This window comes from Diplodia corticola (genome assembly GCF_001883845.1).
Source record: "Diplodia corticola strain CBS 112549 chromosome Unknown scaffold2, whole genome shotgun sequence".
In the NCBI taxonomy this organism is placed as follows: domain Eukaryota; kingdom Fungi; phylum Ascomycota; class Dothideomycetes; order Botryosphaeriales; family Botryosphaeriaceae; genus Diplodia; species Diplodia corticola.
Window position 1 is genome coordinate 577,917 of NW_017971481.1, and position 66,236 is coordinate 644,152.

The window sequence follows — 66,236 nt, forward strand, 5'->3', positions numbered from 1 at the left end:
TTTCTATCTCGTACAATAAGAAGCGCCCTGCTGCTTCCAGAACACGGAACGCCTTGTCATAGCCTTCATAAATAGCCAGCTCGAACAACCAAGGATTTTTACTCGCCCACTTACCCAATGGGCTTCTCCTGTAGAGGCTGCGGCTTGGATATGGAAGATAAGAAAGAAGGCAACGGGGGAAAAGGAAAACGGGGAGGGAGATGCACTGCTTGCTCCTCACGCCCTCTTCTGCCGATTCTTGATATACTGCGAAATCTGCTCCACGCGAGTCAAGAACATGAGACGCCTCGCGTCGTTGCTCCAGATCAGCACGCCGATGTGGCCGGCGTATTCCTTGAGGTCGCGGAACTCCTCGTAGTCCTTGAAGTCCTTGAACAGGAAACCCTCGGTGGCGCGCATGCGGTCGCCCTCGATCTGCCATAGGCGGATCTGGTCGACGACGGTGGGCGGCAGGACGGGGTTCTTGCGCTGCATCTGGGGGTGGGCGTACGTGTCGAGGTAGGAGATGATCTGGTCCGACGTGATGCCGAGGTTGATGGCGCGCTGGATGGATTCCTTGGTCAGCTTGCCCGAGACCAGGTTGGGGAAGCGCGTCTCGAGCTCGGTGAAGAGGCCCAGCACCGCGATCTGCAGCTCGCTGCTCGTGTAGGCGTAGAGGCGGTAGTTGGTCTCGATGATGATGTAGCCTTTGGTGCCCGCGGTGGAGGTGCTGTTGAGGGCGCTGGAGAAGGAGTCGGTGTTGTTGAGGGCAGCGGCGTCCGAGGTCAGGGTCGTGGCGAGGCGGGTGGGGTAGAAGCGGGAGGACCTGGACGAGGCGCGGTAGACGATGCCGAAGTCGTTGAGGTCGTCGAGCATTTGGAGTTGGGTTGCCGTCAGACTGTCGGTACTGTAGTCTTGTCCGAGGTCGAGACTGCCTAGCATGAAGAGGAAGGATAGAACATCGACATTGTCCATTTTGAGCTGCTAAGCGGTTAGAGCGTGTGACAAAACATGCGGCTTGCTGTCGCCATCACCACGGAGGACGGAAAAAATCAACAAAAACAGAGGGCAGCGATTCGCATGGAAGAGCCTAGCCATACCTTATGCGCATTTTCAAGGTAGACAATCAGCAGACTCCAGACTTGGGCATTCACTTCCTGCAGCAAGAACGAGAAGCCCGCTTGCGTAATGCTCGTCCGTCCTCCTCTTGACTCAATGAAATGCCCCAGGTCCAGCAGCGTCTTTGACGCAGGACTGATTTCCGATCCGCCTCCCAGCATCGAGCCTGTGCTGCCGACCATGTAGTGTAATATAGCCTCCCACTGCCCTCTCGCAAACTCGTCGAGCACTTCTATCGAAACGCGCTTCGAGCCCGTTTCCACGCATGGCACGCCAAAAGACCGGTGGTTGCCTCCGCCGGTGAGAGCCTGCCTGAGAGAGTTCTGGAAGCCGCTGGCGAGCCGATAGGCGCGCTGCCCCTTGGTCTCTTGCGCTTGGGTGATGATGTGGAGGCTCTCGAGCACAGAGATAGCTTTGTCCTTTTCTCTACGCAATCGAACGCATTAGCCCAAGTCTGCGCTGGCCTGAGAGGATGAGTCGTCGTCGCACCCGTTCGAATCATCGCGTATCCATGTCTCGAGCTCCGCGGCTGGGAGCGGACCGGTCATGTAGAGCATCGCCATGACTATCGTTTTCGCTGCCGAGGGTGGAAATGTTAGCCATGCCGCATGCAGAGTCGCGGTCGGACTACTGACCCAGGTGGGGCAGCATGCGGCGAAAGACGGCCAGGACGGCCGAGGGCTGCTGGTACAGGCGCTTGTGGATGGCGCCGGACAGGCCCTCGAGGTAGTCGAGAGCCTGGGACGAGGAGGCCGACATGGCGGTACGGCGGCGCGCGGTCGATGTCGTTCGCACGCTTCGCTAGGGGCGGGCCATGGTCGGGGGCGGGTGAGCGAAGGTGGGCGAGGCAAAGGAAAGGAAGGGCGCTGGTGGTTTGACGTTTGGCAGCGCAGCTACAATGCAGTTGCCGGGACGCGCACGCGAGTCAGGGACTCACAGCTGCCTGTAGGGCTGAATGAATCCCCGGCCCGCCGAGCGACGTCACCGCTCCCCAGAACATCCCCGCCGCCTGCACGAGGTGTTGTATCCCATCAATCATGTCTCCGAAAACGCTCAAGTTCGTGAACTCGGTAGGCGTGCCAATCCATGCTGCCGCTCGATTGGGTCTATACTAATGCCCCTTGCCCTCAGGTCTGGAAGTCATTCCAAGCCACCTCCGGCCTGGAGCCGAGGTAGAACCTCGCCCCTCGCCCGTGGTATTTTTTGACTGACGGTTGATCTACCAGGCTTCTTAATAATGTGCGTGATTTTGTCCTGTCTGTGTTGTTGGGATTTGATTCCACCACCCCGACGTCTTGCTCCAGCATCATGAGTTTCAGAGCACCTAATTCTCCAAGCTAATTCTCCAATAAGCTCCGCATCACCAATGCCATCCCAGGCCGTGTGAAATTCGAACTCGACATTGAGAGGCATCACACCAACCGGCTGAAGATTCTCCACGGCGGCACCATCGCTAGCATGGGTGCGCACAAAACCTTTCCCAACCCTTAATTCCGCAATCAAAGCTCCTATCTGATACGTGCTCGCAGTTGACCTCGGTGGCTCGCTCGCTGTGGCTTCAAGGGGCCTTTTCGCAACGGGCGTCTCGACAGACTTGAATGGTATGCGCTTTGTCCCAGACAAGTCAGCAACATCATACGCGAAGGGGGTCCTAACTTAGTTCACGCTTGCTTATAGTGACCTACCTTAACTCCGGCGGCACAGAGGGGAATACCATCCGCGCCGAGGTGACCTGTGACAAGTGTGCGTCGAAGCTATTCCGCAACGGTCTAGTTGAAGAGGGTCAATTCAGCTGACGCTTCCATGATACAGTCGGCAAGACTCTGGCGTATACGAATGTCAAGTTCCTCAACGACAAGAACGAGGTCGTTGCGCGTGGAAGCCACACGAAGTGAGTAACTGCCAATTTCCCTCAATATATCTATCCCAGCCCAGTGGAGTTCCCAGTCATTCTAATCCGGTGAGATAGGTATGTGACGTTAGCTTGGAAGGACCCGAACAATATTGTTGAGGAAATCAAGTCGGAAGAGGCGGCCTCAAAGGAGTCGGGAGAAACAAAGCAGTGAATACTAGAGGGCTAAAGCTTCATAGATCATTCATGAAACTGGTAGATTGGGAACATAGACCAGACCGTATCGAGGTAAATGATGCATGGTCTTCATTGGTGGTATCTCAATCTCAGTCTAAATATAACGTCTGACTCAGCTTGCGTGCATGGAAAGTCTAGCCTAACTAGGCAACGACACGTTCAAAAAAGCACCAACGACTTCTTTGAAGCTTCTGCTTTCCCCATCATCCTTCCGCCACACAGCCTCATCTCCGCCCAGCTGAGCATCAAGGGCGTACCACCTCACCTTTAGACACCCTTCTTTTCCGGAAATGTGGGTTGCCAGCTGTAGCATCACTGCTTCTTTGTTCTCCCCTCTCCTTACAAAATACGACAGTTCTGGGAGCCGATTCTTAGCATTCCTGGCTTGCAGATTCGAACGGTCCCTCATGGCGAGATTAAGCGACAGATCCATGGACATGGCATGGTCGATGTACTCTTGAAGGGCATCTAGCGCGTCAAAAGAGAGGATTCGCTTCTGAGCTTGTCGATTGTCACGGTAGAGAATACCAGCAAGTGCGGGAGGTATCGTGAGGCTGATATCAGTGCCCTGAATGTGCGGGGCAATAGGCGTTCGAAGTGTGACTGTGAGTTCCTGCCGTAACGCCGCAGCCTCGTCCAACGTTGAAGGCAAAGAAAAAGTCGCTGTGGTATGCAGAGGCCGAGATAGTACCGTCATCAGGGCATCCAGTTGTGGAAGACGACTCCGATCAGAGTGGACTGTATTGATCGCCTCCGAGAGGTTTGCGTATGCTGACTCAAGGTTGATGTTGAGAGAAATCCCAGCCCGCGCCAGAACATGCTGAATAGACGACAAATGTGATCTGAGAGCAGTGGCGGTGTTGTAATGATAGATGAAATTCAGCATGATTCGGATGATGGGAAGTTGTGGTTCGGGTCGAGGGCGGTCAGTCATGGGAAGAGGCTGCTGGGTGCGCTTTCTCAATCTCTGGCTGTGAATGTAGGTCAACAAGAGACGCAGCGTGAGGGCAACATCATTAGCCAGGCCATCTTCGGGTCGCCTAGAGAGAAGCTCTTCCGCATCTTCAACGCCGATGAGATCGACATGGATCTCGCGCTTCTGACCCGGCTCGCTGGCTTCGTACTCTGGGTTCGCGGGAATGATGATGACGTGATCTCGGAACTGTGTCTTGTAGGACAGCAGTTGGCGAGTTTCCATGGTCATCTCGTGGAACAGCTCTTGTTCAAAGAGGGAATCCCTTGCCCTCCGAATCAGATCCTCAATCTCCAGATCGCTTTGCTGGGCAAAAACCAGGTTGTTCTGTTCCGAAGTGCCCACGGTCTTTCCACACTCGACGATGCGAACGCGAATGGTCTTGGGCTTCTGGACAAGAGCTTGATCAAGTATGATGTTGCCGTCTTCCTTGGCGCGTAGAGGGGCAAACCCACGGGCTTGGAACCTATCGCTTGCCTCGAGGAACCCAAACTGGACGCCAAGGGTGCCGCTCTCGCGGGGCACTCTGCGCAGCGACCACCCCCTCTTTTTGACGGACAGGATCTGGCCCCAGTACTGGGTCTCTTTCCGCACCTCTTTCTCGAGCTTCGTGGCGGCCTGCAAAAGCGAATCGGCAGAGGCGCCAAGGCCCTCCATTGTCCAGCCCTTTGCGACGAGATCCTGCTGCTTCTTCTGACGCTCATCCAACTGCTTGACCGGCCACTTGTCGTAGGAGAAGGATCCTTCGGGGACGCCGCTTTGCTTCAGGGTAGGCGACATGTAGTTGGAGCCGCGGGGATTATCCTTGGAGAGAAGCAGGCCAAGGAAGTCGATGGTGTACAGGATTTCCTGCTGGGCATCACTGCGCATGATCAGCGATACAGGACTGTCGGGCTGGGCAGGGCGGATCGTACTTGATGTGCTTGAACATGTCGGCCTTGGCTTCGCGAAGCTCGTCGGCGCGCTTTTTCGCGTCGTCGCCGGCTTCTTCGTCGTCGTCCTGGGCCTCTTCGGCGTCGGCAAGGCCAGCCTGCTGGGCAGCGGCCATCTCTGCGAGCTTGTCCTCGTCCATGTGGCGGAATTGGCCGAACTGGGCGGAGATGCGCTGGAGCTGCGTCATGAGCGACTCGTCAGCGTCGGAGCTGGAGGGGGCGGGGCGCAGGGCCAATGGCAGCTCGGCGCTGCCGCCCGACAGCTCGGAGTCGGCCATGGTTCCTGGACGCTCCTGGACGATGCGCGGGGGGGAGAGGCGTGCGAGGTGGTGGTTGAAGACGCGGCGGCGGGTGGCAGAGCAGAAGCAGAGCGGTGGAAGGCTGCCGGCTGCCAGCTGCGGCGCTAGCGACGGGTGCAGGGCGGCGCATAGCGCAGGGGCCGCGCAGGGCGTATCGATAAGCCAAGCGACGCGACGCCGTGACGCGCCCGGGCGGCGGCCAGCTCCGACGCGGAGAACCCAGCTGGCACCTAGCTAGCACCCCAGAGCTCTGGCTGCTCTCGGCGCCACGTTCCTCTCCTCTACTGCCCCTCCTGAAATCCAGTAAGCAACCATGACAACCAGGTACAGAGTCGAGTGTGAGTGCCCCCGGGCTGCCCAGCGCCGCCGCCGGCTGACCGTCGTCCAGATGCACTCAAGGTGCGTCTTCACTCCCGCTCTCGGCCGCCGCAGCCTGCTGATCGCCTCCGCAGACACACCGGCGCGACCAATTGGTACCTCCCCCTCCCCACGCCATGGCCGACACCCTGCTGACTTGGTGCAGATCGAATGGATCAAGGTGCCCAGCCCCCGCCGCGTCTTCCCCGTCCGCAAGCTGATGAGGCTGATGTGGCCAGGGCCTTCTGGCCGTCCCGTTCGTGCTGCACTCGCAGCCGACGGCCGTGTTTGAGCCGCACCGCCAGAGCACCGAGCAGATGGCCGCCATCGCCCACCGCCGCTACGGCGAGATCATGCGCGACGTCGAGGAGCTAATCAACGACCACAGTGCGTGCCTGCCTGCCCCTAGCATTGCCTGTTCCGTAGCCGTGTCTAAGCCATGTGTCAGTCGCCCACCAGCGCGCCGGCACCGAGCAGAACTCAAAGCTCAAGTTGCTTGTGCCTGCCGTGTCCAAGTTCTTCACCCCCCTGGTTCTCCACGATGCCTTCGTCTACCAGGACAAGCGCCGATTCATCAGCCACCGCCGCTTCGTCGCCCCTTCGTTCAACGACGTCCGCCTGATCCTCAACACCGCCCAAGTCATGTCTCTCGTGCGTGCCGGTCCCCTTGACCTGATCACTTTCGACGGTGATGTCACCCTCTACGACGACGGCCAGTCCCTGGTCCCTGAGAACTCTGTTATTCCGCGCATCATGGGCTTGCTGCGGAAGGGCACCCGAATCGGCATCGTGACCGCTGCCGGTTACACCGAGGGTGCGCGCTACTACGAGCGTCTGCATGGCCTGCTTGATGCCATCCGCGCCTCCGACATGCCGACCGAGTACAAGCAGAACCTCATTGTCATGGGCGGTGAAAGCAGCTACCTGTTCAAGTACTCGGCCGAGGAGAAGCACCTCCTCCAGTGGGTCCCCCGAAAGGACTGGATCCTCGAGGACATGCGTTCGTGGACCGAGGAGGATGTGTCGTTGCTGCTCGACGTAGCCGAGACGGCACTCCGAGAATGCGTGAACAACATGCGGCTGTCTGCAATGGTCATCCGGAAGGACCGCGCCGTCGGTATTGTGCCCGCCAATCCCGGCGCGAGGTTCGCAAGAGAGCAGCTGGAGGAAACTGTCCTGGTGACGCAGAAGATCCTGGAGATGTCCGAGGTTGGGAGACGGCTGCCGTTCTGTGCTTTCAACGGTGAGTTGCCGTCCTTGCCCTTAGAGCTGCTGCTAATGCCATTCAAAGGTGGGAACGACGTCTTCGTCGACATTGGCGACAAGTCGTGGGGTGTGCTCTCCTGTCAGCGCTTCTTTGGTGGCATCGAAGGGAGCAAAACGCTCCACGTCGGCGATCAATTCCTTTCCGCCGGCGCCAACGATTTCAAGGCTCGCCTTGCCTGTACCACGGCTTGGATCGCCAACCCCGCAGAGACATGCGCTCTTCTGGACGAGATTGCTGAACTCGACGAGATGCAACAAAGGAAGCAGGTGTGACCCTCGATGGAAATCTCTCAACTTTCCCTACCGGATGTTGCAATTTTGGCTTGGAGTTATTTGGCTGACAACCGTGCTGGAAGGACGTCGAGTGAGTCCATGAAGGCCCATGGAGTCAGGATACCAGGGAATCATGTCGATGGAGTTATGAAGGAATTGAATTCAGCTGTCTTGGAAGAACTGCCGCTATGCGCAAGCAATCCTTCCAGAACACTGCGCACATACTCAAGGCTGTCAGTCTACTGGCTGCGGATGCCGATGATGCTACACAACTACCACTTTTAAACGCCTAATGACAAATAGAAAATAAACCATCTTCTTGGCACTTTCGTCCTTTTTTATTGTTCAGGCGCTTCTAATCAGGAGCCCCTGGAAAGCAGGTCACCTCTCATTCCACATGGAACCTTCGCAACCCGATACTACTTGATCCGCTTCCCTCCCTCCATCGTACCGTCTCTCAGTCCCAGCGGCACCATCATCCATCCATGTTCGGTCCCCTGGGCGGCATCGCACGCGGACGAAACTCGCCCACGGCCGGGTTGAAGGTAGACGTCATCTGGTACTGGCGGAGTTGCCAGTACTGCGGCGTACCAACCGCGGTCGGCGGAGCGGGGTACCAGCACACGTTCCCCGGCGTCTGGGACGGGTGGTGATGGGCGCCAACGGTGCTCACGGGAGGGGCCATAAAGGCGGCAGGGTTCGTGTGGGGAGAGATCAAACCTGCCGGAACAAACTCTGTGGCCCGCGGGCTCAGGGTGCTCACCACCGGCGACACCACCGGGGTCGTGTCCCGGACGGTGTTCATCCACGTCCAGGGTCGCTCCGCAAGGCGCTCACATCGGCGGCGATACTGGGCCTGCTTGGCGGCCTCGAGCTTGGCCTCGTACTCGACTCTCATGAAATGAGTTCTCGGGGACTCCAAAGACCCGTTCTGGTAGGCGGAGGCAGTCGCCATGTGATCCTGGTATGGATGCGCAATCGGGGTCGGGAACGGGTGGAATTGGCCAGGATATCCGGCGTCGGCTCCAGCGTATGGGTTCGCGCCGTGTCCTTCGTAGGACATGGCCATTGCGTCTTGCTGCGGTCCCTGCTGTCGCTGCTGCTGCTGCTTCTGGTGGTGGTGGTGGTGCGCACCGTCGGTGCCGGCGCCATTGTTCACGGAACCGCCAACAGGCCGGCCATGGGGGGCATGCGGCTTGTAAGCGCTCTTCGGGTGACCGTACTTACCCCTACTCCCCGACCAAGTCTTGCGCCTGATCTCTGCCTTTTCCCTCTCCTCCTCTTCCGCCGCCACGGCATCCTCCCCTGTCTGCAGCCGGAACGCCGCCTCGACATCCTCAACCAGCTTCATCTGCGCCTCGAATGCGACTCCGCCCGTCGCAGGACCGTCCGCGGCAGCAGCAACAACAACACCAACAACAGATCCCGAACCACATCCACTAGCACCGTCTTCCTCTTCTTCTCCGCCACCGCCTGAAGTAGTCTCGCCCCCACCGTCAGCAGTACCACCACAGGCAGAACGCAGAGGCGCAGCAGCACCACCACCACCAACCTCTCCGCCATCCTCCTCCCCCTCCTCCTCCCCCTCCTTCCCCTCCTCCTCCCCCTCCTCCTCCTCCAGCGTATCCTCCCACCTCGGATGCCACCCGGACGTCGCCGTCGCCAGGCGGTCGGGGCCGGCGCCCGCCACCGCGGTGGGCACGACGGGCGCGCGCAGCTCGTCGTAGACGTAGTGGCCGCGGCTGAACCAGTGGCGCAGCGACGTGAGCGGCTGCGGCTGGCGCACGCCGCTGACGTGGATGAAGCGGCTGGGCTCCGTGACGGGCTTTCTTTGGCTGGTGGTGGTGCTGTTGCTGTTGCTAGCGCTCGTGCTCGTGTTCATGCCCGTGTGGGCGGTGGTGTTGGGGGGAGGGTGGTGGTGGTGGAGGGGTGCGGGTGCGGATGTCGGTGGGGTTGGCGTTGGCGTTGGCGTGGGTGATGGCATGGTTTGTCGGGGTTTGTCGGGGTTTGTTGGTTCTTGGGTTTCTCTTTCTCTCTCTTTCTATCTCTCTCTCTCTCCCTTATCTGGAGAGCATCAGTACGGGATACGGTGTTTTGAGAGGGCATTCGACTCACCTCTGGGAGTGGTGAAGGCTCTGTTGTCGTCGTTGCGTTGCTCTGGTGCTGGAAGAGGTGGCGTTGAGGAGCTGCTCGGGCGTGAACACAAGGGAGTCGGCAGCCAGAGTTGGGCTGTAGAGGTACGGTTTGCGCCGGTTGAGCCTAGGCCAAACGTGTATGAAGATGTTTGCGTGTCTGCTTTGGCAAAGCCGAACGGTCGTGCTGCCCAAGTATGCTTCGGTCGCCGGGGGCGAAGGCCGCTCGCGCTGGCGCGGCGCCCTTGGGAAAAAGGTTTTGGGATCGCTAGGTCGAAGGTGCTCTCAGTCGAGAAAATTTGTGGTGTACGTTGTAGGTTGAGTGTTGGTGTGTGTGTGAGGAGGAAAGCCTTAGATGAGCACAAGGGTTTTTATGTGCAGCTCAAACGGTGATTGATTGTGCGTCAGATGATTTGGGAAAGAGGGTCACTGGCCAGGAAGACCTCTTTAGTACTACAGTCGCGACACAGATCTGTGCACTGGCTGTTGGCTAGTAGGTTAAAGGTATGGAGTTCATCAACCCCTGGAGCTGTATCCCCCCATCACTTCAGCTTAAGTCGACTGTGGCTTGGTACAAGCTAAAAGACAGCCTGTTACCATCTTTAAGGCTGATAGTTGTTTGCATTTCAATGCTATGTTAGACATTAAAGAGGTTTATATGATGGCATATAGCTTACGGGAGACCTCGAGATACTATATAGCTGAAAAGCCGTATGGTGTGGTATCACACGCTGCCAGGACAAAGCCAGCGAGGAAATTTTGATAGAAGCGCAATAAGTTCTTACAACGTGTAACTGATTTTAATTGGTAAGATATCGAAACGTTGCCTTGGAATAGCACTGTTCTTAAACAGGACTCCACTAAAAAACGAATTTTGCGAAGTCCCTAGCCAGTACTACGGGGAAGAAGAATCATGCATACGGTTCATTAAAGATTCTATATCACTTCTCTTGACAAAGACTGTCTACACAAGCTGTGCTTACACATAGCCGTTATACGAAGTCCCACGACCATAAGACGCAGTTGCAATATTGACTATATCGCATGCTTGGACACGTCTCAAAAGAGCGGGGAAGCTGAAAGTCTCACATTAATAAAGGAAAATGCAATATTTATTAGGAGAATCATCTATCTCATTCATGCAGCAGCAGCCTTTTTTGAGCGGAAAGTCATTATCATGACGCGAAAAATCCCATACGCCCGCAGAGAGCGCCTTGCCATCCGGTATCTAGCTACCCAAAGAAAACTCGTACAATGTTTACCTAATGGGCTTTGGGCCTGCCGCTCAGGGTGTCGATTAGGTCCTTGTAGCCCACCCAGAACTCGTCCTTGGGGCGACGGTTCGGCCAGTCCGTCTCTTCGTTCTCAACCTTCTCCATGGCGGAAAACTTGACCTTGGCGCCACGGATGCCGATGACGACAGTGCTCATGGGATCGGCGGCAATCTCGTCCTTGGTCTTGTCTGTGAAGCGTTAGTCTCGTCGTGCATTCAGGGACACTGGATCATCTGCTTACCCGCAAAGCTCTCGAGGTGCTGCATACTGCGGACACCGAATCTGGTAGCCCTCATCCTGTCCATGGGCGAAGGCTTGCCACCTTGCTGGAAGTGACCGGGCACACCGTGACGGGACTCAAAGCGGCCGTGTCCCTCCTCGCGGATGATGTCAGCAATGAGCTCAGTGCTGTACGTCTTCGACGCCTTTTCGTTCCGGAGGATGATCTTTCCACCGCCGCCAAGGCCCTTGTCCTTAGCGAAGCTCTCGCGCAGGAAATCGATATCCTTCGCCAGCATCTTAAGCGTGATGCCCTCCTCAGGGGTGTACACTGTAAGAGCCCCGACTGAAACACCAGCCAAAGTTGCAATGTAACCAGAAGCACCACCCTGGGTTTCGATGACGAAGACACGGCGGCGGGAGGCAGAGGCAGATTGTCTCATAACGTCGCAGTACTGGATGAGAGAGTTCAAGCACGTGTCGCTGCCAAGCGAGTACTCGGTTCCGGGCACGTTGTTGCTGACGGTGGCCGGCAGGACGGTCATGGGGATGCGGAGGGCGGAGTAATATTGGCGAGCCTTCCTCAGCTGGCTGACAGCGGTAAAGGCCTCGAAACCACCAACCACGAAGAGCGCTTGGATGTTGTACTGGTCGAAGATCTTGGCAACACTCTCGATACCCCCCTCCTCGTCGGCAGGAAGGCCACGGTTGGTGCCAATCTCGGAGCCACCACGGCTGACCCAGTTCTCGGCATCGAGCCAGTGAATCTCGCGGACGGAGCTCAGGGGCTTATCGGCATGGTGGCGGCAGAGACCGGGGAACCCGTTGTAGAGGGCGACGGGGGTATGACCGCGGGCCAAGCAGTAAGCAACAGCTGCGCGGCTAGCAGCGTTCATACCACCTGCCGGAGCACCGACGTGGATGATACCGACACGCATACGCTGAGTACGTTAGCTGGAATCCAATGCTCTTAAGACAAGACGTAGTCCTTACCTTCTCCGCCGGAAGCTGCAAGCCGGGGGTCTTGGCAGAGGTCATGATTTGGTAGGCGGCGTGGTACTCGGCGAACTCGACATCACGCAGGCTCATAGCACGATCGAAGTCCTTGACCTTGATGGCAGCGGCGACCTCGTGGGTCTGCTTCACGGCCTCCATAAGAGGGCGACGGACAATCTTGTTCTCCAGAATGCAAATGACAGGGCTGGGCGTCTCAGGAGTGGCGTCCAACACGGCATTGACAGCCTCGGCGCCCTGGAGGGTTGAAAGCATGCGGTCGTAGGCACAAGCCTCACCACCTCTCTGGACGTGGCCAAGAGTGGTGATTCTGGTGTCCAGCTTGAGCTGGTTTGCGAGCAGGTCCTTGACGGTGTTGGGGGTAATGGGGGTGAGATTGGAGTCGTGTGCACCCTCGGCGACAATGACCATGGTCTTGCGCTTGCCCTCTTCACGGTGCTTCATGACGATCTTGCTGAGATCCTGCTGCCAATCCTCACCCGGCGGCTTCTCCGGAAGGAAGACGTAGTCAGCGCCGCTGGCAACACCAGCCATCAGGGCCAACCAGCCGCAGTGTCTGCCCATGACCTCAATGACGAAAGCTCTTTGGTGGGACGAGGCGGTGGAGTCCAGCTTGTCAATTGCCTCGCAAATGACGCCGAGGGAGGTGTAGGCGCCAATGGTCGCGTCGGTTCCGGCGAGATCGTTGTCAATGGAGCCAACGAGACCGACAATGTTGAGGTGGCGGAAGGGCTCGACCTGCTCGGCGGTAAGCTCCTTCTTCTGCACCAGCTCGTCGACGAGGCTGGGCCATTCGGATCTGAAAAGGTCGGCACCCGTCAAGCTGCCGTCTCCACCGCAAATGACGAGGGCGTCGATGCCCTTATGAATCATGTTCTTGGCAGCCTGCAGGCGGCCGGGGCGCTCTCTGAAGGTCATGCAACGCGCAGTGCCGATGAGAGTGCCGCCCTCGGAGAGCCAGCCGCGGACGTCTTCCCAGACCATGGGACGGATCATGTCGCCGCCCTGGACGAGGCCCTCGTAGCCCTCGTAGATGGCGTAGGCCTCGCAGCCGCGGTGGATGGCCATGCGCACGACGGCTCGCACGGCGCCGTTCATGCCGGGGGCATCGCCGCCGGAGGTCATGACACCAATGCGGCGCTTCTTGCCCTCGAGGGGCGGCGGCGGCTGGGCAGACATGGCGTGGGCGGTGTTTGTTTATTCAGTGCGGAAGCGGTGGGGGGGTTCGGATGGCGGGGTCTCAACAGTGCGCGGGGCGAGAAGTGGCGGAGGAGGGGGGGATGCAAAAGGTGCAGAGGGTGAAGAAAGAAGGCGGCCAGAGGAAGGAGCAGAGCGGGTTGAGGGCTGAGACAGGCAGCTTTAGACTCGGGCGCGAAGCTGGCAGCCGTGACACAAGAGCCCGCCGCGGCCGCTGCGCGAGCTTGCAGCTGAGATTTTTGGGCGTGGGGCCTTGCGTCATATCCCGACGCGCAGGGTCCCGGCGCTCCCCTCCGCTGATACCGCATGCTACGGTACGTATTTCATTACACCAGCCCGCTCCCGCATGGTCGACCTCCGCCGCAGCCTCGCCGTGGCTCTGCCCGTCTCGACGCCCGGTGGGCAGCAGCAGCTCCAGCAGCTCCGGCGCGGGCTCGCGGTGCGTGGTGACGGCACATGCAGCACGCCTGGCGCGCGATACGCTGCGGCAGGCGGCGGGGGGCGCCTGTCGGCATGCCGAGGGCGGGTGGCTGCTCGGGCGACGGCGTTTCGATCCAACTGCCAACGCGTTCCGCAGCACAAGGGCGCCGTTTGACGCCTCGCCCGCCAGCGCGTTGCCGCCGCGTCTCTCCTTCTGGTGAGCTGATGTCTCGTCTTGTGGCGTGTTGTTGGGAGCACCCTATCTCACTCGCGGCTCCGGCTCGGCCAAATGCTCCACTCCCTTGCCTGCCGCCTGCCGCCTGCCGCCTTTCCAGCGCCGTTTGTTTCCATCTGTTAGTTACGAGCCTCGCCATGACGCAGTCCGTCGATCCAGTGATATCAGCCCGATCACCTCCCGCCCGCCTCCGTGGCCTTCCCTCTGCACTTTTTGCGCCCGCAGAAGCCTCCATCCACTCCCTTTCCAGCCTTGTCCGACGCCATCCGGCGCCCGCGACATGCTCCGCCGCCGGCGCCTTCGAATCGTCTGATGTTCAACATACCACGCCTCGGAAATGGCTCAAATATCGCTTCACATCACGACGCCCTCTCCTCGCGTCTGGACAGTGCGTCGGTCTCGTCCCGATCGCGTATTGCCTCAGGCCCCAGTTTTAGCTTTGAGATAACTTGACATCATTCGAACCGCGGCGGATCTGCCCGTTTGCACAAGAGCCCAGCCATGCGTCGTTTCGCACATTTTGCATCGCAGTCCATCTGGATCAATCCCGTGCTACCACAGCATTATTCCACACTCCCCCTGTTCTCGGCGTGCAGCTCCGCGAAGCTACTGGCTGTGAGAGCGACTCGGCGATGCTCTACGCATTACAATGCATTTCTGGCCCAGCCGTTCTCGCGAAACCAAGACGTTCTCTCATAGCATCACCTGGCAATGTCTGGAGTGGCAGTGGCGCATGAAAATCCAACTGGCCAACACCCTCACGTTAACCTTGTCTGTACCAACAATGGTGTGATATTTCCACAGAGAGATTTCCCTCAGCCAGCCAGAAGCGCCTGCCTAATATTCTCCAATGAACCTTCGAGTGCCGTTTAGATAAGTTGCGAATCGATAGGGCATGGGACAGGCGCGGATCCTTCTTTGCTGCAGCCACGACGCGGGCCGAAGGACTGTTGATCCGGCCCATCTACTCACCATCTCATATTGCGACTATTTGGGAGACCATGAGACCCCCGACCGTTCTGCATCCTAGCCAGACGGCCAATGCGTGACGATTAGGCGCGGCACGAAAACAACAGCTACGTTTGAGGACGAGACCTCGAGAAGCTAAGTTGTGGGGCACATCTGTTTAAAGCTTACATACAGAGAGGTTGGGGGTTTCGGTGCGACCCCCATTATTAATGCTATCCGTGGGTAGGGTTATCTGTGCTTCCTGCTTCTTAAGGATATATATATAAAGTTCAATTGCCCCTTGGACTTAAGATAGCCTCCATGTCCCTTTTGGAAATAGTCCATCTCGCTTTAACGCTATAAAGAAAGAAAGAGCTACGCTTACGCCACATGGTTGGAAATACTACAACGATTGAGCCTGCAAAATCGAGCAAAAGTAGGAAAGAAATCGTACAGTAATGTAACCACCCACCGACCTGGGACTTCCTGTTTTGCACATCCGATATGCAAAAGGCAACGTAAATAAACCGTCGTCAGATTAATGTAGGCAGTGTCAAGTACTTCGCATAGTGTCTAATCGCAACCAGTCTGTCCGACATTGTGAGCCAGCCATGCCATCAAGGTCCATAGAATCCCCTCCTTCAAACTAGCGGGATACTGTCACGATCCGCCCATGAGTCACCCAGATGACCCACGTGACGCCACGTGACTCGTCTACAAGCAGAGTCCTTTCGTACGGTCCTTTCCTTCGAAGAACCGTACAACCTCTTGTTCGACAATCCAACTCTTCATCTTCCTTCCTTGAGACCGTGACAATACTTTCCAAATTCGCCGGAAAAAGGAAGTCTTATCAGAATCCTCGCCCATTATGGGATCGCTTTTAAGGAAGGAAAATAAAGTGAAGTGGACGGGTGGCCTATAGATTAGTATTGCCGTTGCCAGGTGCGCGGTGGCCTGCTGTCGCGTCGGCCAACCTGATGGCCTCGTTACCCGTTTGGGACTAGCGTGCAAGTGAGCTCGCGCCTACCCACGCATTATTAAAACTTCACCGCGCCCGCCAGCTCCTCCCTTCTTCTTCACCTTCCCTCTGAACCCTCGCCCGTCTGCCCGCACTTGCTGGTGGACTTTCTTGTTTTGTCTGTTTTCTCAAAACAGACAGCTTTTGGCCGTTTCTCAAAACAGCCAGCATTTGTCAGATTCTCAACAATGACCGTCCATCGGAGACGGGCTCCGTAGGCACCAAAGAGGTGTCGGGCTGCTTCATAGTTACGGCTGTGAAATTGCTAGGTCCGCCCTGTGAGCGGACACTCGACTTACTCTACTACTTTCTCTATGCTGTTTTACTTCCCGAAGACGTTGATCTGCACAGGACATGGCTACGGAGGTTGACCTCGTGGACAAGTGAGCCCAGCTCACCGATGATCCAACGGCGAGGACGAACAAAGGCATCGGGGCAAGCGCTTCGGCCCCTCAACCCTGTTGCCATCCAAATGAATCAACCTCCTCCAAGCTGGATGCACCAAATTAGGTATTGGATCCCGCCCCTACGTGAGGATGCTTGCCTCAGCGGCGCATGCGGGAAGGAATCGCGCTCGTGCGAGCTGGCAACCGGCAGAGCGGGGGTTTCCGACCGTGCACCCGTCCCATTTCCGATAAGCGGCTGTGGCGCTCTATCGAAGCTGTTCCTTGCACCTACTGTGTACATGTCCATTCGCAAATGACTGCCGAGATTGTGTCATGTCTCCGAATAATAAGGCGCTTGGTCGTCTCTTCCGTCTGTTGCTTGATCTGCTATTGCGTCAGCGGGCGAGAAATGGTGCATTGTGCACCTAGCAAGCAACAGGCTAAAATCCGTCCGATGCCAGCGGTGTTTTGGTTTAACCCCGCGGTGGGGTCGACTAATGCTATCATACAAAACCCCGTCCAGTGCCCGGCTCTCCCGACACCAAACACCAACGACCTCACCACCACTACCAAAGCACAATGACTCGCGTTCTACTCACTGGCGGATCCGGTTTCATAGCGGCCCATGCGCTCGATGTTTTGCTGAAGCGTGGGTAAGTGGCTGCCCGCTTGCCAGTCTATTCTTCACCTAATTACTCACTGCCATCCCAGCCATTCTGTCGTCACGACCGTCCGCAGCCAGGAGAAAGCCGATCGGATCAAGCAAGCCCATCCTAGCTATGGCAAAGACAAGCTCGACTTCTCAATTGTTCCCGACATTGCACAGGAGGGGGCCTTCGAAGAGGCCGTCAAGTCGGACCCGCCCTTTGAGGCCGTCATCCACACCGCGAGCCCCTTCCACTTCAACGTTACCGATGTCCAGAAGCAGCTGCTTGACCCCGCCGTCATTGGCACGACTGGGATTCTGAAGTCGATCAAGAAGAGCGCCCCGACTGTCAAGAAGGTCGTCATTACCTCGTCCTTTGCCGCTATCCTGAACCCATTCAAGGGCACTTGGCCAGAGCACACCTACTCTGAGAGTGACTGGAACCCTCTGACACATGAAGAGGCCCTGAAGGACCCTGCAAACGGTTACAGAGGTAGGCTTTCATCCCCCAGCACCGCCATCCATGACGCAGACTGACTCTCTCGTAGCAAGCAAGACGTTTGCTGAGCGTGCCGCATGGGATTTCCTTGAGAAGGAGAAGCCGAATTTCACCATTGCCACCATTAACCCTCCATTCGTCTTCGGTCCCATCGTCCACTACCTGAACTCGCTGGACGCCTTGAACACGTCCAATCAGCGCATCGGCAACTTCATCCTCGGCAAGTTCAAGAACGAGGTTCCTCCAACCGGCACCTACATCTGGATCGACGTGCGCGACGTGGCCTTGGGTCACGTCAAGGCAATGGAGCTTCCTGACGCCGACAACAAGAGGTTCTTCTTCACGGCCGGTTACTTCAGCAACAAGGAGCTGCTGGACGTTGTTAGCAAGAACTTCCCCGAGTACAAGGACAAGCTGCCGGGCCCGGAGGCGGCCACCGGTGCCGGCGTTGACTACCCCGCCGAGGGCGTATACAAGATTGACAACTCAAGGACGAAGGACGTCTTGGGTATTGAGTTCACGTCATTCGAGAAGACCGTCGTAGACACCATCAACTCGCTCAAGGCCGTGGGTGCATAGAGTAGCAAGGAACACGAACGAAATCCAGTAGTGTAATAGACGAAAGACAAATTGGTGACCCAACATGAAATTCTTGATAGCGAGCAGATTATACGTATTCGTAATCGAATCGCCGAGTGGTTACTCTTCGCACTAAATTACGGTAGTCACCCGCCGATTTCCCTACTCGATCTCTCGAGACTTGTACCGGAGTATCCGTTGCAGGTTCTACGTGGCAGCGAATGCAGACGATGCACAAGGAGGCCTGTTATCTTCGTTCGGAGTTAGCTAATAGACTCCACCAGGTAAAATTTCTTAGCAAACAAAATTTGTAGAGCTAAGTCAGACTGTTGAGCTTGAATAATTTTTGAATATCATAGGTGACTCAAATAATGGTAGAAGAAGAGGGGTAACATCATGTAGCGCTGCGTGGGGAGATCTGATGGTGTAGTCCTTACCTGGAAAAGTGAGTAGCGTCTGGGCTATCTGCTTATGTCAATGCTAAAGAAGCTGCAAGCTGTGATGGTATGCCCTGGGCCTTCTTCTGCAGAGTCCCCGGTGTACAAGGCCGATGATAGGAGCGAGCGGGACGATGTTGTGGCTTCCCGGCTGCCAGCCGCTCACTTGTCCCGGCGTGAGGACGCCCTGTCCATGAAGACGTGCCAAGGGGTGTGCGCAAGCAGCTTCGCCGCGGACTGCGTGTCTGGCCGAGAGAGTCCGGCAGTGGGTGTGCAAAGGTGTGCATCGCAGCGCAGAATTATTTCGAGAGGTTCTCGGTGGCCGAATTAACCCGCCCGACAGCGCATGGGCCCGCGGAAGCGCAAGAGAGAAGCAGCCCCACCAAGCAGGACCCCCCACGACAACAAGCAGATTCGGGCCTCAACTCCAACCACCACCGCCTGACACGACCAACTTTTGCTCCCTCCCCTCCTACTCTACCCTCATCACATCTTCAACCACAGAGCCGAATCACTCTCCCTCCGTCAAAATGGCCGGTGAGTATCGCACACTGCGCGCCGTCTTTGCCGGCGACGCGGCGCTAACATGACTGGACCGCAGACTTCCAGAACATCGCGAGTACGTACTTGGGGATCCTATCACACAGGCGCCTATCGCTGCATTTGATGCGACACTGTGGATGATCGGCGCAGCGAGCTAATGGTTGCGCAGCCCAGTTCGTCCAGTTCTACTACAAGACCTTCGATGAGAACAGGGCAGCGCTTGCGTCGCTTTACGTACGTCGGCTGGATACGCCCAAGGCTCTACGAGAAAATGGTCGCTAATGGAATGCGTAGCGTGACCACTCCATGTTCACCTTCGAGTCGAACGCTGTCCAGGGCACCGCCGGTATCGTGGAGAAGCTGACGGTAAGCATCGGTCGCAGGGCCCGTTGCGTGTCCCCACACTAACACAGTCTGCTGCAGAACCTTCCCTTCCAGAAGGTCGTCCACCAGGTTGCCACCTTGGATGCCCAGCCTGCCAGCGAGGATGGTAGCATCCTCGTCCTTGTCACTGGTGCTCTGCTCGTAAGTCCAGCCCATCGCCGCTAGGTTCTCCCGCTCTGACACACCTTCAAGGTCGACGAGGAGCAGCGCCCCATGAGCTACACTCAAGCCTTCCAGCTCCGCCCCGACGGCGCTGGTAGCTACTTCGTCTTCAACGACGTTTTCCGCCTCGTCTACGCCGCATAGATGGTTCTGAAAGCTCTGGATTTGGAGGACAGTAGCTAGGTCGGGTTACGAAGCAATGCGATACATGCAGTTGCAGAAATGTGCATGTAGGAGGCTAGTCATGACGGCCGTCGGAGGAGGGACTCTTGGACATACCCACATACCAATATGGACAACGCCACAACTAGCTCGTGAACATAGTGCCATTTGTGGTGTGCAAGGCGCCGAGCGGCTCCATACACGCTGCAGCCTGGAGCAGAGTGTGGCCGTGTCGCGGGCTGTGGAGCGTGCGGAGAAACGGGCTCAAAGACCCCTGGACCCCTGCAATCATGACGAGTGCCATTTAGGAATTTCTGATGAAAGCATTGACCGCGGTGCTGAAACGCGTGGTGATTGTTGCCTCGCTTCGTCGTGTTCGCGGTCTGTCTGCGATCCTTGTCAGGTGGCACTGCTCGGGACGCGACTGCCGTGGCTGAGTCTGAGCTGCTGCGGCAGGGTCTCGCGCTCCCGAAACAATCCATCGATTCGTATATCCAGGCCACAACAACACCTTCAACAACCGCGCTCCCCTTGCCTGTACGCAGTCCGCTCCCCACCCGCGCCCCGGCTGGCCTTCAACCTTCGCACCTTCACAGCACTCCGGCCATTCACAGCCACGCATCCATCCCTGCAGCAAGCGATCAGCATCTCGCACGGAGCCACAAAGATCGACAGCCAACGGTCGTCGCAACCCGAGCATCATTCCACGGTCGTCGCGCCGCCATCGCAACCGCAAGCATCGTTAGCCAGACATCATGACTTTCAGCGAGGAGCTCAAGTCCAGGAACTTCAGTGAGTCTTCCACGCAGTGCTGTCGCAGCTGAAGCGAGCGCTTGCTGACACGTTGAGCACAGGTATATACGGACAATGGTGCGTGCAATCCGACGCTTCTGCGACAATCGCCTCTTCCTTCGTCCTTTCTACCCAGGCTCGAGTCTCCTTTGCGATGTCACGTTAGAGGCGTCAAGGCAGCTGGATGCGCAGCAGGGCTCCCTGGCGGTGTGCGGGGAGCTGAGGAACTGCACTGGGGCGCACCGTCTATTGCCCCTGCTGCTCGAGGCGCGCGAAATACTTGGGGGATACAGTAGGCTGACAGCAAGACAGGACCGGCATACTGTGTGTGATTCTGTGCTTTGCCATGGGTATCGCCAACATCTTCAGCGGCTTCCCCACCATCATCTTCTCCATCATTTGCCTGTGAGTAACACAGCACCGCCCAGTCTGAGATCGGCCAAGAACACACCAACTAACGCTACCCCAGGGCATACGCGCCTATCATCTTCTTCGTAGAAGTAGCATTCCTGCTCAAGCTACCTATTTGGTCTGAGGGTTTCCGCAGCTTCTTCCGCCGTCTCCAGGAGAACTGGCCGCGCATTATCATGTACCTGGTCATGAGCGTTGTCCAGTGGATCAGCCTGGTTGGTGGAGCTAGCAGTTTGATTGTCCCGGCCGTCTTCCTCCTGTTCGCGGGCCTCTTCTACCTTCTCGCGGCGGTCAAGCACCAAGACTTCCAGAGCAGCAAGATTTTGGGTGGGCAGGGTGTTGCGCAGATGATCATCTGAGCGTGGGCGGGATGGCTGGGCTGTCACGCTCGCGTGACGGCGAGGATTGCAAGGCAACTGCGTGGCCACCAGCCAGGACGCAGCCAATGTAATTTTGGATTTGGATGCTCGACGGCGCGCGTCACATTACATGGTGATTGACGCGCTCCGGAGCGCGAGAAGTTTCATTGCTTGTGCGGTCCTATCCGTAGCAGGATCCAGGCGTTACTGAGTTTATATCCGGCAAAAGCCACAGTTGATAGGGAGGAGCTATGATACCTGCGCGGATTGTTGTCATACTTTTTTTTTGTTGTCGGTAATAATGCCTAGGGCGGAATGCAATTCCCATGGCGTTGAGTTCGAATCACATGGTGGTGCGTGTCACGACGGGGGAACGCAAAAATGTAGGACGCAACCCAACGCTCGACACGCCGCACGGCATGGGTGGTAGGGCGGAGGCGGTGACCCAGCAAGTATCGTGGCTAGCCCAGAAGCTTGGAAGTCAGCGCGTGCTCGGTCGCGGTGCTTGCAGGAGCGGCCACGAACGAGCGTGGCGCATTACTTCCTTGCTTGCTGGCGGGCGGCGGGCGGCGGGCGGCAGAAGGGGCGTGTGAGTGACGAGATGGGCATTCAGGAACGGGAGCTGGCCATCACGTGGGGGGGCCGGATCGCGGGGGTGGCGCTCGCGATGGTGGCATCACGATGAAGTGCAGAGCCTTCAGGGCGCAGCAAACTTGGCAGTGGGTCCAGCGGGCGTTCGCATCGTTCTCGAAGCGTTGAATGCGGGCGGCTTGACGACGCGATACGCGCCTGCGAATCAGAGGCGGGCCAAATGCTGTTGCGAATTGCCAGACGCTCACCGGCGGCGCTGAGGGCGGGCGTGTTCCATGCAAAATGCCGCAGGCCGACACGCCGGAACCAATGACGCTGCCGGTGCATGGGGTCTCGATCTGACGAGCACCCCAGCGGTCCCCAGCGGTCCCCAGCGGCCAGCGTCACAGCTAACTCGGCTTCACTTAAAGACAACGCCTGCCAACCCTGCAGCGCGTGCGCTGAGCTCTCACCTGTCTCTGCCCTCTCAACCTCCTCTGTTATCTGCTCCAGCTCTCCTATCTGCACCCATCCCGCCTTCGGTAAGTGCCCAGGCGCTTTGTCCCTCCCTTTCCTGCTGCTAGCTCCATGCATGCACCTGGCGCGCTAGAACCTGGCACCTGGCTCCCGGCCTGAGCCTGCACGAGGACACCGTCATCCTGTTACTTATGCTCGACGTTTGCTGACGGGATCTCACTCCCTCCTCTAGTATTCTTTTGCACACGCCGCTTCCACCTGCCAGCAGCACCACATACCCAGCATGGCTGCCCCATCGATACCGCAGCGGCCCTCTCGCTCCCAACAGAGCCAGAACGTGCCCACAATCACCGGCGACGTCCCCCAAATTCCTGCTCGCCCCAAACGCAGCATCGAGCGCTCCGTCTCACGCGACAGGGACACCTTTGCCCGTTCCCCGCTGAACGACCCCTCTTTCGTCAATGGCTCCAGCAAGGCCAGCAAGAGGCTCTCCGCTTCCGACCTCCCTCCTCGCCCCCCGAGCGTCACCCTGCCTTCGATTGGCCAGGAGGGCAGCGAGTACGCGAGTCTCGAGACTCCCCCCGCCGACGAGAGTGCCCCGAGAGAGACCCGCGACGCCGAGGGCCTGAAACTGTACGCCCCTACCGCAGAAATGCCTCGGTCAACAGCTCGCTCGAGGATTGCCGCCGTCACTCGCACCGACTCGCAACAGGCAGCTGCCGCTGGCTTCGGAAGAGCTCCTTCGCAGGAAACCGAGCGCCACACGAGGAACAGCTCGTCCACTGGCCGCCGCTCTCGCCCGCAGTCTCTCTACAACAACGGCGACGAGGAGCACGGAATCCCTGAGATTGGTCTCCAGGTGCCCATGTATCCCAATGCTGGTGACGTCCAAGCACCCACGCCATCGAACAATTCGAGTATGCCTGCCACCGGCGTCGGCTTCTTCAACAGCGGAGGACAGAGGCACCACGCCCGCACCAAGAGCGGCCACGAAATCTTCCACGGCCCTCCGGGCAGCTACGGTCTCCACGGACATGGCGTCAAGCCGCAAGACGATTTCGAGAGACAGTGGTACGCCAAGCATCCTCACGATGCGGCCCGCGAGGCTCAGGGCGAGTACGGCCCGGCTATTCGCGTCAACAGGAAAGAGTGGGCTCTGAGCAGTGAGGAGCTCAACAAGATTGTTCAGGAAACCGCCACAAAGGGCGTAGGCATGGGTAAGCTATTGCTAGCACATTAGGTCGACCGCGACCTTCGGCGAACTAATAGTCCAATCAGGTGCGTCCCCCGGCGCAATTGGTACCCCTGCCGAGGAGATTGGCTACATGGCCTCGGAAGAATATGCTTCCCGCATGGCCTCGCCCCAGCCGCCGTCGTCGTCGAAGGCTCCCAAGGAGCGCAAGACTAGCTCGCAGACGCACCTCGAATCTCCTCTCCGCAAGACGAGCTTCCCTGAAAACGTCATGGACAAGGACTCATCTGCCATTGAAGCTGACGAGGACGACGTGATCCACATCCACCCTCCCACCAACGAGCGGAGTCGTATCCACGGCGGTGGTCCTGAAGCTGAGAATTTCGCCCCTGGTGATGGAAGCACTAATGCCGATGATGGCTTCGTTACTGAGGAGGGCGGACGCACGCCCATTCTGGCCTCAGATGAGTTGCAAAGGCACAAAACCCCTGGTGCTGAGTACATGCAGCCTGCCGTGCCACCTGAACTTGAGCGTGAGCGCAGGCTGAGCCAAGAAGCTGACAACTACCACCGTCGCTCCACCAGTCGCCCTAGCCGACCCACTAGTGGCATTGGTTTTTCTCGCATGAAGAGCGAGGAGGATCGCAATGGCACGCCTCTTGACAACGTGAAGGAGTATGAGCCGCTGTTCCCTGACGAAGATGAAAGGAAGCCTGCAGACAAGCCGGTCACGGCTGTCGACAAGCTCAAGCGTCCTGACCTTGCCCGCCACCATTTCCCTAGCCAAGATGTCTGGGAGGATACCCCGAGTAGTTTGCAGCTCCAGACCGAGGTTGAGACGCCTGAGGCTCCTGACGAACCGCAGTCGGCCACTACCTCGATGCAGTCTTCTCAACTCTTTGAGAAGCCGGAAGCAGAGCAGGAACGTAAGGAGGAGGCTGCTCCCAAAGAGGAAGAGGAGAGCAGCTTCCTCGCAGATCACCAGAAGCACCACAACAAGTCTCACTTCAACAAGGATGTTCTCGGCGACATGCCATCTCGTCCTGGCATGCAACACAGATTCCCTAGTCAAGATATCTGGGAGGATACTCCGAGCGAGCTTCAACTCGTGACGGAGGTCCACGCTCCTCAGACTGATGAGACAGAAAGCCCGGTGGAGTCCAAGCCTGCGGCCGAGCAGCGTCCCCAGGTTCCCGCCCGCCCCCATGTTCCTGCTCGGCCAGCAGGCCGCTCGAAGCTTGGTGAAAGCCAAGAGGCCTCGCCGGTCGATAAGAAGGCCCCCGTGATTCCTGAGCGCCCGAAGCCGCAGCTTCCGGCTCGCCCGGCCAAACCCAACCACAAACCTTCTGACGAGCAGGTGCCCCTTTCAAAGGTCGGCTCCCAGGGCAGCACTGGTAGTGAGGGTGCTCCTGCAGCAAAAGCCAAGCCCCCGGTGCCCTCTCGGCCTGCTGGTGGCAAAATCGCAGCACTGAAAGCTGGCTTCTTGAGTGACTTGAACAGCCGCCTCCAACTTGGACCCCAAGCCCCGAAGCCCGAAAAGAAGGAGGAAGAGGAGGAAGAGCCGAAGGAGAAGGCGCCTCTTGTGGATGCTCGCAAGGGCCGTGCCAGAGGACCGGCCCGCAGGAAACCTGCGGCATCTTCATCTGCAGCGGCTGCCGCAGCTCCTGCAGAGGCGAAGAAGGAGCAGACGCTGTCCATTGGCACCATTCAAACTGTGTTTTCAATCTCGGACGATGGCGATGTTGATGTACCCTCATCGGTCTCTGCTAAGGAGACTGAGACGAACAAGGAAGAGCTCCCAACAGCTGCAGAAGAGTCTATTGCTACCCAGGTTCCCGCTGACCCCAAGCCCGCTCCTAGCGACGATCCAGCTGAGCCAGAGCTCGAGCCCCAAATCCCTAAGGCGGGCGAGATGGAGGCCACGCAGGTCGAATCGACCCCCGCTGCGGAGGAAGAAAAGGGGCTGGAGCTAGAGCCCACAGAGACGAAGACTTCTGACTCGGCGGTGCAGACTGGTCAGCAGGATATCGTGATTCCGAAGGAGGAGGGCGGTGCAGAGAAGCTTACTGCTTATCTGGGCGGCAGCGCTCTCGAGGAAGGAAACGTTGTCGTGAAAGAGAACGCTGAGGCTGTTGAGAAAGCGGATGACAAGCATGAGGCAGAGCAGACTGGCGCTAGCGTTTGAGGCGGTAGAGGAAGATGGGGTTGCATAATGATAGCGGGTGCAATGTGATAAAAAAAAAGGCATTAGTGCCATGGAAAGTTTGAGGGTTCGGTGCAGAATAGATCTTAATCGGTCGGTCTCTGATACTCAAAATATGTTCCTTGGCTCATTATGCATATTGCTGGAACGGTGCGTGACAAATTTGATTGACCCCAGATGGTTGGAGCACAATCGCATGGCGGTGCCTCAGACACTCTCGTCGTCTCTACCGAAGACGAGGAGAACGTGTCTGAAATTGTGGCGAAGGTCGCTGACTGGGATAACCTTGAAGAGGAGGACGTGGTGCTGAACTATATGAAGACAGAGAAAGAGAGAGAGAGGTACAGATGAGTGAGCGTGGTCGGGCAATTGTTGTCTCCCTTAGTGTACCATTGATGAATGGCTTGCCAAGCGGGGGACTTTTAGACTTGGGCCCGGTTCACGGTCACTGTTCTACGTATAAGCCACGGATCCATTTGTTGATCACTGTCAATTAAGGTACAGAAGGCGTTCACTTCCTGAAACTTGAAGTATACTAGATCCATTATCAGAAAGTAAGTGACAGCCGCCGACTGGAGATCAGAGACGGATACATAATCGGCAACACTACATGATCGAATCGACGCTCCCCATCCTCCCAGCGCACCTTCAATTCTCCTCCTTCTCACTCCTCCACAGCGACACGCGGCAGGTCCGGGAAGTTCGGGGTATCAGCCGGCACCCCGCCCGCCGCGCGCGACACGGGCAGCCAGTTCTGCACGAACAAGCTGGTCCGGTCGAACACTCGTTCCAATCCCGTCAGTACAGGAAAAGCGGCGGCGGTACTACTTCGCTGCTGGGCTTCCTCGATGAGCATCGACGGCAACGCCTCCATCCGGGCGACGGCCTCGTCCGCGCCCTCGCCCTCCACCCTCTCGCCGACGAGGTGCGTCGCGACGAGCCGCTCGGACGGGGCGTGCAGGAGCCAGAACGCTGCCGTCGCCGTCTGCTCCCGCGCCGCGGCGAGGAGGGCGGGGTAGATTTCTTTTAGTGCGTGGGCTACGTCGGTGCTGCTGCTGCTTCTGCCATCTTCTTCTTCGCCCTCGGCGTCGATGGCGTAGGAATAGTGCTGCACGCGGCTCAGGGCGTGGCGGGCGGGCGGGGCGAAGTTGTGGGCGCCGACGACGTCCCATGACCAGCGGCGGGCGTCGCGGAAGAACGGGCGGTCCCAGAAGAGGACGCCGGTTGTGGGGTCGTGGTAGGTGTGGGTGGTCCAGTGGGCGAAGGCGTCGCGGGCTTGGGGCGTGGTGAAGAGGTAGGCACCGCCGGTGAGGAGGATTTCGTTGTTGGGGGACGAGGAGGAGGAGGAGGAGGAGGAGGAGGAGATGCGCGCGGGGACGTATTTCAGGTACATGCCTGTTTCGGCGAGGGAGGCGCGGGTGTCGCTGTCGTAGTCCATCATGGCGCGCCGGTCGAGCTCGAGGAAGTTGAGGAAGGACTGGAGGGAGTTGCCGTAGTCGTCGGCGTGCATGGTGAAGGCGGAGGTGAAGGCGGAGGTGACGGGCAAGGGGCCGGTGGTGTAGCCCAGGATTTTGGGGGAAGCCATATTGACTTCGTTGTTTTTCTTCTTGTTCTTGGAGGTTCTTTGACTTGGAGATGATGCGGTGGGAGTGGAGCGAAACTAAGTTAAAGTTTCAGTGTCAACTGCACTCAACTCGAGTTCTGCAGCGTATTTATGAGAGACAGATTCCCCTCTTTCATCGAGGCGATGGCGTCTAGAACGAATTTATTTCCTAAACGTTGTTTGTCAGGACGACAGTAGGTAAGCTGACGCTGACAAGTTGGCGTTGTAAGTGTCGGCATCCTACCGGGTCTCGCCAGCATCCCGCGGACTATTAAGGCTGCTGACGCCTTCTTCGTCTGGGGTTTTCTGAATCCCTTTGATCTGTCTTCTTCACGTAGCTCGGAGAGAAAGTGGCATCCCGCTAGCCGCCGAATCGGAACTTCCGCTGTACGGAACCCGGTTGTGGCGCTAGCTACCTCGGGAAAGAGTATTGGAACCGCCACAGCCGGCAACACTAGTAGAATCCCTTGCACCTTCAGCCAAAAAGATGAAGGAAAGGACCAGGCCGATGGGGAGTCGGACGAAAGCCGGTCCTGGTGCTGACGTGAGGCGGGCTGTGGGTGTAGTAGTAGGTAGACGATGGACTCCAACATCAAACGCCTACGCGCGAAAGATGCCGCTTTGGTCAGTAGCTAGGCTGCGTGCATCCTAGACGAAGCAGATCCTGGCGCTTGGCACGGTGGTGAAGCCATCGGATGCCGAAGACGAATCTTTCAAGCTCCCGGACGCGCCTTCCCCGCACACTCGGATGACGTAGGTAGATAAGCGAAACGCTAGGTGCAGCTCTTTTCTCGCGAACACCACACGTCAGTCCAATGTCTCCAACCATCGGTCATCATGTTTCGCTCCACGACGCCATTGACGAGGCCTCTAAGGCAAGGCTTGACGCCAACTCCCAAGTCAAGGGTGTCGTATCCACGGTCAAGGTCAATGCAGCAAGCTGCCAGACCGGTGAAGCCAGCATTTAGTTATGCCTGGGCAGCTGGCGGCCTTGTCCTACTCGGGGCAGCCACAACGTTCCTCGGATATAGGGCAGGCATCAACCACGCTACGCCGCTGCCTCCGCCCGTCACGTCTGCTGCGAAGCCACTGTATGCATCGAGAAAAGAGATGGAGGAGGCGATAAATGAGTTGAAGGCTACTCTTGGACACGAAGCCATTAGCACCGATCCGGACGACCTACATCGCCATGGCTATTCAGACTGGTCCACGACCAATGTTGACACGCTGCCAATAGCTGTTGTCTATCCTAAGTCAACCCTAGACGTTTCGAGCGTTGCCAGAGTCTGTCACAAACACAAGATCCCCATCATCCCCTACTCCGGCGGCACCTCCGTAGAAGGCCAGTTCACCGCACCTTTCGGTGGTTTCAGTCTCGACTTCGCCCACATGGACAGCCTCCTCGCCCTCCACGATGACGACCTCGACGTCGTGGTCCAGCCCGCGGTATCGTGGATGGAGCTCAACGACCGCCTCGAACCCGCGGGGCTCTTCTTCCCTGTCGACCCAGGGCCAGGCGCCCGCATCGGCGGTATGGTCGGTACCAGCTGTTCAGGCACCAACGCCGTCCGCTACGGCACCATGAAGGACTGGGTTGTCAACCTCACCGTCGTGCTCGCCGACGGCCGTGTTATTAAGACGCGCCGCCGCCCTCGTAAGACGGCCGCCGGTTATAACTTGACTAGTCTCTTCGTCGGCGCCGAGGGCACTCTAGGAATCGTCACCGAGATCACCCTGCGCCTGACGGTGCTCCCACAGCAGACCAGTGTCGCCGTCGTCACTTTCCCCACTATCCGCGACGCGGCCGCCGCGGCGTCGCGGGTCATACGCGCTGGCGTGCCCGTCGCCGCCATGGAAATCATGGATGACGTGCAGATGGGCGTCATCAACAAGGTCGGCGCCACGAGGCGCAGGTGGAAGGAGGTGCCAACCGTCTTCTTCAAGTTCTCCGGCACTGAGGCGGGCGTTAGGGACAACATCGATTCGGTCAGGGCCATCGCGAAGGCGAACGCGGGCGGCGATTTCCAGTTCGCCGCGAACAAGGCGGAGCAGGCGGAGCTGTGGAGCGCGAGGAAGGAGGCGCTGTGGAGTATGTTGGCCCTGAAGGGGGAAGATGAGGAGTTGTGGAGCACGGATGTGGCTGTGCCCTTGAGTCGATTGGCGGAGATTATGGGTGAGTCTTTGGTTTTCCGAGCGAAAGAGTTGAGGACTGATGCATGTCGACTTTGCAGAGGAGTCGAAAAAGGACATTGCCGGACTTGGTATGTTCGCGTCGATGCTCGGGCATGTCGGGGACGGCAACTTCCACTCGGCAATCTTTTACAAAAAGAACGATCCGGAGCAGGTGGACAAGGTCAAGCGGGTCGTGTACAAGATGGTCGACAAGGCACTCGAGATGGAAGGCACGTGTACCGGCGAGGTCAGTTACAAAGAAGCTTCTTCGACGATCGTCTGGATACTGATTTTTTTTTTCTTGCAGCACTCCGTCGGGTTGAGCAAGAAGGCCTCGTTGGTGAAAGAACTCGGTCCGGAAACCATTGGCGTCATGAGGGAATTGAAGCGCGCTCTAGATCCTTGTTCGCTCATGAACCCAGGCAAGATCTTTGACATTTGAATAGACATCTCTTCGACGTTTGTCTATGCTTACAGGCTGTATCTGAACTCCAGGTTTTCTCGATCCGTCAGATCCAAGAACTCGACATTCTCCCGGTGACGAACAGCTAAACGGTGCCGCCTCTTGTTCTCCCGGAGGTAGTAAACGCGCAAGAGGATGATGACAAGAATGGAGAAGACGTCAGCCACGATGATGGCGATCTTGGCAGGCATATACTCGGGCTCGTCTCCATCGCGGAAGGTCAGGGGCCCGATTATGTTGCCCAGGCAGAAGCTGATCAACAGCACAGCATTCATGGTCACCTTCTTGGTGTGGCCGGCGATGTTGGCCGAGACGTAGGCGTACATGAGCGGCAGGCCAGCCACGATGCCGTTCATGATGTAAATGCCGATCAGCCTGCCGACTTTGTCCTCAGCGGGCAAAAAGGCAATCAAACAAGCTCCCAGCACGCCCATCAGCTGCGTCGCAACGGCACACGGACCCCTTTGGTCAAAGCGGCCCGCGGCGTACGTGGCCAGCAGGACGGACACAATGATGACGGCGCCGGCGGGGATGCTCAGCAGGGCGGTCGTCTTGCTGTCGTAGCCGAAGCCCTTGATGATGGTGGCCTGGAAGCTGCTGGTGGCGGCGTTGGGGATATTGCTGGCAACAGTCGCCAGCGCGAGCAGCCAGGTCTGGGGGTCGACAAAGCACTCGCGCGCCTGAGCCGGCTTGAAGCGCACATTCTCGATGCCCGTCTGGTTCTCCCGCAGCCGCTCGACAGCCCACACCTTCTCGGCGTGCGTCAGGCCGCGCGCACTCATCGGGTTGTCCGGCAACAGCAGCACGACTAGCAGGCCGACGGCCACAGTGACGATGCCGACTACAAGAAACATGATCTGCCAGCTGTTGAAAGTGCGCGACGAATAGTGCTGGAAGCCGAACGACAGCAGCGCGCCGACGACGGTGCCCACGCCGGTACCCAGATACCACAATCCAACCCGCCACGGCTGCTCGACCCGCTTCTTGTACCACATGCCCGTCACCAGGATCAGGGCGGGTGCCACGGCGCTCTCGAAGACGCCGAGCAGCACCCGTGTGGCGACCAGAGCGCCGTACGTCTTGCATGCCGCCGTCGCCGCCACGGCCGTGCCCCAGAGAGAGACCATGGCGCCGAGATACTTGGCTGTTGGCAGGCGTTGCATGGCGTAGCCGTGCGGGAACTCGAAGGCCAGGTACGAGGCGTAGAAGATCCAAGCCAGGGTTGAGAATTGGTCCGTGGTGATGGACGCGTCTTCGTAGAGGCCCATGACGGCGGCATAGTTTACTGATTCGGGAGGAAGACGTCATTGGCATTAGCATTTTGTCCTTTGTTCTTTTTTTCTTTTTCCCTTTTTTGATAACTCACTCAGCGTCTTGTCCAGGTACTGCAGACAGTAGCAGCACCACATGAGCGGGATAATCATCCGGTCGATCTTGCGCACCAGCGCGTATTCGTCGACGACACAAGATAAGTCGTGCGCTGTCAGTGCGGTGGCCTCGGCGGCGAGGAATCTTAGCGCTTCGTCGCCGTCGATGCCGTCTTTTGGTTTGGCTTTTGTCTTGTGGTCGTCGTCCTGCACCGAATGCGCTTCCAAGTCTTGCTTGGAAGGGTCTGAAGCCATTTTGTTTACGGAAACAATGGAGGAGAGGTGGATTATCTCGCATGCACGGGAGGGAGGAAAAGTCGATTTCAGTTGGATGAAAGATGGGCAGCGGTACTGACAAAAACAAAAACAACTCTCGACATGACGATGAAGCTCACAGGTAACCCCCGGTCTTTCTCCCCACTTCTGTCCGCCGATGTGGGGATCTGAGGTCTTATCAGCGGCTCACGCTTTTGTCACCGAATGTCTGTCTTTATCTAACAGTCGCGATAGTCGGAGTCCTATCCTTACTTGACGATCGACAGAACAGCACTGTGGATCTCTCCAGTACGTCATCAGAACGAGAAAAGATGCGCAGGCCTAGCCCGATCGAGAAGGTGGTTGTCACCGGGTGTGTTGCGCATCTAACTGAAAGACAGGGCGATCCCGCTTTGCGCGAGTACTTTAATCAAGCCTCGAGTGCATTCGAGCCGCGCCGGCAGCTTGTCCATCCAGAGGCCAGTGGAGATGCGTATCTCGCTCAGTTCCGGACAGCAGATCCGGCTGTGCTCGGCGAGCGCGGCGACGTATGCAACCACCCGCTTCGCTTCGGAGCTCGGCCGCAGCGTGCCATAGTCGCCCCAGCAGAAGTCGAAGTCAAGCTTGAGGGTGAGTTGCTGGATGGTGGGAGGCAGACGCGTGCAGAGCGGCGGATCAGCAGGATCGTGCAGGCCGTCGAGACGGACAAAGTCCGTCAACATGCGCAATGGGATGCTCAGCCGGCGCAGCTTCGCAAAGGTCTGGAACGCATCTTCCTGGAGCGCCTGCCCCACCCAGCAACCGCCCTGATCAGCGATGTCGATGTTCAAGTCTTGAAGGGAGTGCTCGACGGGCCACAGAGCTTCTCGTGTCTTGGTGGAGCTCATCGCCCCCGAGTCGTAGGCGTAACTATTCAACCCGTCTGCCAGGTCCATTTCAAAGCAGAGCACCTGCAGCTGCTTGGGCCAGCTCAGAAGGTGTGCGATCTCCGGGCTCACGGGCCCGCACTGGCTGAAGCTCAAGCTCGTCACATTGGACGTGCCGGGCTGGCGGCAGCGGTCGGGCACATCACACGTCAGGCGAAGCATTTGGAGCAGCCGCACCCGTCTCAGAGAGGGGATCTGGAACAGCCTCAGCAACGCCGAAAAGTCCGGGTCGTTGTGCAGGCAATCGGTGACGGGAATGTCCAAGGACGTCAGGCGGTCCGGTACGCCAAAGGGGACGGTCGAGTCCAGGCGCGGGATGGAGAGATGCAGGTTTCGGAGGACGGCCGATCCCGCCAGCAGGGCTGCCGTCTCCCTCACGAGCTCGTTCAGTCGCGTCTCGTCGCCGGTCTCTGCGCGTTCGGGCTCCTTCCAGCAGTAGGCGGTGCCGTTGTTGGTCCAGCACAGGCGCGCGTCTTCGACGGCGGACCGCCAGCCCGGCCAGGCGGAAAGAGAGCGTCGGAAGGCTGACAGGTTGCGGATGCGTGTCCCAGAGTATTTTGTTTCATCATCATGTCTGCTGCCGTGGCCGAAGTAGAGCGAGCGGTAAAGGTGTTTGCGCGCCTCTCTGTGGCAGCCGTGGGAGACGAGCGCAAGCATTCTCAACGTCTCGGACGGGCAGTGCCGCATAATGTTCGCCCACAACTCCACGGGGAGGATCGGATCGCCATTGCGAGTCATGTTGGCGAAAGGTTTGTTGAAGGATGACCGAGAGAGGATGGAGCAACGTTTAAACGTTCGCGCTGGACCCAGCTGAATAAACGACGCTAAGCGCCGGCCAAAATTTCACTTTTGACCTTCTGCAGAGCACTACATGGGCACCAGATCTATAGACTGTTGGTGCTTGGACGAAATATGGTATCCTGTAAGTCTTAGTGATATTAACACGTGGAGGGATGCATAGCTCGATTAAGTAAGGCCTTTACCTCTTTTTACCGCGGTTCAAAACACCATATTAACTTTTTCTTCTTCCCAGCTAGATGGGAAGAGGGATTCTAAGAAGATGGATATATACAAAACGACATCGAACTATCTACAAGACCAAACCAAACTAAAAAAAAAAACACGACTCTCTAGAGCATACGTAAATATAGAAACAACATAAAACAAGGATATAAGACAAAAATAAAAAGTATCTCGATGGATACCAAGCAGGAACGCTCATCCGATAAGTGCAATCTGAAAGTTTGGACAAGCATCCACCGCCGCCGTACCTGGAGTTGTTTTTTTCTTTTTTCTTTTTCACTCCATCATGTTCTTGAACTCTTCAGCCATGTCTTTGACCAACTGCTCTGCCTTGGCAAGATCCAGCATCTCAACATTGCAGAAGACACCCATATCCAATCTGCCTCCCCTGATGGTGGCTTCCACATCGAGCGAATGCTGCAAAAAAAAAAACCGTTAGCAAAAGTTCCGCCGCGCGTGTAATGGAGGGCGCGCCGGGGCTTTTCCGAACCAACTTACCATATAAGCACCGCCAACCGCGTCACCATTCTTCAGCTCCGCGGGCACCTCAAAGCGCCCAGGTTCATCGCTACTATTCTCCACCCTGCTCCACCCCTCCTTCATCCCCGCATCCTCCACCTCCCGCACCCTCACGCCAGCCCCAGTCCCAGCCCCGTCTCCTTCTTCGCTCTCGGGCAACTTCAAGAAATTCACAAACGAATCCACCCTCACGCCCGTCCAGCGCTCGACCTCCCACAGCCCGGTGCCGGCAGCGACCTCGACGGCGTCCCCGATGGTCCGGAGGTCCTCTTGGATCGCCCTGGCCGACGCGAAGACGCTGCTCTTGTCGCCGCCGAGGGGCGCGCGCACGCGCAGCGGCACGAGGTTGACCGTCGGCGCGGGGGCGTCGGCGAGGCCGTCGATGGCGTGGGAGCGGTTGGCGAGCCAGATGCCGAACACGACGTCTCCGTCTTTCCCGGCGGCGACCAGGCGCGCGTAGATGCGCGCGTACGCGGCCAGGAAGAGGGACTGCATGTTGATGCCCTGCTTCATCGCGGCGCTTTCGAGCGCGGCCAAGGAGGAGGAGGAGGCGGACGACGGAGACGAAGACGAGCCGCCGCAGATGTCGGGCTTGAAGACGCTGGCGCGGCCGGGGCGAGCGGAGCGGGGCTGTTGGAGCCCCGTGGTTGGAGACGCGACGGCGTCCTTGAGGTAGTTTGACCAGAAGTCCTGACGCTTGGATGCGGCGGCCGGGGATGCGGATGCGGCGATGAGGGCGGGGAATGCCGTCGTCGTTGTCGTCGTCGTCGGAGGTGTCATCGGAGGTGTCATCGGCTTCGACGAGCTCCGGTTGCACAGGCGTTCGAATTGCCGCATCAGGATCGGGAGACTGACGCCGTCGTAGAGAGCGTGGTGGAGCTTGACGGTGAGAAGCCAGCCATCATGCTGCTTCTGAGCGACGAGTCTGGCGAAGGGCTGCCTCGTGTTGTTCGACGGCATCGGCTCCCGACTTTGCAGCGGCGGCTCGCGCTCGTCCTCTGCGTACCGGCTCAGCACATTCTTGAACCTTTGAGATACCTTGCGGATCAACTGTCTGGTTCTAGAAGTGCTTCTCTTCTTCTGGAGCCTCTTCGGACTTGGTGGCGTTGGGGTGTAGGTGTTGATAGCTTGGAACCCTTGCTCTGCCTTTCTTAAGACGACCTGGAGGAATGGCGTCCCCTCGTCTCCAGTGGCGACCATCATTGTTCGGAGGATAGTGTTGGTAGAAACAAGGGCAGTCCAGGCCTCGCGAAGACGTTCCTCGTCAACCGTGTCCTTGATGTGGTACTTGAAACCGGGGAAAAGGATTGATCCCTCCGTCTTTTGCCAGACGGATAACATGAAGACTTGACCCGATGTGGCTGGCATGACCTGTTCGACATTGCTAGAAGAGATCTTGGCATCATTCAAGATAGCTTCCACATTGAGCGGCAGCAAGACATCCTGCAGGACCTTGGCCGGGTCGGTCTCGGGCGTCGTGGTAGTGGCCGGCTGCCGACCCTCAACGATGCGCGCCATCTTCTCGACAGTAGCCGCGCGGAGCATTTCGCTGACGCTGAGCTTGATTGACCTCTTCTTCAGCAGCGAGGATACCTTGATGGCGCTGATCGAGTCGAGGCCCAAGTGGAATATGGTCAGCTCCTTTGTGATTTCCAGCTCCGGAACCTTTGAAACTGCGGAAAGAACTTCGCGGATCGTCTTCTCGGTCTCTGTCCACTCAGTCGAAGTAGTGATGCCATTGACGGCAATTTTGTCGTCTTCGACGTCGCTGCTTTCGGCGGAAATGTCTCTGAACGAAGGTAGACCGCAAACCGAAGCGCCACTGTCACTGTATGAAACGGCGCCAGCATCCGGCGAGGCGATGATACTCTTCATGACCATATCGACGCGGTTCAGAAGCTCTTCGGAACCAGCCTCATCGAACACGTTCGACTTGCAGGCCGTGCGCCAGACAAGCTCATCCCCCACGGCTTCCATCTCGACAGCCACGGGGTACTCGACATCGGCGGCGCCTCCAATCGACTCATAGAGCGCATCAGAGGTGGTTTGGTTGTCGTCGCCAGGTCGAGTTTGGAAAATGAACAGCGTGTCGAAGAGGGACTTGCCGCCCGTCTCTGCCGCAGCTTTGGCCTTGCGGAGCGGGTAGTGCTGAAACTGCCTCATGGTGCTGATGTTTTCTTGCATGTACCTCAGCATCTCTTTCCTCGTGCCGTGTATGATGGACCTGACGGCCACCGTGTTCATCGTTGGGAACATGACATCCTCCGCTTCCTGGCTGTCTCTTCCAGACAGGACCACGCCGAAAACGAGATCCAGTCTGCCGAGGTAGGAGGACAGAACAAGCGACCAGCACGTCTGGCCGAGGGCTTGGAGAGTGATGCCCGCATTCTTGCAGAAGGAGCGGAGAGTGTCAACAGGAACAGATCCCGTATGCTCCTTGCGGTGAACCTGCAATCCGGTGCTGAGATCCTGCACGCGGCCTTCTGACAGAAGTCCGCTCGGCGCTCCGCCGAGGAAGTCGCGCCAGAAGCTTGCGGCCTTCTCTCCAGAAGCATTCAGGATGTCTTCGAGGACATGATCGTATGCAGGCCGGGCATTGACATCGCCGGCATATGCAGCTTGTACATCGCGGTGAAGAAGGCCCAGGGACCATCCATCATACAGCGCGTGCGCGATGGACAGAGCAATGTACACGTCCGACTTGCATCGGATGACGTTGACCTGGAACAGCTCTGCCTTGGTGCCCTTTTCGGCAGTTCGCGCCCTGATCGTGTCCAATATGGCGTCGATGTCTTCCTGAGAGGCAGCCTCAATCTCCCCGATGGTGAGATCCTGAGCCTTGTGGACGACCTGTGCGAAAGACAGATCAAGGTCGGGATCATCCACCTCTTCGAACGTCGTGCGAAGGATGGCTGAGCTACGGTATATGCTCGCCCACGCCTGCTTTGTTTTCTCAACATCGACCCCAGGCGCAAGTTTCAAGACGTCGTGGTTGAAGTAATGGTGGAACTCTGACGAGAACATTTCTGCAACCATGGCTTCCTGCAGAGGAGTAGCCGGCAGGATCCGCTCCACGTTTTCGCCACCTTTACTTCCAGTGCTGCGGAAATGCTCCGTGAGCGTGGTCTGCTGGGAGTCGAGAGTGGCACCTGGAGTAGCAACCTGGCTATCGGCAGTCTTCTCAGTGACCTCCTTGGCCATTCTCGGAATCGTCAAACTGCGCATGATCTGGCTGACGGGCAGATTGATTCCGCTCTTCTTGAGCCTTGAGGAGAGCTTGATGGCATCTATACTGTCCAAGCCGAACTCGAAGATGGTGGTGTGCTCATCGACCTCGGAAGGCTCGGTTCCTGCGAGAGTCGCGATCTCTTCCTGCAGACGGCGGGCCACAGGCGTCCATACAAAGCCTTCGACGCCATTCAGATGGCCGTTTGCGTGTCCGTTGACGCCGTTGACGTGAGCTGGACCGGATGAGTGGATCTCGCCGACCGTGTCCGAGACGAGCGCCTCGGGGTTCTCAAGCAGATTTTGGAGCGCAGTCTGGAACTCTTCCAACAGGATGGCCAAAGTCCCATGATCGGCGACTTGGCCTTGAGCTACGATGGTCAAGCCCAGAGATCCATTTTGCTTTTGCTCCACTTCAAGCGCAAGTGGATAATCGGCTTCGGGTTGGTCCTCCAGCAATGACCACAAGGATTTGTCAGGATCACCATCCTCAAGCTCCTTTTGAAAGACGAAGAGAGTATCAAACAATGGCTCGCTAGGGGCCCGCTTAGTCCACTTCATGATGTCGCGAAGTGGAGTATGCTGATACGGGAGGGCCGAGATATTGAAAGCATGGCACCTGCGCACGACCTGGCTCCATTTGTCGTCCTTGGCAAAGTCGAGATGGAAGGGAATGGTGTTGAACATGGGTCCGATGGTGCCATCAGCCCCTTCAAAGTCAATTGACCGGCCAGAAACGACCATGCCAAGAGTAACAGCACCGTCAAAGTGCTTCTGCAGAACAGATGTCCAAGACGCTTGCACCAATGCCTGGTGCGTAACATCGAGCTTCCTTCTGGTGCTTTCGAACGACTCCAGATCCGTGAGGGTGGCGTTGATCGTGACGTCCTTGTCTTGTGGGTGGGCAGTAAGGCTAGGCATGATACAACTCCGAGCAGTGGACAGATGGCCAGCCCAGAATGATGGAGCTTCAGGCATAGACCTCAGCGGTCCGTAGGGCAGCACCTCCAAAAAGGCAGGGCCGAAGTCGACTTGGTGTTCTCCCTTGTATTCGGCCTCGACCTTCTGGAGAAGCATCGGAAGGCTGGCACCATCATACACTACGTGCATGATGTGGATCGATAGAATCTTCTTGCTGGCAGAGACAGTGGTGACAAGCTCGAAGGGTCTCATGAGCTTGTCTCTGTTCTGCGACCACCACTTAAGCTTCCTCATGCCGAGGTAGTCGTCGATCTCGTCGGGATTCGTTACCGGGGTCTCGACCCAGGGTAGTTGCTGACCTCGGAGAATGACCTGGATGTAGCCGTTATCCGTAGGGATGAATCGTGCACGCAGAATCTGGATAGACTCGTACGCTCTTTCCCAAGCTGCACGCAGCTTGGATAGATCGACATCTGAAGAAAGCTCAAACTTGAAAGTCGCAAAGTAGACGGGCTTGTCGCTCTCTAGGGACCGCGAGATGATACCCTGCTGGAGCGGGGAACAAGGAGCAATGCCTTCGATAGCATCCTGCCTCACGCCGAGTGCACGCGCTGCGATGGCCTTGTATTGATGTTGGCATGCAGAAATATCCCGTTTCGCTGCTTGGATGGAAGCTCGGTCCGCTCCAGAATCCTTTGAAGCGAGAGCCTTCGCAAGGCGACTGACGACAGGGTTCTTCATGATGACCGAAGCCTGGGCGTTGCGGAAACCAGCCTTCCTCAGCGCACCAGCAAAGCCAATGACGGAAATCGAGTCAAGGCCAAGCTCAAAGATGCTGGAGTTCCTCGAAATGTCGCTGTCATCTACCGACGCCATTGACGCAAGCACCTCAGCAACCTTCTTCTCATCGGCAGTAGATAGAGCACCACCCTCCCCGGAGGATGTTGAGATGGCTTGAAGTTGCTCGGGGCTGAGTTCTGAGTAGAGCTGCTTGAGTTGCTTGCCATCGGCCTTGTTGTTGGCCGAGAGTGGCATCGACGTGAGCGGGATGAAGTGAGTAGGAACCATGTACGCCGAGAGCTTCGAGCGGCACGCTTCCGCAGTCACCTGCATGGCCTCCTTTCCAACTTGACTGACGGCAGGCTTTTCCTTCCTGACCAAGGTCGACTTGGTAACGACGAAGCTGACAAGCTGGTCCTTTTGCTGCTTGGGATGCCTGAGCACAAGGGTGGCAACATCCAGAACCTCGGCTTCGGATTGGTTGATGACGCTGTTGATCTCGCCTATCTCCAAGCGCTGGCCACGGAGCTTCACTTGATCGTCCGCACGGCCCAGGAAGTCGAAAGAACCATCGTGTAGAATTCGCACCAAGTCGCCTGTACGATAGACCTTCTCATCAAACTCCTCAAGGTAAGGGAACTTGTCGTTGGTGAGATCAGGGCGATTGAGGTATCCCTTGCCGACCAGTTTTCCGGAAACACAAAGCTCGCCGACGGCACCACGCATGACCGGGATGCTTGTATTAGGCCTGAACACGAAGGAGCCGACATTGTCGAATTGCGGCCCAATGTTGGAAGGCTTGCCGTTGTCTGGGACGCGTGGGAACATGGTTACGCCGATGGTTGCTTCTGTAGGGCCGTAGCCGTTATGAATGACCTCGTGCTTGCCAAAGTCGTCAAGGATCTCCTGCTTCAGAGCCTCACCGCCAGTGATGAAGACACCCTTTAGGAGAGTCGGCACTTGGTCCGGTGTCAGCTGCTTGGCCAAACTGGGCGTCAGATCAATGTGCGTAATCCCGAGGGCTGTGATGGAGCCAGCGAGATCCTCGAAGATCAGATCTCTTGGCGCAGACACAAGCCTGATGCCCTCGGACCACGTCCAGTATTGCTCAAGGACCGAGACGTCGAAATGGAATGAAGCGAACTGGAGCCACTTTGAGTCTGCGTCCCAGCGTGGGTAGAAGAGCCTGGAGAAAGCAAGCATAGCCTGCACCGCGTTCTCGTGTGTAAGCTCACACCCCTTGGGTGTTCCCGTCGTGCCAGAGGTGTAGAGGCAGTAGCTGAGGTCTTGAGGAGTGACTGCCCTTGACAATCTAGGCTTCTCGGCCGACAACTTCGAGTATTCGACGTCGTCGAGATTGATGATCGGCACGTTGACCTGGCCTTGTAAAGGTTCAGTCTGGCTCTTCATCGATACAACCATGGCAGCCTTGGAATCTTGAGTGATGAAAGCCTTGCGTGCGACGGGTGCACCGGGATCTAGGGCAACGTAGGCACACCCTGCTTTCAAAATACCCAGAATACCGAACGAGGCTTCAGGACACTTGTCGAAACAGATTGCCACAAGACCGCCCGGCTCAACGCCGTTACTCTTGAGGAGGTTGGCAATCTTGTTGCCTTCCTCGTCCAACTCCTTGTACGTCCAGCATCGGCTGGTCACCTTCTTATCCTCGATCTCTGTGGCAAACTCGAAGGCAATCTTATCGGGGTGCTGGCGAGCACTTCTTTCAACGAACTCATGGAGCAGAGCCACGTCCGTCTTGATCTCGCGCTCCTTGGGAGGTGTGATGGAGAGCAGTTCTTGCGAATGCTTGAAGGCGTCATCCACGTGGCCATCTGGGTGGAAGATGAGGCCCAGCAGAACCTGGTCCAGCTGGTCGAGCATCACCTTCGCCTGCTCTTCAGGAAGGCGATCTGACCTGTAAGTGATTCTCAACTCGAGCTGGTCCCCATCAGAGGGCTCCAGTTCAATGGACACAGCGGCATCGACGGTTGCGTCTTCATCGACAAGCTTCCAGTAGCTCTTCTGGCTGTCTCCATTTGAGAGTTTCTGGTATGCGAATATCGTGTCGAATAGAGCCTCATCCGGGTGGCCGGTCCAGCGCTGAATCTTTGTCAAGGGTGTGAACTGGTGTTTGCGGACAGCGGTGTTGAAGGCCATCATGCTCTCGAGGAGAACGCGGTTGTGCGGGTCATTGCGAGCCGGCAGCGGGACGGTCGTGATACATGGGAAAGCGACTGACTCCGCATTCTCGTCATTACGACCGGACAAGACGATTCCGAAAGTCGCAGCATCCTCTCCAATGTAGCCCGACAGTATACGAGCCCAAGCAGCCTGGCCGGCAGCTTGCATAGTGATTCCAGTTTTGCGGCAGCCTGCCTCGAGCTCACTTTGACTTTGAGAGCAGGTCTTGGATGAGACAAGCGTCCGGCCTTCCTTGACACGAAGCGGCGTCATGCTGGGAAAGGCGTTGACAAAAACATCTTTGCTTCTCTCTTCCCAGAAACTCTTCTGTTCAACGTCGTCATCGCCACTTGACAGGAGTATGGAGCCCAGAACAGACTCGAATGGCTTAGGTGCAGGGACCCTTCCATCGCGGCAAAATGCCGTGACATCGTCCAGAAGAATGCGCAAGCTCTGGGCGTCATACAGGGAGTGCAATATGGAGAAATGCAGAGAGGCACCGCTCGTGTTATCGACCAGGAGCGCGCGGAAAGCGTTCTTGTGGAGGCCATGCAAGATTTCCTGACGGGAATCCTCCCGCCATTCCAAGATCTTCGATGCAGCAGCCGATTCGGACGCTTCCAGCTTAGAAACTGGCGCGAATGAAGCATCATGTGCGTACGTGACCAAAGCAAACGGTGATTGAGTACTGTTGACGTGCACAAACCCAGAGCGGAGAATGTCGTACTTCTCGTAAAGCAAGCGCAGCGCCTGCTCCAAAACATCCGAGCTGATGCCTTCAAACTGGTAATGCATGTAGTTGAGGTACATTTGACCGTCGGAGTGGAGGAATTGCGATATCATGCCGGCCTGTAACGGGGTACAGGGATGGACGGAAGCAACATCGTTGACGCCGACCTTTAATTCTCGACAGATAGCCAGCCTATGCTGCTCTTCAAAGCCCTTGAAGTCAAACATCTGCTTTTCTGGCATGTAAGGTTCTCCGCTTTGTAGGAGCAAAGCGAGGTCCGCGCAGGTGGGACGATCAAGAACGTCTGATGCCGTGACCTTGTAGCCCTGCTTCCTTAGCCGGGCCGCGACTTGCACAGCGCTGATACTGTCGAGACCGAGCTGGTAAATGGTTGTCTGCAAGCCGATGCTCTCAGGTGCAACCTTGGACAGGCCTGCAAGTGCCTCCCTGATTTCCAGCTCGGTGGTGGTCCAGTCGCGCTCGTCCTGGACATCAGAAGTGTCCTGTCTTGCCTCTTCAGAGTCCTGGAAAATGGACTTGAGCGCCCGCTTGTCTACCTTGCCTGCAGCAGATAGTGGGATGCGATCGACCAGGATAAGGAAGTTGGGTATCATGTAGGACGGCAGCTTGTCAGCCGTGGCTTTCTTGGCTCGATCCTTGATTTCTGTGGCGTCGAGACTGTCCCTGTCTGTCCCCACTGCCAAGAAAGCCACGATCTGCTCTTTTGAAGACTCCGATGCCTTGAGCACCTGCGTAGAGACACTGGCAACGGCATCGTGAGAGTCTCGCAGAACGGCGCTAATCTCACCAAGCTCGACGCGCAGACCGCGAATTTTGACTTGATCATCTGCGCGCCCAACAAACTCAAATGTGCCGTTTGCTAGCATCCGAACAACATCGCCTGATTTGTAGAAACGTTGGCCGTGGCGGGAAACAAATCGAGCTTGAGTCATTTCCTGATTGGCGTGATATTCGCGGGCAACCTGAGAGCCACCAATGTACAGCTCGCCAACGCCGAAGATGGGCAGAGTGGAGAGACCGTCTGGAGACTGTACGATGAAACTCGTGGTAGGGAATGGCTTGCCGATGACAGCTGATTTGATGTCCTTCGAAACTGGGAAAATGGTGACACAGAAGGCAGCTTCGGTAGGGCCGTAGGAATTCACGAGCTTTCCAGCCCATCGATCGACGAGTTCCTGGGGCATCGCCTCTCCAATGCAGTACAGGTATTGCAGTGTCGGAACAGAATCCTGCGGCAGGCTCAGAGCGACCGAGGGGGTTAGGTCAGCCAAAGTTATCTGCATAGAATCGATGATTCCGGGTGTGTCATTGAGCATCATTGGCTGCTCAGCCGCACAGAGAGTAAATCCGAAGGTCCAGGCAAGGAAGCAGTCGTAGTAGCACATGTCGAACGTAGTGGCAGCGAACTGGAGGAGGCGGGAATCGGGGTTCCACGGAATAATCGTGCGGGATGCCTCCACCGTCTGGACAGGATTGCGGTGCTCAACGCTTACCGCCTTCGGTGTCCCAGTTGAGCCCGAGGTGTACAGCCTGTAGGCGAGATGGTCTGGCTTCAGGCCGGTGACGTTGGGGTTGTGCGTGGCAGATGAGCCGATGGTCTCCACAAACAAGATCTTGGCCTCTCTGCACCAAGTCGTGTCTACCACCGCGTTCGAAAGTACCACCTTTGCACCGAGCTCTTGGAGCATGAACTGCTTTCGAGACACAGGAAGGTTGACATCGATTGGAGTGAATGCTGCGCCGGCCTTGAGCACTGCGAGGACACTAGCATAGTAGTGTGGCGACTTCGGAATGCAAATAGGGACAGCGTCGTCGAAACCTACGCCTTGTTGTACGAGAACGTGGGCGATTTGGTTCGAGATCTGGTTCAGTTCATTGAACGTCCATCGGCCACGGCTGCCATCCGCATGTTGGAAATCCAATGCCACCGCATGGGGCATTGCCTCGGCATTCCGTTCGAATGCTGAGTGGAGCAACGGTTCGACGCAGGGCTCGAGGGTCTTGAAGTCGAGGTTACTTGCAGAAAGAAGCTCTTCAGAGAGACCAAGAATATCAGAGTAGAGTGCGGAGGGTTGTTGAGTGCATGAGCTCAACGCCGCAGCGAATGTATCGCTAATCACACGAATATCATTCTTCGCGATGAACGCTCTACGAATTCATCCTTAGCTTACTACACACAGAAGCATGGGGTGTGCACTTACTCATGGAAATGCAGAACCAACGCGAGGGTATCATTGTGGCGATTGGGGACAAGCTCGCAAACAAGGGGAAACTGTGTACTCATCAGCCTTGGCTCTACTATGTCTCTTTTGTGACTTACATCCATCTCTCCAGAGTCTTCTTCTAAAGACCAAATGTTCTCATTGAGGCAGTAAGCAGTTTGCTGAAGGATGAAAAGGGTATCAAAAAGACGGGTGCCATCGTTGCTCAGCATTGCTTGGATGCGTCGAAGAGGCGTCAGCTGGTAAGGCAAAGAATCCGCGTTGAAGGTGGAAAGATATTCAAGCAAGTCGTTGTTCTTGCTGTTCGCAGAAAGATCCACTCTGACCGGCAGAGTGTTGAAACATGGCGCAACAAGTCTATCAAGACCGTCTATGGGGAGTGTCCGCCCACTGACAACATTGCCAAAGCAAATGTCGCTCTCGCCGGTGTAAAGAGACAGGATCTTTGCCCACGCCGCTTGGCCTAAGGCCAGCAGTGTGCAAGACAGTTTGCGGCAATCGGATTCCAAGGCGCTGAGTGAGAAGGGCAGGTCCTCCGCAAAGACACATCGCTCGGTCTTAGTCTTGCGGGCAGCAGTGGACAGGCCGGTAAGATCGGGAAACGAGGTTGGCTCAAGGCTCCGAAGGCGACCAGCCCAGAACGAGTCCGTCTCCTTGGACCGTATTTGGACCATCTCTGCCAGAAATGGTTCGAAAGTTACAACTGGTGGCAGGTCGTTGCCACAGTACATTTGCTCCACTTCTGTCATCAACTGACCCATGGCTGCGCCATCATACAAGGCGTGGTGACAGCAGAAGAGCAGGTGGGTGGAGTCGCCTGCCTTCATTGTTGCGAACCGAAGTGGAGGCTGATCGGACTCGGCCATGGATGCAGCGACTGATTCGACGTATCCATCGACCTCATTCGCATCGATCTCGTCCCACTGAGGAATGCTTTCGGCGAGAACGACCTGTGCAAAGGCGTATCGAGGGTCATCCGTAGCGACGAAGCAGGTTCTGAGAATTTCGTGCCTCTTGCACATTGCAGTCCAGCATTCCCGCAGACGAGTGTGGTTTCCGTGGACTTTGAAAACCATCTTGTTGAGATATGTAGCGGTCTCAGAAGACCCTCCCGCCGAAAGCATGGCTTCCTGCAGAGGACTACATGGCAGGACCTTGCGAACGCTGATCTTCTTGTTGTTGAACGTACTCAGGATCTGATCCCTCGTAGATTCACTGAAAACAGTGGTCGGGTCGATCGCTCCAGGACCATCATCCGAGTTCAATGTCTTCTCAGAAATAAACCTGGCCAAGCGCAGAACAGTTGCATTCTGCAAGATGGCCGACACCGGGATTCTTGAAAACCCGGCTTCCCTGAGTCCATTGGATAGCGAAATAGCAGAGATCGAATCTAACCCATAGGCGAAGAATGATGCTTGTCTCCTGATCTCATCCACCGGCATCTTGAGGACGTTGGCAAGGGTGCTGGCAGTCGCAAGCTCGATCTCGGACCACTCGCCGGATTCTTCAAGCCCCTCGGACTTGCGTGAGACCGAATCAATGTAATCAGACGTCAGCTGCTCGTACAAAGCTGTAAGCTTGCGCTTGTCCGTCTTGCCTTGAGCAGTCATCGGGATGGCTGTAACAGGAACCAGGGCGTTTGGCAACATGTACAGAGGGAGCTTGTTCTCCAAGTTACCGAAAACATCGGCCACTGTTCCCTGAGTGTCTTGATCCACGGTCACCACTTGGATGTCTGGCGAAGAAGACCCTCTAGGTACCCAGAAAGAGACTAGCTGCTGAGCAGTCTTATTCTGAACACCCATCAGGAGAGTGACGCAGTCCGTGACCGATGTGGAATCGAGGATACAGCTGTTGATCTCTCCAAGCTCGATCCGCTGACCGCGTAGCTTGACTTGATCGTCGGACCGACCAGAGAATAGGATTGATCCATCTGGGCAGAGACGGCCCATGTCTCCGGACCTGTAGATCCGACCCCACGTAGGATGGTCAATGATCTTCTTCGCAGTAAGTTCCGGCATATTGAGATATTCGCGGAAGACCTGGTCTCCACCAAAGCACAGCTCACCAACGCCACCTCTGGGGATGAGTACGTCTTCCACCTCATCCATGACAAAGGCAGAAGTATTAGTGAAAGGCGCACCGATGTTGTTGATCAAGTCGTCTTCGGTAACGTTGGGCCTGACAGTGCAGATGTTTGTTGTTTCAGACGGACCATAGCCTTGATAGAGGCCCTTGCCGGCCCAAGCCCTTTTCACGTGTTCAGTGACGGCCTCGCCTGCCGTTACAAGGAACTTCACGTTCGGGACGTTGTCTGGGTGGACTAAGGCTGCCACCGTTGGCGTGAAGCTAAGATGAGTGATGCCCATTTGACGTATTGCAAGCTCCATGTCTTGAAAGAGGTCGTCCTTGGTCCCAGAGCAAAGGCACATGCCTGCATACCAAGAAAAGAATATCTCGAAGACAGACACATCGAACGCCTGGGAGCAAGATTGGAGGAGTCGAGAACCTTCAGGGCACGGGTAGATCTGGGAAAGAACCTTCAGGTTGCTCACAAGATTGTCTTGTGTGACAAGAACTCCCTTGGGGGTGCCTGTACTCCCCGATGTGAACACTCCATACGCCACGCGCGATCCGTCGTAAGGCACGTTCGGATTCTCGACACTGAAATCGTCGAGGCTGACTCGGTCTACGTCGAGAACATTCCGATCGCCCAGTGAACGGATATCAGCAGGACAATCGCTCCTCGTCAGGCAGGTGCGTATCTTAGCCTCGTCGACGGTGAACCGGATTCGCTCCAATGGTGTCTCCGGAGCGATGGGGACGTATCCTGCCCCAGTCTTCAAGACCGCAAGGATTGAGACGTACAGATCAATCGACTTTTCCATGCATATGCAAACAAGATCGTCAGGCCTGGTGTTGTGAGAGAGGAGAAGATTGGCAAGTTGGTTTGCTCTTGAGTTGAGTTCTCCGTAAGTGAGCGTCTGCGTCTGGACGCCAGCCTCGTTGATGTTACTACTGAAGGCGACGGCAGGTGCATTTGGATGTTGCTCGGCCCCAATTTCCACGGCGTGGCCTGGTCCCGCAGAGATGTTTTCATGTTTGAAGTCGGCATTTTCCATCGACAGTACAGAGTGGTCCATATGTTGGATTGGTTGGGCCAGCTCGACATCAACGTTTTCCAAGAAGAAACCGACAAGCTGTTCGATTTGGGATATTATAATGTCGACTTGGCTCTTTGGAAGAACAGCAGGATCATAAGTTGCTTTAGAGGCAACACCGGTTTTGCGAGGCTCAAACTCCAAGGTTAGCTTGAACTCGAGTTGGTCAGCACCATCGACCTGTGAGACGAGGCTGCCGTCGTTTCCGTTGCTGTGCAAGGTTTCTTGCCAAACAAAGAGGATGTCGAAAAGCGGGCTTCCAGGTGCCAAGCCACAAGCTTTCTTTACATCGCGCAACGGCAACTCACAGTGGCTGAGCATCGCTCGATTAAGCTCATGGATATGAAGGAGCAGGTCTTTGATGGTGAGAGAACGAGAAATATCGAGCCGGAGAGGAAGCGTCGCGATGCATGGCCCAACAATCTCTTCAATCTGTGAGACTGGAATAGTTCGACCAGAAGTCACAGTTCCAAAGGTGACGTCGGTAGTGTCGAAGTAGAAAGCTGCGAGCAATGCAAGAGCCGCCTGGAAGAACACCTGAGTGTTGACTTTGAGGATGCTGGCGTGTTGCCGGAGACGTTCGAGAGGCGTGGATAGAGCACGGCTCGTGACGGCCAGCGTGTCCGTGGACACCTTCTTGCCGTTGAAATTGGGAAGTGAGGCGTATGCGTAGTCCTCCAGCTGGTTCTTCCAATAGCTTGTTGAAGGTTCGAGATCGGCTGCTGATGTTGTAGCAAAGTGCACGGTTACATCACGGAACTGGGGCCTTTCCGGAGCTTCGCGACCAGAGATGAGGGTATTCAAATCGGACACGATCAGATCCATAGACCATCCATCATACAGCGCATGGGGAATCTGGCAGAGAACCCTGGTCTGGTTGGCAGAAGTCAAGATCTGGAACTTGAGCGGCCTCAGAAATGACTCTGGTGAGTTGAGCTCATAGTCCTTCTCGAATGCATCAACTTCAACCACTTGATTGTCGGAGAGCGCTGACCAAATGATTTGCGCGTAGGAGTTCGCAGAGCCGGCCAGGGCACAGAAGCCAGACCGTAGAATGTTGTTTTTCCTTGCCAGCTCTGTCAACCAACCCTTGAGCTGGAGGGCGCTGCAATGCTGATGAATCTCCAATTCAACCCAGTTACAGTAGGCGCGTGGGTTGATTGAAGTCTCAGCAAGCATGGCTGCTTGCAAAGGTGTGCATCCGAGAACGTCTTCGATGTCAGATGCATTGTGGCGGAGCTCCTTTAGATTCAAGACGGCTTGCTTGAGATCCTTGAACGTATCAGTCGAAGGGCTTGACGGGATGGACGAAGTGGTGCGATTCTTGAGAAGTGATCTGAGAGACTCAGCGTCGCGTGCTGAGAGTATGTCGACGGCACCGAGTGAGTAATCCGACAAGCGCAGTGCTGAAGCTACCCGAATCGCCTTCAAGGAGTCGAGGCCAAGCGAAGCAAGGTTGCTTGTCGGATACACGGTCTCTTGGAGAACGTTGGAGAGTATAGCGCAAATGCGACTTTCGGTCTCATCTGCGTATTCAGACCGTACAGGACGCTCAGCGCCTTGCCTGTCCTTATAGGCAGCCTCGAGTCCTTTGCGGTCAACCTTGCCGGAAGGCAACCGAGGAAGGTCATCCAAGATGACAATGTCTCCAGGTACCATGAATGCGGGAAGCCAGCGCTTGGATTCCTCAATGACCTGTTGAGCATTGAGACTGCAACCTTGGGCCAGAACAAAAGCGACAAGGATGCCCGAGATGACACTGGCGGTGACGCTGCGACAGCCTTTGATGTTTGTCAAGGCTTGCTCCACTTCTCCTAGCTCGACACGCTGGCCTCTTAGTTTCACCTGGCCGGTAGAGATACGGCCCAAGCACTCCAAGGTACCGTCCGGCAACATCCTTGCCTTATCACCCGTTCGGTACAAGCGCCCGTATTCCGGGTGATCGACAAAGGCGGCAGCGGTCTGCTCGGGCCGGTTGAGATACCCGACGGCAAGCTGGTGACCGCCGACGGCAAGCTCTCCAACCTGGCCAATGGGAAGTATTTCCATCGGGGCGGGCGTAGATTGATCATCGGGCGGGGGAGCGACAACGAGGGCTGAAACAGTATCCAGTGGGATTCCGATGTTGCCCACCTTAGAGTGGGCGCTAAAGCTTGGTTGGAGGGTACAATGTATGGCGGCTTCCGTGGGGCCATACATGCCCCACAGGATGCTTGGCTGCACTTCGCTGCCGCCAAACTCGTGCACGATCTGGGTGCTCAGCATTTCGCCGATCGTAAGGAGGAGTTTCAGTTTCGGGACAGCATTGCGCGTCTGCAGCAGGGTCCCCGCCACGGTGGGGGTGAGTTCGGCTGCATCCACCTCCAACGTCCTCATGGCTGCCGGCAGATCATTGAGCAGAGCCGTCCGATCACACGTGACAAGCGTGCAACCCTTGAACAGGGGGAAAAATATTTCGAACACCGACACGTCGAAGGTGGGTGCGGCAAACTGGAGAAAGCGCGAGAACGAGGGAATGTGCCGGTCGTGAGCCAATAGGCTCTGAGTGGCAGCGAAATGCGAAACGCCGACTCCTTTCGGAGTGCCCGTTGACCCAGAAGTGTACATGACGTAGGCAAGGTCTTCCGGGCTAGGGCTCGGGAGCTCCGCAGGGCCTGCCGAGTCCGCATTGTAACAGCCGTCTTCTAACAGTAAAACATGAACGTTGTCGCCCAGGGGTATCTTATCGCGAAGTGAAGGAGTGGTGACGACGAGTCTTGCAGAAACGTCTTGGATGATGAACTTGACACGCTCCGGGGGCGCATCCAAGTTCAGGGGACAGAAGGCGCCTCCTGCCCTGAGAATGGCAAGCTGGGCGATGTAGAGCTCCGGGGATTGTGGCACAAGCAAGGGCACCACGGGATGCGGTCTCGACGGAGCCAGATAGGAGCGGATTATGCTGGCCAGCGAAGTCGTCACTCGGTCCAAGGTAGAGTAGGACAATTCGGTGCGCTTCCCGTCGTGGCCGAGAAAGTCGATGGCAGGCCTCGCGGCGTAGTCGGCCCATCGCACGAGGTCATGAAGCAGCCGCGGGCCTCGTAGCGCCTCCGGGTGCGGGTTGAGGACCGACAGGGCCAGGGCCGGCTGGGGCGGCAGGATCTCGCTCGCAGCGTGTGCCTGGGCAATGCAGCGTCTCAGCTGCTGCGCCATGTGGCGGAGATGCTGGGCGGGCAGATAAGCCGAGCAGACGAGGCGTCCGCGGGCCGCGTCACGGCTGTATTGGAAAGTGAGGGCGGCCGGGTGGGCCGAAGGAGTCTGCCAGAGCGTCAGAGGGGGATTCGCAGAGGAGAATTGGGTGGCGTGACAGACCACGTCCAGGTAGACTCGAGTGACGTTGGCGAGGTGCGAGGCGGGCTGCGGCGGCGCGAGTCTCGAGATGGTGCCGCTCATGGCGCCCACCTCGACCACAGCGTCGTCCACCAGGAAGCGCATCGCATCCACGCCCGTGTAGGCATGCAGCAGCGCCGCCCACGCGCGCACGACGGCCTCGTCCGGCAGCTGCGGGAGGCCAGGCAGAATTTCTTCTGCGGGCGCCGCGCCGGCAGGGCCAGGCGCGTGGGTGGAATGGAGGTTGGGGAAGGCCGTGAGGTCCATGGCTTGCGCAGTCACCGCACGAATTAGGAAATTAGAGACAGACAGGCGTGGGGAGCGGCGCGTTCAAGTGGTACAAGTAGCATAGAGAAAAGCAGCCCGCGGGATAGTGGGATCAGCGAATCACGGCCCGGGGTCCTCGGCGGTGCATGATTTGCGGCCACAGGCGATGTATAATGAGCGAGCTGGCGGCCGCGTCCATGGCGCCCAGGCGTGCCGGAAGCTGATGAGAGCTGGCGCGTGAAGTCGCGGTCGATGACGATGCTCGCACTGGCCCATGCCGTGCTGGGGCGCCCGCCGAAGCAGGCCCAGTGCCCACGCCTGCTAGCGTCCACCGCGGGGCCACTGCAGTCGCGACCTCGCCGCCCGCGCTCGCGCCTGCGCCTGTCGCCGTTTCCCGCTCGACCGTCGCCGTCGCCGTCGCCGTCGCCGTCGCCAGCTGCTGCACTCGTCGCCTCGTCGCCTCGTCGCCGCGCCCTTCGTTCGGGACGCCGCTGCTGCCAGGGCCCTGCGGTGACAGCTCCGGGCGCCATGCAGCTGCCGCAGCTGGCAGCAGCACCAGCAGCCCTCCACGCCAGGGCTGGTCCGCATGCCCGCCGGCATGGTCCGCGATCGGAGCGCCCCACGCGAGCCCCCCTGGCGCGCCCCGGGCGGCGGGCATCGAAGCGGCGGGCACCGAGGGCCGCGGTGGAGCGTGTGTGTCAACGGAAATCTCATCTGATCATCAGATAATTCGACTAACCGGTTGATGTTGCATGCAAATTCTTCGAGGAGCTTGGCGGCGCGGAAACACAGCCCCAAAAGGCTTGACAGCAGCCGCTTCGGCCCTAGGCCCAGTCCAGCGGGCGGATCTGATAAGCCCCACAATGCAGGGGTTGCGCCACTGGCGTCGGTCCTTACGTGGGTGGTCCATCTCCGGCGAACACTTTGCACCTCCGTCCACACCCATTCGTACCGCGCCCGCCGATGCGTGCCTGCTGCTGCTCGGCGTCAGCCCTGCATCCCAGCCCCGTCGGCGAGCCGTGGACTGCCGCCATGGCACACTGGCGCCAACCCGCACGCCCGCGTCGGCAACGGCGCTGCCCCGGACACGGCACAGCGCCACCGGCACCGGCCTGCTTGGTCGTTGCAGCTTCGCCTGCGCCCTGACCGCTGCTTGCTTGGCTGCGCTGTCTGCATGCCGTCGGAGATTTCTGCCAGCTTACCAAGGTGTTGATCATCCCCGGTTTCTCCTTTGGGCCTGCTTGGGCAACAGGCTGTGCTGGCCTAGCCGTCCCTCCCCCATTTCTAGTAGACATGACCCTCTGACCCGGCCCGAGGTCCACTTCCCTTATACGTAAGTTTCTTGCTAAGGATCTCTGGGGATCCAAGTCTCCTCCTCCCCCCTCACATCCTCATGGAGGCCTCTGCTGTGCCGCCCGAGCCTACCGCTCTCGAACCCGTCCGCACCCGCAACGATGCCGACCCTTCTGCTGGAGACGGCCGCGCCCAGCACCCACGTCACAGCCGAAACGTCAGTGCCGGCGACTCTCAATGGCGCCGAGACATGGACGTGGCCTCCCTCAGCACTGCTCAGCCGAGAGCATGGCATGCTGAGATTGGCGGCGTCTCCAAGATCTTCTTCAGACGCATCGCTGGCCTCAACCCCTTCAAGACGTCCTACTTCTCGCTTTTCCGGCCCCTCAAGAGCTTCCAGGACCGGTTCATACTCGTTGCTGGCGTCATACTCGGCATCGCCGCCGGCGTACCTCTGCCCTTGATTGGCGTCATTTTTGGCCATATCATTGATGCCTTCCCGCCATCCGAACACGAACTCGCCGTGCGCATTTCGCAACTGCTAGGAGTTGCTGTGGCATATTTCGTAGTCACCTGGGGATGGGCCGTGTGCTGGGGAATCATTGGCGAAAGAACCTCCCGCGGACTGCGGGAGGCGCTGGTTGAGCGTGCTCTGGGAATGGAAATGGCCTACTTCGACGTCGAAGCGCCAGACATGACCAGCATCCTCACAGAGAAGACCCAGACTGTACAGCTTGGTACCTCGGAGAAGGTTGGCCTTTTCCTCCAGTCAATCTCGTATTTCGTCGCTGCTTTCACCGTGGGCTTCATTCTGGACGCCCAGTTGACCGGAATCCTTCTTGTGGCCGTCATCCCGACCATGTTCATCATCATTACTTTCGGCTCCAAGACCGTCGCGAAGTTGCAGAAAAGTTCAGCAGATGTTGCAGAAAACGCCGCTGCTATCGCGTCGAGCGCCCTGAAAGCCGTACAGGTCGTCCAGGCCTTTGGCATTGGAGACAAGTTGGCGGACGAGTATCTCGCGCTCCTGAAGAGCTCCGTCCGGATTGGCGTTCGAAAGTCGATCGCTGGAGCAGCTATGCTTGGATGTGTCTACTTTACCGCGTACTCGGCCAATGCCCTTGCTTTCTGGTATGGCACTAAACTCCAAGAGGACAGGGGCGCGGATGGCGGTGCAGGCACAATCTATGCGGTTGTGTTCCTCATCCTCGACGCGTCCTTTGTCGTCGGCCAGTTCGGACCTTTCATCCAGACCTTCGCCATGGCAGCAGGCGCTGGCGAGTCCATCTTCGAAGTCTTGGACCACGCAGATCCGCATATCGATGTGTATGCCGACGATGGTGAGACGCCTGACGCATCTGCCTTCGCGGGTGGCATTCGTTTTGAGAACGTCACTTTCGTGTATCCTGCGAGGCCCACCGCAAGGGTTCTGAACCACGTCAACCTCAATTTCCAGCCCGGTGCTGTGAATGGCATCGTTGGTACCTCCGGCTCTGGCAAATCCACTGTTGCTGGCCTCCTCCTGAGGTTCTACGATCCATCCTCGGGGAAAGTCACCATTGGCTCAAAGGACATCAAACAACTGAATGTTCGTGGACTTCGTTCTCGAATCTCCATGGTGAACCAAGAGCCGGTGCTTTTCTCTGGCACCATCTTCGAAAACATCAAGTATGGACTTGACGAGGACCACGGTCTCTCCGAAGAAGAGGTTCTCCAGCGTTGCGAAGAGGCTGCACAAGAGGCTGCTTGCGATTTTTTCGACATACTTCCTAATGGCATCCATACTATGATTGGAAGCTCGGGTCACACTTCGTTGTCTGGCGGTCAGAAACAACGGATTTGTCTTGCAAGGGCTCTGGTCGGCAACCCGTCTCTTCTGATCCTCGATGAATACACTAGTGCCATGGATGCAACTAGCGAAGCTCTAGTCCTCAAAGCTCTGGACAAAGCCACATCTGTATCCGGTCGAACCACCATCATCATCGCTCATCGCCTGGCCACGATCAAGAACGCCGCAAAGATCATGGTTATGGAGCACGGAAACCTCATCGAAGAGGGGACACATGAGAGTCTGATTGAGATGAGCGGCACCTACAGCCGACTCGTTGAGGCCCAAAAGTTCGACAAGAGTCCTTTGGATTCAAAGACTTCGTCAATCACAGCGACACCCAGCATTGCCCCCATGACTACGGACATGGACAAGGACACGGGAGCTCATATCGTTGAGCAATTGCAACCGTCGGAGGCTACCGGACCCTCTAAGCCATTCAGCATCGCTCAAGTGCTACGCAGAGCTTTTCTTCTCAGCAAACCCGAGACTCCCTACATCCTGCTGGGGCTTTTCGCATCCATGTGCAGCGGAGCCATCATTATCGGCGAGGCGATCATTTTCGGAAGTCTTGTGTCGACTCTGAACACCAAATTTGACAGCCCCGATTTTGACCGTGAAGTCAACTTCTATTGCTTGATGTTTTTCATTCTGTCTCTTATCGCCCTGTGTGCGTATGTGACGAGCGGGTCCTGCTTCGGCTTCGTTTCTCAATGGCTCCTTTGCCGCATCCAAGACACTTCGCTCAGAAATATCCTCAGACAGGATGTATCTTGGTTCTCGAAACCAGGAAGGTCGTCACACTCCCTCATGTCGAGCTTGAGCATGGATGCTGGACATATTAGCGGTCTTTCCGGCGTCATCATCGGCACGATCTTTTCCGTCTTTACATCCATTTGTGGTGGAATCATCCTTGCGCATGTTGTCGCATGGAAGATTGCAGTTGTTCTGCTCGCTGCAGTCCCTGTCATGCTTGTCGCGGGATTTTTCAGGCTTCGCGTCCTTTCTCAGGCAGAAGAACGTCACGAGACTGCCTACAACGATGCGGCAGCGTTAGCTTCCGAGGCTTGTGCTGCCATCCGCACTGTCTCCGCACTTGGGCGAGAGCGCGGCATCTTAAAGCAGTACAAGCACGCCATTCAGGGTCCTTACCAGGAGAGTCTCAAGTTTACCCTGATCGGAAATATTTTGCTTGCGTTCTCACTTTCCATTACATACTTTGTGTATGCCCTGGCATACTGGTGGTGAGTGTGGTCATCGCCCAACATTCCAAAGCTTTGCTAACGTGTGCTGTCAGGGGTTCGAGGCAAGTGCGCGAGGGAATGTACGGCATGCGCGATTTCTTCATCGTGCTGCCAGCGCTTCTGTTCTCTGCGCAGTCCGCCGGCCAGATGTTCAGCCTTGCTCCTGAGATTACTCGTGCCAAATCAGCGGCACGCAATGTCTTCAGACTTCACGACGAAAAGCCCTCCATCATAGTCGATGATCAAGACGCGAGCGCAAGCTCACTGTCGGACAATGAGGCCGAGAAGCCAAAGGCTGGGAGCAAGGGAACTCTGGAACTCAAAAATGTCAGCCTTGCTTACCCCTCGAGACCCGACGTTCTCGCTCTCAAGGGCGTAAGTCTGTCTATCCGGGCGGGTGAATACGTCGCATTCGTGGGACGATCTGGCGCGGGCAAGTCATCCTCGATCGCTCTCATCGAGCGTTTCTTCGACCCCACGTCAGGCACAGTGTTCATGGACGGCGAGAACATCAGAAACAAGGCGGTCCACTCTCATAGGGCGAGGATTGGTCTTGTGGAGCAGGAGCCGAATCTGTTCCCTGGAAGCATCATGCACAACGTATCGCTGGGCGCGAGGCCCGGGGACACGCCGACAAGAGAGGATGTGGAAAGAGTGTGCAAGATGTGTGCGCTGCACGAGTTTATCATGGGCCTGCCGGAAGGCTACAACACCGAGGTGGGCGCCAATGGGGGCCGGCTATCAGGTGGCCAGCGACAGCGGCTAGCGATAGCACGGGCACTTATCAGGAACCCGGAGATCTTACTGCTCGACGAGGCTACCTCCCAGCTGGATGCGACGAGCGAGAAAGAGGTTAGGAGGGCGATCGCAGCCGCGTCGTCGGGGCGTACCACCATCATGGTAGCGCATCGGCTGGCCAGCGTCCAGAAGGCGGATCGAATCTTCGTTTTCGAGAACGGCAGGATTGTGGAGCAGGGCAGCCACGACGAGCTGGTTGCGCAAGGGGGCATCTACTCGGGCATGGTAGAGACGCAGCAGCTAACTTGACCGATAAGCCTGCTTCCACGGTGCTTCCAGCAAGGCGTTTAGGCGTGGTGGGGTTCAATGTGACGGCAGGGATCACTTTTCATTTCACGACGAATGGGTACTTGTTCGTGCAGGATCTGTCTGCAACAGGCAAAGACGTTGCACGCTCCGCTGTTTAGAGTAAAAAATTTCCAGCTTGAGGGAGCCAGTACATAGAAAACGGCGCTTGGCCATCAGAAAACAGCAGAGGAACGCGTCAGCTCCGAGGATTAGAGTGCAGCCATCTTTACTTTAGCCGGTGCGATCAACGCCACGCTGCACATATAGCAGCGATAACAGCGTGCTGTACCTGATCTGCCGCATCTGCGTGGTGCCGTGGTGCTGGCCCAGGTGCTGGCCCAGGTGCAGGCCCAGGTGCAGGGTGATTTCCCGATCGGGACAGGCACCAGGCAGAGATTGCGTCTCGTCTTGTTGGACGCCTCCCGCCGCTGCGTGCGGGTGCCAGCGCCAGCCGCGGCTCGCGCAGCAGCGGGCCATCAGACGGCAAGCTCGGAAGTTGAGGGTCGCAGAGACTGCACAATGGTCGTGGGCCGTCGTCATGGAGGGTGCTGCTAGCGCGGGCAGACGTGGGTGGCTGCGCCAAGCGGCGCCCCCGGACGGCATCCGAAAGTCGGCGGGTTGGCGGCGGGTAACGGATCAGATAACTGTATTCAACATAGGCGTACGGCCCTTGGGTGGGCCGGGCTGGGCGTTTCTTAGGCGGCGAAGCGAGGCTCGGCGATGGACCAGGCGGCGCCGGCGGGCAACGGGGGCACGGCAGCAGGCACGGCAGCACGCGCGTTTTTTCGCAATAATGCACTTGCTCCTTCCAGCCCAGCGGCCGGCGGGCAGCCGGGCTCGACTCGCGCCAGGCGCCCTGCATGGCGCTGCACGCCGAAAAAATTTGTCGCCGCGTTCCACCTCGGCGGCGCTAATCTTATCTAATAATTATCTGATTCAGATCATCGCCAGCCGCGGCCGTTTGGGCTAGCTGGGGGTTGCGCCGCCGCCATGCTCTCTGCTGCCGGGGCCTGCTCGTCCGATGGTCTGCTGAGGCCGCGCTGCCTGCGCTTCGGGCTGCCCGGCTGCCCTTGGCGAGCGGGTCGCGCCGGGCGAGCGCCCAGCGCGGGCAGCGAGCTGCGCAGGCATAAAACGCGGGCGGCCGACTGCACCAAACACTGCTGTTGGTCACCGTCTGCAGCCACTCTGCTCCCAGTCTCCCAGTCCCCTGCTGCTGTGCTCCTGCCGGAAAGCATTCTGCCCAGCTCCAGCGTTGCTTCTCAGCCCGTCCGTACGTACCTGCCTGGCCCGCCCCGCGCCTGCCCCCCCAAGTCATTGCGTCATCGCCTCGCCGTCCACTCCGCCCAAAAGTAGCCGCTGACCAGCGCATGGACACGGCCAGCTCTTGCCATTCGTCCGCTGCTTCCCGTCCAGAGGACCTGCCGGGTGAGTCCTTGCCGCCAATGGCCGCGCGTCCGCCAGACCGGGGCTCGGCTCGCCCCAAGCATGGACCGTTGCTGATGTGTACTATATCATGCAGTTTATGTTCTCTGAACTCTCCTCCGTCAACACTCCAGTACCTGTACTGCTCGACCTGTCCACCCGCACAAAATGAGCCCTCACGCCGAGTACGCCGCGCCCCCGCAGAACAACAACCAGCCCCTCCGCAGCGTCCACCGGGCCACCCAGCCCAAGATGCATCGGAACACCAGCTACCTGAGGCCCTCCTCCGAGGACGAGCTGCACGACATCCTGTGCGTCGGCTTCGGTCCTGCGTCGCTCGCCATCGCCGTGGCCATGCACGACGCCATTGAGGCCTCGGGCCACGTGGGCCAGCTCGACCGGCTGCCCAAGGTCGCCTTCCTGGAGAAGCAGCCCGAGTTCCGCTGGCACGCGGGCATGCTCCTCGAAGGCGCCCACATGCAGATTTCCTTCATCAAGGACATGGCCACCCTGCGCAACCCGCGCAGCAACTTCACCTACCTCAACTACCTCCACAAGAACGACAGGCTCATTGACTTCACCAACCTGAGCACCTTCCTGCCCCCGCGTGATGAGTACGAGGACTACCTGAGGTGGTGCGCCAGCCACTTCGACGACGTCGCCTCGTACGGCCAGGAGGTTGTCCAGGTTGTCCCGGAGAAGACGACCATTGACAGCGCCGCTGTTGACGCCTTCGTCGTCAAGTCCAGGAACATCGTCACCGGCGAGACCACCTCCCGCCGGGCGAGGCACGTCGTCATTGCCACCGGCGGCCGGGCCAAGATCCCGGAGCCCTTCCCCAAGGACCACGCGAGGGTCATTCACTCGTCGGCCTTCAAGTACACGGCCCCCAAGCTCCTGCGTGAGCGCAACGCTCCCTACAAGATTGCTGTCATTGGTGGCGGTCAGAGTGCTGCTGAGATCTTCGAGAATCTCCAGAGCAACTACCCCAACTCCAGCACCAACCTCATCATCCGGGGCCAGCACCTGCGCCCCAGTGATGACTCTCCGTTCGTCAACGAGATCTTCAACCCGGAGAGGACCGACGACATGTTCAGCCGTGACGCTGACCTCCGTACCAAGACCATCCTGGACGACAAGGTCACCAACTACGGTGTCGTTCGTCTCAACCTGCTTGAGAGGATTTTCGAGACCATGTACCTCCAGAAGATGAGGTACGGCGCCCAGGAGAACTGGCCCCACAGGATCCTGAACTTCCGCACCATTGTGGACGCTGGCGAGTCCCCCGTCATCAAGGGCGGTGTCCGCCTGGTTGTCAACAACCACAGCAACGAGTTCTGCGCTCAAAAGAGCGCGACTGAGGAGGTCCACGACTACGACCTGGTTGTCGTCGCCGTTGGCTACGAGCGCAACGAGCACGAGGACATCCTGCAGGGCAGCCGCTGGCTGATGCCCGGAGGCGGTAGTGCCGGCCAGAAGTGGGAGGTCAACAGGCAGTACGGCGTTTTGTTCGAAGAGGGCAAGGTCAGCAACAATGCTGGCATTTGGTTGCAAGGTTGTAATGAGATGACGCACGGTGTAAGTTTGCCCAGACCCCTTCTGATGTTCTTCTCTCCGATCCCACGCGCCACCTCGCTTCCCAGCATCCTGTGATTCGTTCGCCAAACTCAGTTCCTCACCTTCCTGTTCCGCTTCACACACCCTTTTCTGTCTTTTACAGGAAACCCAGCTCGCGGCTGGTGTTTCCGTACACGACTCCCGCTCCCACGGGATCCCTGGCTTGCTTCTCCACACTTGAAAAAATCCAATGCTGACATGCATTTGCGCCTATAGTTAAGTGATACCCTACTCTCCGTTTTGGCCATTAGAAGCCAGGAGGTTGTTTCTTCGATTTTCGGTTCCCAGGTTGAGCATAGCAACGGCGTTCATCATGAGGAGGCGCATCAGTCTCAAAACGGTCACCACGCCCACCACCAGACTCAGCTCCAGGCTTGAGTCCAAGGTGTCGATGGGGGGTTGACGTGTATTACGCAGTTCTCGACCCTTCTTCCAGAGACTCGCGTCCGTCTAAAAAATTGTTTGCTTTAGTTTGACAACAAAAAATGTATTTCATGTTTATTTCTAGTTGGGACCATTCAGGGCAATGCAAGCGTGAAGTGATGTATACAATCTCTGGGTCACAACTGTGTGTTTGCAATGCGCTCCGCAGGCCCGATCAAGTCCAACCACCAGGACCTGTCTCAAGGGCCACCCCTATGTGCTTTCCGAGAAGTTATCGATCTCGCCGGAGCTAAGGCCGCGAGCAAGTCCGCAGCGAAGTCCGCAGGCGAAAAGGCAAGTGGATGATGAGGTAGCATTATTGATGGATGAAAATTTAGGCCATTAGATCTGCAGCCATGCATATTGGCGCGGGCATTGTATCTCTCGCAAAATTCCGTTTCTAAGAATGTCTTGCCCCACCGCCATGGCCATGTGAAGGGGCCCTCACTTCAGGCGAGCTGCCGGTGAGGACACAAACAGCGGAGATCGATGCGACCGTACCTGACTGTCGTGCTTCACCCTTAATAGCCGAGGGACACGTCTTCGCCACGGGGAGCACGGAATTGTGGGAGAGGGGACGGGGAGTGATGAGCAGCTGGGCGGATCCGGCGGGTACCCAGTCTGGTCGCCGACCTAGCCTTGTTCCGATTAGCTAACGCTGCAGCGGGTAAATGGCATGGGTGTGCTTCAGGCCGCTGCTCTTCACATGCTCTTCTTTGCTCTCTCTTGCCTAGTTTTCGTTTCGTTTCGTTTCTTTTTTCTTCCTTCCCCTGCTCCTTTTGGTTCGGACAGTACGTAGTAGTACGTCCGTAGCGAATCAATGCTGTGGAGCTCCGGGTCCCCGGCCCCCGTGACTGGCAGCTACTACAGTATAGGACATGTAGGAATCGGCCGGCGCTGACACCATGCTGTGGCGACGAACCCGCTGGGTCTTCTTCTATTCTGAAATTCGCGCCGCCACATACACTGTTGCTGCCTGGGTACGTGTCAAATATTTTCTCCCCCGGCTCTAGCAATCCTTCGTTCGATCCAGCCGTCATTGTTGATGATAAAGTGTCAGGGACATGTGTTGCAATCTTCGGACCGGTTGCGAGGTCTCGTACTCGATTAGCACTGCTGGATAGGAGCCTTGTTCATGACATTTTGTTTGATGGGTGAAGGATGCCAAATGGTGATGCTCTGCAGGGATTGCGGCCAATTTGAAACGAATTACATCGCTAGGAGGAGCGGCGCGGCCCCGCTCCTTCTATTGTGCGCATATGTGGAGACGGATGCGTTGTTGTAGCCTCATGCCGTCCGGCTTGAGCCGTGGCGGGCTTCGGTCTTCACTCTTGATAGTATTCAGCGGTAGATCGCTGATGCTATCCGTCCACCCGTGTAAGGGCGTTCCTCCTGAGCGGTGGCCCTGATGACGATTGCTCCGTTTCTTTCTGCTACTTGCGTTTGATGGACGGGCTAGCCGAGCTATCGTCAGGCGCAGCAAACGGATGTAGGCGAGCATGTCATTACCAAATCGGCTGGTACGTAGCGCATCATGCGGGTCGGCTTTAATGTCGGTCAGCTCGACATCCATCCCGTTCATACATTATTCCCACGGACTCGTCACTACTTCTGAATGGTCTTGAAGCGGCAAGAATGCTGCGCCCCGCCGGCATGGGTCCCTTTTTCCTTTAGCGCTGCAACCTTTTGTCTCTTGAGCGTGCCTTGTAACCGACCTTGCCAATCTCTTCCTCAGTTTGCAGTTTCACAATGCAGAGCGGAGTCATCATCATGATGCGTTTGCAAATTCGTGATGGTTGCAACTGTCATTGTAAGAGAAACGCATGGGGGTGGGGTGCGGGCTACGTAGTAGAGATAGTGAATGTCGTTGCCGGTCCGTGGATCAACATCAAGTCCGGGCCAGAGTGCTGTGTGGCATTTTCCTTCCTCTATAGAACCTGGTCGATCATATGTGAAGAAGCTTTTTATTTTATCAATTAAGAGACGCCATTGCCGTTCAAGCTCTCTCTAGCCAAAGCTTTTCCTGGGAGTATGATGAGACAAGGCCAGGCTGGCATCGGACTTTGACGTCGTCTTCGGGAATGGGCCGAATTCTGCATCACTACTCGGTGCCTCTCCTCATCACTCTCCTCTCCGATATGAGATGGCCCCGGCCAGCCTTGCGTCTGCCATGACGATTGGAATTGCCGCGGCTGTTTATTCGCCGACTGGTTGGCCCCACTCGAGACGTGGGCGAAGCTGAGGTGCTTCAAGCGTTTGGATAGATGCACCACGCCGCGTGTCCGGGCCGTGGGGCTGCTCGTGGCTCATGGCTCATGGCCATGCTACCCGAGCCCAGAGTCGATGTACATGGTCAAGGGTCGGATTTATCAAAGTGAGGCTCGGCCGGTGGTACTTCAATTCGAGTATTTGATACCTTTGGCGCTGTAGCCGCTACCACGACAGCTGACCCCGCTGACATGGTATCATCTGTCTCGTGGTTGGTCCTCGACTGTTCCTGAAACCTTGCCGAGGGGCCAGAGGTACATGCGAGCTCCTCAGCTGACTCCCAGGTACCTGCTGGCGAAGCCGGAAGAAGCGCGAGAAAAAAACCTGGACGAGGCCCGAGGGATTGGAGGTGGCGCGCCGGCATTACTTTGGCGCAGGGCTGGACCGTACGACCTTCCTCTTTTCTGCCAATCCCCCTCTTTTGCCTCCACTGTGATGTGCGAAACGTGGTGTTGCGCTGCAGGTTCGGGTACCATGTGCGCGTCGGCCGCGCAATCATATCGAAGTGATTGATCACCCTTGCTCCTATTCGCCAGACGTTGGACCAGACATACCCACACCGCGCACGATCCGCACGATCCACTCGAAAAGGATGCAGTCGCGGCATCAACACGCTCGCTGTCATTCGCCTCGGCCAAGTTTTTGAGTTCACATGGCTGTGGCTCGGCTTGCTTTGGCGTCTTGCATTCCGCCGGAGCAGCATGGCCGCGCTCCACTCGCTGCACGGATGTTGCCCGTTCCGTGGATGGATGCGGTGCCAGAGTAATGCTGGAGCATTCCCCCCACACTGCTAGTCCCTCGTTCATCTCCCCTCGGCGCCCTCTCCACCTACAATCGCATAATACGTAAGAGTAAGAGAGTTCGGTGCCCGTCTGGAGCTTGGTCGTGGTCTTGCCGCTCGAGTCACCAAGACCTGGGCGGGCGTTGGCAGTGCGGTGTCTCTCAGCAATGCCAAAGCAGGCAACAGACCCTCCACCCGAGCACCGCGGCGAGTCAGCCCCGGGGTTGTAGATCCTATTTATTTAGACCAGGCCGCGGCTAATTCGGATCTATTCGGCGATGCTCTGCGCGCCTCTGCACGGGACCCTGAGCGGCGGCTGACTTTGGATGCCCTGCCGATATCGCACTCATCGCCATTCGCATTCGAGTCGACCTTCTCTCCACACAATCCGACACCACGCTGTAGAAGGTCCCCCTGGAAGTCTGGAGCCGAGCCGTACGTAGTATCGAGTCCGCATCGTCGTGCGGTCTGGGCGTCGTGCGCCAGAAGGTTCCGGCCTGCCGAAAGGCTATCACCTATCCCGCCGGTCTTGGCCATTCCTTAGCAGTTGCTGGATCTGGGGATTCCTTTGGCACACGTTTGTGCTGGGCCTTCGACGCCAGCGACGAAGACGGCGCCGAGATGCGTGTGCAGGTGACACTCACCGGAGTTGCTGCATGACGAGTCCTCAAGAAGGAGGCGCGGACGCACTGCAGAACCGATGACAACGGCGCAGACCAGGCTCGCTCTTACTCAGCAAGTCACGTGGATTGCAGCTTGCACGTCTGGGCTGCGGTGCGGCTGCGGTGCGGGCTGCGGTACTCGCTGCAGACGCACCATCCGCCCACTCGCGACAGAGCATGCGAGTCCCAGAGCGGCGTTGGGTTCTCCTTCGCAGGTGGTGAGGGCGGCTGGCTGGGTTTTCACGTGGCTGCAGCCCCGCGCTTGCTTGTTTGGGGCTGGGGCATCGCTGGCGGTGAGAGTACGAGAGCGATGGCAGGGGTGCCGGGCGTGGGCAATGCTGCACATTCCAGCCTGGCTTCGCGTTTGCAGAGAGCCCGCTCACTCAATGCTGCGAGAGCATGCTCGCAGCCAGTATTGCCGCAAGCAGCAATGTTCTCGAAGGCGCGCATCCCCATTTCTGATCGGCAAACTGTCGTCGCGGGCGGGTGCTTGACATGGGTGTTGAGGGAGCTATCCCCTCGGGGGTGGCGTCAGAGCTTCACGAACCCCACTATCTGTTGTCCGCCAGCGCCTCCATCTCCTAACCTACTCCCTATCCCCTCCCACATCCTCTCCCAGCATCATCTCGCCCTCAATTCTCCCGTCACCCGCAACCATGAGCGTCAAGACCGTTTCTCTGCAGCCCTTCCAGGACCAGAAGCCCGGAACGTGAGTGCGACCCCGCCGTGACGTCTGCCGCTTCCCACACTGACGCCCTTTTCTCCGCAGTTCCGGTCTTCGCAAGAAGGTCAAGGTCTTCCAGCAGCCCCACTACAGCGAGGCTTTCGTCGCCTCCACCCTCCTCTCGATCCCCGAAGGTGCCGAGGGCAGCACTCTCGTCATCGGCGGCGATGGCAGATACTGGAACCCTGAGGTCGCCCAGCTGATCGCCAAGATCGGCGCCGCCTACGGCGTCAAGAAGCTCATCATCGGCCAGAACGGCATTCTCAGCACTCCTGCTGCCAGCAATGTCATCCGTGTGCGCAAGGCCACTGGTGGTATCCTGCTCACCGCCAGCCACAACCCGGGTGGTATGTAAACCCCACGCTCGATAAGAAAGCCATGACTGACAATGCCCGATCCAGGCCCCGAGGAGGACTTCGGCATCAAATACAACCTCGCCAACGGTGCTCCCGCTCCCGAGAGCGTCACCAACAAGATCTTCGCCACCTCCAAGGGCCTGACTTCGTACAAGATCGCCGAGATCCCCGATGTCGACCTGACCAAGGTCGGCACCCAGACCGTCGGTCCTCTCGAGGTCGAGATCATCCACTCCACTGAGGACTACATGAAGATGCTGAAGAGCATCTTCGACTTTGATCTCATCAAGGCCTTCCTCAAGGAGCACCCCGACTTCAAGGTCCTCTTTGATGGTCTTAGCGGTGTCACCGGCCCCTACGGTGTTGACATCTTCGAGAAGGAGCTGGGCCTGGCCGGCAGCACTCAGAACTGCATCCCCAAGCCCGACTTTGGTGGCCACCACCCCGACCCCAACCTCGTCTACGCCAAGTCGCTTGTCGACGTCGTCGACGCCAAGGGCATCCACTTTGGTGCCGCTAGCGACGGTGACGGTGACCGCAACATGATCTACGGCGCCAACGCCTTCGTCTCGCCGGGTGACAGCTTGGCCATCATTGCCCACCACTCCGACCTGATCCCCTACTTCAAGAAGCAGGGCATCTACGGCCTTGCCCGCTCCATGCCCACTTCGGGCGCCGTTGACCTCGTTGCCAAGGCCAAGGGTGTCCAGTCGTACGAAGTGCCCACCGGCTGGAAGTTCTTCTGCGGTCTGTTCGACGCCGACAAGATGAACATCTGCGGTGAGGAGTCGTTCGGCACTGGTAGCAACCACATCCGTGAGAAGGACGGTCTCTGGGCCGTTGTTGCCTGGCTCAACATCCTCGCCGGTGTTGGCCAGAAGACGGGCACCACGCCCAGCATCAAGTCGATCCAGCAGGACTTCTGGAAGACGTACGGCCGCACCTTCTTCACTCGCTACGACTACGAGGGCTGCGAGAGCGAGGGCGCCAACAAGATGGTGGCCCACGTCACGGAGCTGATCACCACCAAGAAGAGCGAGTTCGTTGGCTCGAGCATCAAGGGCCGCAAGGTGGTTGAGGCCGACGACTTCTCGTACACGGATCTGGACGGCAGCGTCAGCAAGAACCAGGGCATCTACGTCAAGTTCGACGACGGCAGCCGCATCGTCGTCCGTCTGTCAGGCACCGGCAGCAGCGGCGCGACGATCCGTCTGTACGTCGAGAAGCACGAGTCGGATCCCAGCAAGTACGACGTTGAGACCCAGGAGTACCTGAAGGACAACGTCGAGCTCGCGACCAGCCTGCTCAAGATCCAGGAGTACACCGGCCGCAGCGAGCCCACGGTCAAGACCTAGATTGATTTGTCGGGAAGTGCGGATTGACGAGTGATGACAAAAATCGATGGGTGCATTCAGAGTAATCTTGGTTTTTTTTTTTTCTCGCTAGCGGATGTATATCGAGATTCGCAGTAGTCTCGGAATAGAAATAAATCAAAGTACATATACGGGCACACATCCTGTCCAAGCGTTCTCGGACGCGAGCTGGCGAAGCTTGATCCAATCTAGCGGCACATGGTGCGGTGACGTCGTATTGGGTGTTGTGTGGTAAAGGCTCAGGCAGGGCTCAGGCAGGGCTCAGGCAGGGCTCAGGCAGGGCTCAGGCAGGAGGCACGCACGTCACGGACTCATAGTGAGACGTTGAGGCCCGATGCGGCATGCGGCATGCGGCATTCGGACGGGGGTGATCTACCGCAGGCACAGTCGCGTGCAGGCATTCGAGTG

At 57.5% G+C, this 66,236-nt stretch overlaps 18 protein-coding genes across 18 annotated transcripts; 10 read left to right on the forward strand and 8 right to left on the reverse strand.

The window, feature by feature from the left end:
* Positions 1–216: 216 nt before the first annotated feature.
* BKCO1_2000196 (tfiih and nucleotide excision repair factor 3 complexes subunit) lies at positions 217–1,857 on the reverse strand (the record flags this gene model as incomplete). The annotated part of the gene is made up of 4 exons (XM_020272392.1): positions 217–960; positions 1,080–1,524; positions 1,588–1,675; positions 1,734–1,857. The coding sequence occupies 4 exons, from the start codon at positions 1,855–1,857 to the stop codon at positions 217–219; spliced, it is 1,401 nt and encodes a 466-aa protein (XP_020134837.1).
* Positions 1,858–2,135: 278 nt separating this feature from the next.
* Positions 2,136–3,164, forward strand: BKCO1_2000197 (thioesterase family protein; the record flags this gene model as incomplete). The annotated part of the gene is made up of 8 exons (XM_020272393.1): positions 2,136–2,168; positions 2,230–2,270; positions 2,325–2,337; positions 2,452–2,560; positions 2,628–2,699; positions 2,776–2,841; positions 2,911–2,989; positions 3,068–3,164. The coding sequence occupies 8 exons, from the start codon at positions 2,136–2,138 to the stop codon at positions 3,162–3,164; spliced, it is 510 nt and encodes a 169-aa protein (XP_020134836.1).
* A 162-nt stretch (positions 3,165–3,326) lies between these two features.
* Positions 3,327–5,370, reverse strand: BKCO1_2000198 (rna polymerase ii mediator complex component; the record flags this gene model as incomplete). Its single annotated transcript, XM_020272394.1, has 2 exons — positions 3,327–5,022; positions 5,075–5,370. 2 exons carry the CDS (start codon positions 5,368–5,370, stop codon positions 3,327–3,329), a joined length of 1,992 nt encoding a protein of 663 aa, XP_020134841.1.
* A 409-nt stretch (positions 5,371–5,779) lies between these two features.
* On the forward strand, positions 5,780–7,287 carry BKCO1_2000199 (imp-specific 5-nucleotidase 1; the record flags this gene model as incomplete). The annotated part of the gene is made up of 4 exons (XM_020272395.1): positions 5,780–5,929; positions 5,988–6,135; positions 6,197–6,991; positions 7,040–7,287. The coding sequence occupies 4 exons, from the start codon at positions 5,780–5,782 to the stop codon at positions 7,285–7,287; spliced, it is 1,341 nt and encodes a 446-aa protein (XP_020134840.1).
* Positions 7,288–7,762: 475 nt separating this feature from the next.
* On the reverse strand, positions 7,763–9,271 carry BKCO1_2000200 (uncharacterized protein; the record flags this gene model as incomplete). Its single annotated transcript, XM_020272398.1, has 1 exon — positions 7,763–9,271. The coding sequence occupies one exon, from the start codon at positions 9,269–9,271 to the stop codon at positions 7,763–7,765; it is 1,509 nt and encodes a 502-aa protein (XP_020134859.1).
* A 1,410-nt stretch (positions 9,272–10,681) lies between these two features.
* Positions 10,682–13,105, reverse strand: BKCO1_2000201 (6-phosphofructokinase; the record flags this gene model as incomplete). Its single annotated transcript, XM_020272399.1, has 3 exons — positions 10,682–10,881; positions 10,935–11,853; positions 11,906–13,105. 3 exons carry the CDS (start codon positions 13,103–13,105, stop codon positions 10,682–10,684), a joined length of 2,319 nt encoding a protein of 772 aa, XP_020134858.1.
* Positions 13,106–16,709: 3,604 nt separating this feature from the next.
* Positions 16,710–17,854, forward strand: BKCO1_2000202 (nadph-dependent methylglyoxal reductase gre2 protein; the record flags this gene model as incomplete). The annotated part of the gene is made up of 3 exons (XM_020272400.1): positions 16,710–16,783; positions 16,842–17,269; positions 17,325–17,854. 3 exons carry the CDS (start codon positions 16,710–16,712, stop codon positions 17,852–17,854), a joined length of 1,032 nt encoding a protein of 343 aa, XP_020134857.1.
* Positions 17,855–18,821: 967 nt separating this feature from the next.
* On the forward strand, positions 18,822–19,524 carry BKCO1_2000203 (nuclear transport factor 2; the record flags this gene model as incomplete). The annotated part of the gene is made up of 6 exons (XM_020272401.1): positions 18,822–18,828; positions 18,893–18,910; positions 19,004–19,068; positions 19,129–19,200; positions 19,258–19,359; positions 19,411–19,524. The coding sequence occupies 6 exons, from the start codon at positions 18,822–18,824 to the stop codon at positions 19,522–19,524; spliced, it is 378 nt and encodes a 125-aa protein (XP_020134856.1).
* Positions 19,525–20,297: 773 nt separating this feature from the next.
* On the forward strand, positions 20,298–21,104 carry BKCO1_2000204 (golgi apparatus membrane protein tvp18; the record flags this gene model as incomplete). Its single annotated transcript, XM_020272402.1, has 4 exons — positions 20,298–20,334; positions 20,397–20,412; positions 20,647–20,739; positions 20,804–21,104. 4 exons carry the CDS (start codon positions 20,298–20,300, stop codon positions 21,102–21,104), a joined length of 447 nt encoding a protein of 148 aa, XP_020134863.1.
* A 1,330-nt stretch (positions 21,105–22,434) lies between these two features.
* Positions 22,435–25,528, forward strand: BKCO1_2000205 (protein impact protein; the record flags this gene model as incomplete). The annotated part of the gene is made up of 2 exons (XM_020272403.1): positions 22,435–23,368; positions 23,430–25,528. The coding sequence occupies 2 exons, from the start codon at positions 22,435–22,437 to the stop codon at positions 25,526–25,528; spliced, it is 3,033 nt and encodes a 1,010-aa protein (XP_020134862.1).
* Positions 25,529–26,210: 682 nt separating this feature from the next.
* BKCO1_2000206 (uncharacterized protein) lies at positions 26,211–27,131 on the reverse strand (the record flags this gene model as incomplete). The annotated part of the gene is made up of 1 exon (XM_020272404.1): positions 26,211–27,131. One exon carries the CDS (start codon positions 27,129–27,131, stop codon positions 26,211–26,213), a length of 921 nt encoding a protein of 306 aa, XP_020134861.1.
* An 855-nt stretch (positions 27,132–27,986) lies between these two features.
* On the forward strand, positions 27,987–29,763 carry BKCO1_2000207 (d-lactate dehydrogenase; the record flags this gene model as incomplete). Its single annotated transcript, XM_020272405.1, has 3 exons — positions 27,987–29,322; positions 29,381–29,568; positions 29,629–29,763. The coding sequence occupies 3 exons, from the start codon at positions 27,987–27,989 to the stop codon at positions 29,761–29,763; spliced, it is 1,659 nt and encodes a 552-aa protein (XP_020134860.1).
* A 29-nt stretch (positions 29,764–29,792) lies between these two features.
* BKCO1_2000208 (allantoate permease) lies at positions 29,793–31,406 on the reverse strand (the record flags this gene model as incomplete). The annotated part of the gene is made up of 2 exons (XM_020272406.1): positions 29,793–31,069; positions 31,151–31,406. The coding sequence occupies 2 exons, from the start codon at positions 31,404–31,406 to the stop codon at positions 29,793–29,795; spliced, it is 1,533 nt and encodes a 510-aa protein (XP_020134865.1).
* Positions 31,407–31,792: 386 nt separating this feature from the next.
* On the reverse strand, positions 31,793–33,070 carry BKCO1_2000209 (f-box domain-containing protein; the record flags this gene model as incomplete). Its single annotated transcript, XM_020272407.1, has 1 exon — positions 31,793–33,070. The coding sequence occupies one exon, from the start codon at positions 33,068–33,070 to the stop codon at positions 31,793–31,795; it is 1,278 nt and encodes a 425-aa protein (XP_020134864.1).
* A 561-nt stretch (positions 33,071–33,631) lies between these two features.
* Positions 33,632–50,751, reverse strand: BKCO1_2000210 (peptide synthetase; the record flags this gene model as incomplete). Its single annotated transcript, XM_020272409.1, has 4 exons — positions 33,632–33,772; positions 33,854–43,883; positions 43,937–44,007; positions 44,056–50,751. 4 exons carry the CDS (start codon positions 50,749–50,751, stop codon positions 33,632–33,634), a joined length of 16,938 nt encoding a protein of 5,645 aa, XP_020135006.1.
* Positions 50,752–52,144: 1,393 nt separating this feature from the next.
* On the forward strand, positions 52,145–56,163 carry BKCO1_2000211 (multidrug resistance-like protein; the record flags this gene model as incomplete). The annotated part of the gene is made up of 2 exons (XM_020272410.1): positions 52,145–55,116; positions 55,170–56,163. 2 exons carry the CDS (start codon positions 52,145–52,147, stop codon positions 56,161–56,163), a joined length of 3,966 nt encoding a protein of 1,321 aa, XP_020135007.1.
* Positions 56,164–57,792: 1,629 nt separating this feature from the next.
* On the forward strand, positions 57,793–59,277 carry BKCO1_2000212 (l-ornithine n5-oxygenase; the record flags this gene model as incomplete). Its single annotated transcript, XM_020272411.1, has 1 exon — positions 57,793–59,277. One exon carries the CDS (start codon positions 57,793–57,795, stop codon positions 59,275–59,277), a length of 1,485 nt encoding a protein of 494 aa, XP_020135008.1.
* Positions 59,278–64,031: 4,754 nt separating this feature from the next.
* BKCO1_2000213 (phosphoglucomutase) lies at positions 64,032–65,810 on the forward strand (the record flags this gene model as incomplete). The annotated part of the gene is made up of 3 exons (XM_020272412.1): positions 64,032–64,084; positions 64,145–64,446; positions 64,501–65,810. 3 exons carry the CDS (start codon positions 64,032–64,034, stop codon positions 65,808–65,810), a joined length of 1,665 nt encoding a protein of 554 aa, XP_020135009.1.
* Between the last annotated feature and the right edge of the window lie 426 nt (positions 65,811–66,236).